Here is a 72,089-nt window from a genome sequence, read left to right as displayed (position 1 = left end):
TCACACTGGTCAGAATGGCCATTATCAAAATATCTAGAAACAATAAATGCTGGAAAGGGTGTGCTGCACTTTTGGTGGGAATGTAAATTGATACCACCACTATGGAGAACAGTATGGAGGTTCCTTAAAAAACTAAAAATAGAACTACCATATGACCCAGCAATCCCACTACTAGGCATATACCCTGAGAAAACCATAATCAAAAAAGAGACATTTACCACAATGTTCATTGCAGCACTATTTCCAATAGCCGGGACATGGAAGCAACCTAAATGTCCATTGACAGATGAATGGATAAAGAAGATGTGGCACATGTATACAATGGAACATTACTCAGCCATAAAACGGAATGAAACTGAGTTATTTGTAGTGAGGTGTTGGACATAGAGTCTGTCATACAGAGTGAAGTCAGAAAGAGAAAAACAAATACCGTATGCTAACACATATATATGGAATCTAAAAAAAAATGGTACTGATGAAGCCAGTGGCAGGGCAGGAATAAAGCATAGACATAGAGAATGGATTTGAGGACACAGCAGGGGAGGGGGAAGCTGAGGCAAAGTGAGAGTAGCATCGACATATATACACTACCGAATGTAAAATAGTTAGCTAGTGGGAAGCAGCAGAACAGAACAGGGAGATCAGCTTGGTGCTTTGCGATGACCCAGAGACGTGGGATAGGGACAGTGGGAGTGAGGCTCAAGAGGGAGGAGATATGGGGACATGTGTATGCATATGACTGATTCACTTTACTGTACAACAGAAACTAACACAGTATTATGAAGCAATTATTCTCCAATAAAGATCTATTTAAAAAAATAAAAGAAAAAAAAAGATACTTGCACCCCAATATTCGTAAAGTACTGTTTACAATAGCCAAGACATGGAAGCAACCTAAGTGTCCATTGACAGAAGAATGGATAAAAAAGATGTGGCATATATACACAATGGGATATTACTCGGCCATAAAAAAGAATGAAATAATGCCATTTGCAGGAACATGGATGGACCTACAGATGATCAAACTAAGTGAAATAAGTCAGACAGAGGAAAACATACATCATATGATATTGCTTATATGTGGAATCTAAAAAATGGTACAAATGAACTTATTCACAAAACAGAAATAGACTCACAAACATAGAAAATAAACTTATGGTTACCAAAGGGGAGAGGGAGGGGAGGGATAAATTAAGAGTTTGGGATGAACAGATACACACTACTATATATAAAATAGATAAACAACACGGACCTACTGTATAGCACAGGGAACTATATTCAATATATTTAGTAACCTATAATGGAAAAGAATCTAAAATATGTATATATATTCTATATATATATATATATATATATATATATATATATATATATAAACCTCACTTTACTGTATACCTGAAAGTAACACAACATTGTCAATCAACTATATTTCAATAAAAATTTATAAATATATAAATACAAATACTGTATTTTATATCCCTATAGAGTTTAAAATATTTTATATCTCTTGGCAAATTCATTTATCATTCCTAATTTGCTATGTGTATATATATACATATATATATATATATATATATATATATGTATATATATATATGTTTGCTATTCAGGTATTCCTTTGTAACAATTCCTGATTGTAACATCTTATCATCTTATTGGTTCCTTCACTAATTAATGTGTTAAAAGCTTTGGGTGATTATTTTATAAAAGTCATAATTTTATCTTTTTAAAAAATGGTCATCTAGGAGCCAACACACAATTACCAATGAACTGACTACAGATTTTGTGTGTTCTTCCTCTTGAAACCAGAGTTACTTGCCAGTGTGGGCTGTTTGTGTTAGGGCTGCTGCCTACAAGACAGAGAGCTTCAGTTGGGAAGGGTTTGATAAGGCAGGAAAAAGAACATAGTTTGATGACTGTGAAACACAGTCTGCTGAAATCTCCTTCTGTGTGTGTGAATAATTCCTAATTAGCAATGTGGAAACTTAGCCTGGTCATACTTCATCAGAATCTCTGAAGAGTCAAGTACTTTTATTTTTCTAACCTCACAGAGGTATTTCTAGCACTGACAATCATCTGACTAGCGAATGGAGTTGATGGAAAAGCACAGCGTGTCCCACCCCCCGGCAAGCAACTTTTAAGAAAGGAGCCCTTGTGACTTTAGACAACAACTGAAAGTCCATTAGGCCCTAAGACTTACTTATAAGTTTGGAAAGAGGGGTTAACTACTTCAGATTAAGTCCTAGTAATGTGCTATAACTCTGCCTTGATGACATAAGACTTCCATGGTGATTTAAAAATCTCATCCATTTATCACTTGCAGTCTTGATATCTGACACATTTGAGATCATGAGCAGACTCTCCAGATTCTTTGGCTCCAGACCCCATCAGTGATGCTTGCTGCCTGTAAATCCAGTTACAGGCAGGGCTTCATCATTGCCGTGGATGGAACCCTCCATCATAATAAAGATTTACCAGCAATGGTCAGTCTTCTGAAGTACCAAAAGTGCAGATTCCTTATGATGATTGAAGGAGTCTTTTTCACTGTGATATTTATTGGACTTAAACTGAGCTCATTTCCCAGACCAAGGGGATATAATAAGCTTCTCTTCTATGCCGTTTCATTTTGTCACTTGAGTATCTAAGTGATACTCCCCGGGCCACTTAAATCTGTGATTTACAAAGAACTTCCACAGAAGCGAATAAAATGTTTTCATAGGGGATTCAGAGGAGGGAAGGTTAGGGAATGGTTGTTACTACAAAGTCCAAGCAGTCATATGCCCACCATTCCATTCTTGTTCTCCCAGCTCTCCCTTCCTCACCCCTACCCTTCAATTCACAGCCTCATCTCCTTCCACATCCCTTTTCCTAATGCAAATCAGCCCACACAGCAGATGGGCACAAATGGTCTGATGTTCAGGGAGCCCCCCTCTTCTTCATAAGGTCACCTCCCAAGAGGAGCTTTGCTTTATCAGTTGTCTATGGTATGTAACAAATTACCACATACTTGTGGTTTAAAACAACACACAGATCGGTGGTTCAAATAAATATACATCTATTCTCTTACAGTTCTGGAAGCCAGAGGTGAGAAATGGTTTCAATGGGCCAAAACCAAAGTGTTGGCACAGCCAGACTTCCTCAGAAGCTTTAGAGTAGAATCTGTTTCTTTGTCTTTTCCAGTTGCTAGAGCTGCATTCCTTGCATTCCCTGGCCTACAGCTCTTCTTTCCAGGTTCACAGCCAGAAGCAGCATTATCACTCACCTTCTCCTCTTCCGTGTAGTCAGATCTGCCTCTGTCTGCCTTTCATAAGGACACTGTGAGTGCATTAGGGCCCGCCTGGATAATCTAGGATAATCTCCCCACCTTAAAATCTTTAACTTAATGGTATCTGCAAACTCCTTTTGTCATATACGGTAACATTCACAAATTCCAGAGATTAATACGTGCATCACTTTGGGGACCACTATTCAGCCCCCCACACCTGCTTATCTTTTCCTCTTTTGGTTGCTGCCAAAGCATCAAATAACAAACTACCAAACACTTGCCAGTGCTTTCAGGGAAAACATCCAGAGGGAATAAAATGTAAACTTAAAAATTCAAAGCAAAACTAGTATAATGGAAGTACCACACACTTTCAGAGATATATTAATTAAAACTTTTGCTGAAGAAAGATGATGTGTGGCATTTCTTGATAAGCGGAAAACAATACTTAAAAAATGAAAAATTATTTTCATTGCTAAAAAATGAAACATTAAATAATATTTTGAAAGAACACACAGAAAGGTAAAAGATATTTTCATGCCAGGAGGGACAGTGAGTCATAATTAGTAGATAATGAACAAAAAGTTTGACTCACTATATACAAAGCCAAATTGACCACGTTTCCAGAAATAACTACTGAGGAAAACAGAGGTTCATAAGCAGAGCTATATTATGTAAGAGCTGAGAAAGGAACTCGGTAAAAACAACAGATGAAGATATGTTAGCACAATGCTTGTTTTTTTAAAAAAGTCTTTATCTGGAGACTTGCTCAAAAATAGAATGTTATAAGCAGATTACATAAACTTAAATAGACTCCAAACTTTCACATAACACTGAACTGAATCTTCCAGTTTTTCTCCTAAATAGGAAAATATTTTCTCTAGAATTCTTGACATCCCTTTTATAAGCCACGTTAACAGCATTTGCTAATATGTATGGAAGTTTGACGAAAGTTGAGGTTAGCTCTGCAACTATAATTTAAAAGCTTTTAAATTATAGATCAAAATATTTTATTTCATAGCAATTTGTACATACACATAAACATGTTTAAAGTATACCTTGTTCTCATTTCCTGGAGCTGACGTAACAAAGTACCACAAATTGGGTGATTTAAGCATCAGAAGTGTTATCATCTCACAGTTCGGAAAGCTAGAAATCCAAAATCAGGGTTGACTTCTTCTGAGGGAACTTTTCCATGAGTCTCTCCTAGCTTTAGATTGCCTCAGGCATTCATTGGCTTGTGGATAGCATTCTGTGTCTCCACTTCACATTCCCTCTATGGGTGTCTGTCTCTGTGCCCTAATTTCCCCTTAATACATATTATAAGGAGGTTCCTCTAATGACCTTATCTGAACTTGAGCATCTGCAAAGACCATATTTCCAATAAAGTCACACTCATAGGTATAAAGGTTAGGACTTCAACATCTTTTGGGGGGGGAAATAATTACAATTTGTTTATTCATTTATGTTGGACTTTGGTCATCTCTCACTCTCAGATAAATTAGGAGAGCCAAAATTTTGATAAAAATTGTAAAGGAAAATATTGAAATGGAGAAACACGGTATTTCCCAACCCTCCCCGTATCCACACACAAGAATTGGAATAGTACCAAGATTAGTTTAAGCAATGAGACACCACAGTCTAGCTTATTCAAAAATACAGATTACAAAGCAATTTTCTCATGGGGGATCAGAGTTTCCTAAACCAGACTGAATTAAGATGAATGTCAAGTGTTCATAATAAACAAAGCCAAAAGCTAAATTCTACATGGGTTTGTCTATGTGTATAGACTCATGTGCACATTGCTTAATTAAGACTCACATTTTCCCTTTCATTATTTCATAAGTTCCATTTGAGAAAAGAGGAAGAATGGCAAACGGCTTCTAAGACTTTTTTTCATGAAAATCTTTCTCTAACATGTTTTCTTTTTCATGGATGCTATATATTTTCCTTTCGATATATCTAAAAAATTTCTTGTGATGACTCAGCCTTTTTTTTTTTTTTTGTACTCTATAATTCTTCCTGCTGCACAGATCTGTCCAAAGTCACTTCATACTTGGCTTCCCCAATCAGTTACTTTGCCTAACTAAGCACAGTTGAGAATCCTTAATGTCTGGTCTAGGGTAGTTCTCTGTCCATTTTGATGGGCTCAATAGCTTATACTTTTTTAGATTCTTAGACAACCTTAATTACTTCTTTTCTGGAGCTGTAAGTTTATATTAGGTAAGTCATTAACTTTTTGGATACCAAAATTTGCAATTATTTCCTGAAGTCCCTTAAATATAGGAAGTCTTACTTGTGTATTTTTCAGAACCAAGTTTGGTCATGAATTGATTATTTTAATACTTAACTTAATAAATTTTAATATTTATTAACTGCATATCATTAACTATGCACTGTGCCAGGTGGTGATATTCCTTGCTTCCAAACAGATAATTAAAACACAATTGACAGGTACTCAAATTCCAGAACTCCAAACCTGCTCATAGTTAACAGCTCCGGTGCAGTCTGCTTACATGTAGGTGACCACCCTCACTTACAAGTGAGCTCTCATAATCCATTGCTTTACTGTAAATCAGAACAGGAAGGCATATTCTGCATTAAAGTAGATCAATGGATTTTAAGAGGTCACTTGTAAGTGGTGGCAATTTTAGACATGAAGATATCAATTCAAGGACCATAAATTATTGAATAGACCACCCTTCTAAACAAAGCAGCATCAATACAAATTGATATCACTGATACATGTTCTCTGATAGCTCAGAGAAAATCTCACGATCACACCATAGTTGAGCAAGTCATAGCACAGAATTAGGTATAATTAACCATTTCATGTTTCTTGGCCTTTTCTGAGCAAAAGATCCTAATTCTACCCTCCCTTGCAAAATGATTCTTACAGGGCTTAATGAAAATAAACTTCTAGGAACCCTACACCAAGAAAGCATGGTCAACAGAAGGTAATTGATATTATACACGTTTACAGATTATGAATCCTTGGTGTACAGAGTTTTTGGTTACTTAATGTGAAGCCATTTCAGAGCTAAATTAGGGAGACAGTATTCATACTAATTTAATTCTGGCCAAGTAGTCTTCACAATAGTGGGCAACATGTCAGCATATCTGAAATTAAATATCAAATCCTTAAGGTTTTCTTTTTATTTTAACCTGTGAATTATCTGCAATTTAATTTATTTTGTCTATTCTATAGGTGCTCTTACCATGAAAACTGTCTACTGTTTTGTTAGCACTTGCTAGTATTGCATATAAAATGGGTTGTTATAACATGATAATTAACATTGGCCACTGTACTACTCAGGGTTCTCCATAGAAACTGAACCAATAGGATGTGTATGTATATACATGTAGAGAGAGACTTAGTTTAAGCATTTGGCCCACATGATGGTGGGCTGGCAAGACTGAAGTTTGCAGAGCAGGTCTGTAGGCTGAAGACCTAAGAAAAAGTTGACCTGAGCTGAAGCTCAAACTCGAAGATAGTCTGGAGGCAGAATTTCCTTTTCTGGCCAAGGGGGACTGCAGTCTGTTTGATCCCCAGCTGTTTGGATAAAGTCCACTTTCCCAGCCTCAGAATCAGTGATTTGTATATCAGTTTTATATGCTTTTAATTTGCCAGGTATAGTAATATTGTTACAGATAAGACTCATAGATAAAATAGAATTGGTAAACTGTAGGAGCACATAAGGTAACAAAGAGCAGCTGTGATGGTTAATTTTATATGTCAACTTGGCTAGGCTACAGTGCCCAGATGTTTGGTCAAACACCAACCTAGATGTTGTTTGGAAGGCATTATTTAGATGTGATTAACATTTAAATCAGTAACTTTGACTAAAGCAGATTACCTTCCAAAATATGTATGGACTTCAACCATAGGTGAGAAATAAAATTTCGGTAAAGTTTGAATTTACAGTTACAGAGAAATAAAGTTTTATATATATATATTCAATTTATTTAAATTTTAAAAATAAACAGCTCACCCATTTCTCCCATCCCCCTACCCTCCACCTCTGGCAACCATCAATCTCTTCTCTGTACCTATGATCTTGTGTTTTTTAAAAATTTATATTTTTTATTTTATTATACTATTACAATATATTATTATTATATTAATTAATATTTATACAATAAATCAGTATTCATTAATACTTAATATTAATACAGTACTATTGATATGGTCAATATAATTTTCATATATTATTTGTACTTAGAATATTACATATTCTAAAGTCTGGTCATTTCATAAGCCAATGCATCTTAATACTCCAGAAACTTGCCTCATTTTCAGAACTCTCCATAAAGCCATCCCGATTTATTTTTCATCAACTTCCCAAACACATCATTCCCTTTGACAAAATAGATTTCTACATTACCCTAAGCCTACATAGATGAGGATATTTCATTATTTATTTTTGCTTTTGAGACTTTATTTCTTATTATTTTTATAACTTGCCTAATGCTTTCTCACTTTCAAGAGTCAGTAAAAGTCCCATCAACTCCTTGAAACCCCTTAGGTTCCTCTGTTTTGATACTTTAAAAAATATATATATAGGTCTTATCACTTAATTACAATCCCCTCTACTAGCATTTTCTAGGGTAGCCCTGCACATTTCATTAGAGAATAAGTTCCTTGGGTGTAAATATCAAAGTCTCCAAGCTGAATGAAATGGTCCTGTGTACTCATGGGAATTCAGTATTTATTCAATGACTGTTATTCTGATCCACAATTCAAAATAATTATAAAGGATGTGAAATGAGGAACTACCCTAATGAATTTTGAAAGTATTTTAATGGCTCTACTTTGAGATTTTTCACAATTTAATTGTCTGTAGAGAATTTGTTTTTAAAATGTGTTGATGAAAATTTCAATACATTAGTGGCCTGAATCTTTAAGCAATATATTTTTAGCAAAACAAATTACCCAGAGGAATTCTAAATCCTCCAAAGCACACTGGCAGTATAACCAGGGCTTAGATATATTAATGCATTATTAATAAATTCCCAGAATTGATAAGTTTTTATGAATGTTTCTATATGTCTTTTATACCCTCAGGAAGTACACAGGTAGTACAAGAAAATAAATGAAAATTATGGCCCTATTGACATCAAAATAATAGTTTTCTAGATGAAATATGGTTACATATGTAAACTTTGTCTAGATATAGCAAATACTAGAAAATCAATTTAAAATTCTTATAAAATCCTTGTATTGAAGAAATCTGTTAAAGTATGAGCCTCTAATGTGCTATTTAGAATATCAATACCTATTTGATTTACAAAGGCTTCATAAATCTATAAATTTGTGATTCATCCAACTATTCACTCATCTACCCATTGATCCATCTATTTACCCATTAATTTATTCCTATAAATATGAGTGCATAAGTTAGTCAACCTCAGTCTCTTAGGGTACCAGTTAGATGTAAGGTTAAAGCAATAATTTGTACATACCCTTCTTTAAAAATAAAACATAAATATTCAATTATTGTCACACTAATATTTTTTCTTGTATTATCTATGTGCATTTGTCCTTCATGCATGTATATTTTAATTTAGCAAAAGTGCAAAAAAAAAAGAGAGCGGACTCTCCCTATGAATAATTATAGTCAGCATCCAATGAAAGTATGTTGAGGAAAAAGATGTGTGTGGGTAGAGTAATATTCTACTCTGATAAAATTATAATAATATTTATAATAGTAAGCCAAACAAAACATCTTTAGTCAGGAAATAGTGTGAGAAAATCAGGAAAGCTAGGTCTAGAGTTCCCATTATTTGAGTTGAATATCTAGTCAATAAATTAGACTAATTTGATGATCTGGGACATTCTATGCTCTAAGACTCTACTCAAAACTCATAAGGATTCACAAGGATTTCTGAAGACAGAGAAACACAAGGAGAACATCGTGTAAAGATGAAGGCAGAGGTTGGAGTTACGTTGCTACAAGCCAAGGAACACTTTGGAGTACCAGTAACTGGATGAGGCAAGAAAGGATCCTCCCCTAAAGACTTGAGAGAGACTGCCACTCAGCAGACACCTTGATTTTGGACTTCTAGCCTCCAGAACTGCTAAAGCAAAATTTCTGTTGTCTTAAGTCATCCAGTCTGTGGCACTTTGTTACAGCATCTTTAGGAAACTAATACACCATCTAAGGAACACCCTTTTCACATCAAATGTCCAAAATCTTGGCAATTGGTGATCAGTGAGATTTAGAGGCTTCAGGTATTAGTTATATACCTGGGTTTGCTGTCAGTCAGTTCTGTGGTATGATTTAAATGCATTTCTTCAAAACAACATACAAAGAAGGCACTTGATAAAAGCAATTCCCTTTCCATGCACAATAGTATGCTTCCTCAGGCACCTACTAACAGGAGCATTAAAAAAAAAAAAAAATGTAACTGTGATTAAACCTCAGATCTCTATATAAGTGCTTTTTTTAATGTTGGTAAGAAAACTGATCTAGTCCTCATATCTAAAATAAGAATGTGGAATTCCAGTTGAACATCGCCATGGAATGAATATTTTATTCCCTTTGTCTTCCGAAATGCCACTAAGTTGAATAAATAATAATAAGAGGATAAGAAAAGTTACACGTTGCTCTGTAGTTGGCTCCCCAAGGACTGATTCACGTGGATTCCCTCCCACAGCTTACAGGGAAGTCACGTGACAAGAGCAATCTCCCTGCACAATCGTGTATACCCTGTCACCTAGTAACTACGCAGGCAAAAATAAACAGATAAATAACTAAATGCATTTGATAAAAGAAGAAAAATTTGAAAACACATCTCATTAGGGGGATCTAGATTTTTGCATATAGAACCTCCCACCAAATAACCATCAAGGATAATTACTAAGTTTTCATGATTGATTTATCTTCCAAATTATTAAAAATAATTATAGATAGATAGACAAATAAATAAAACATTTTCTAAATTGTTCTTCATTCCAGCCAGTTGTGTTGAGGTCCATAATGTTAGGCTATTAGTATAGTGCTTTTAACCCAAATTCTGCACACTTCAGTTCTTTTGACATTTATTTTGCAGTATGGGAAAATATGCACTAGATACTTTGGCTTGTTCCCGGTGGTAGATACAAAATTTTCTAATCTCGAATATGTTTTATTTCTTTGAAATGGCTGTACAGTTGACTCTTGAGCTGTTGCAACATGGGTTTGAACTCTGTGGGCCCACTTATGTGCAGATTTTTTTTCAATAAATATGTACTACCACACTACATGATCCTCCTATAGTTGAATCCATGGATGTGGAACCACAGATACAAAGGGCCTACTGTACAGTTATACTAGGATTTTCAACTACACAGGGGTCTGTGCCCCTAATCCTTACATTTTTCAAGGGTCAACTATGTATATTATTTCCAACAATTTTTTTTTTTGTCTTATTTCTACATCTCACTACTGGTGTGTTCAATTTTGTACAAAATTATATTGTAGTCACAAAACATCATAATAGCTACATTCATGAGCACCTATGAATTATATTTAAATTTTGTATACAAAACACATAGAATACTTTATATCAAACAGATACAAATGGTATATAATTGGTGTATAGGTGTGGGTAGAAAAGAGAAAACTTATGAAAAGTTACTTTTCATAAGTTACTTCCTTTTACAGGAATTACAGAATTCCTGTAATTCTATTGTTACAGGAATTTACTACAGGCAATTTGTTTACCTATAAATTTCTACATTTTCTAATCCTTTAGAACAGAATAGTAGATTGCCATTATTACTATAAGAAGTGTCCAGATTTCTTGTTTAAGGTATGAAAAGAGTTTCTGAGAGTAAAAAAGAACAGGCATTTTTCTTGCTAGTATTTTTTTTAACCTGGAATAAGTTTCTGGATATATTTGTACAGCATAAAAACGATTGTTCTGTCTCAACACAGCTGTGTACAATTACCAAAATTGAAAACATTCATGTAGGAAAGATATAATTAAAAATAACTAAATATCTTACATTGGTAATTAAATGGAGTAAACTTTGGAACTAAGAAAATGTCTGACTTCTCCCCCCAAAAAGGTGACATTGTGCACTCAACCATGACAGTTACAGGAATGAGACTATTGCTAAGCAACACGTCTTCTATAATCTTGTAAGGCTTTTGTATCTAGGAAAATTGAAGCAAGGAAAAGTTTGGAAAGCTAATGAGGAAGAAATGGCTTCAGTGCAAATCGATCAATAGTGCACCTGACCAGAAAATCAACTATTAACGGGATGAAAGGAAGAAAAGCTACTTAAAGCTACTTGAGAACAAATTTATTATCACCAGGTATGTTTAATTGTCTGCCCCTAATTCTCTGTTATCATTTTGTCTTTCTGCACATGCAGCAATACTTTCTTATGTGGAAGTTAAATAATATGCAGCAGACTTTCTACTCAGTGGGTTTAACAATAACCCCAAACAATGTTTTGATCACTTCATTTTCTGTGTCATTTAAGAATCCAATAAGCTGTCATTGGCCTCCTTTCATGTTGTGGTTATATGAATGGCAATAAAGTATGATTTGAACTGAGCTGGGCTGCCTGCAAAGATGGAGTCATTTCATTGACATTACAGTAAATCAAACTCGGAGACTTATTCTATAAATAAGAAGTTCAGAGTCTGGGGGTCAAGATAGGATAGGAGTCAAGAGAAGAATTACAGGCAAATTCTTAGTTCTGTCTGTGAAAAAGGAGCCATGGTCAAATCTGAGTTGCCAAATCTTTGATCAGTTGCCAAGGGGACCCTCCAGATCAATTCAAACATTAGTACCTGCTGAAGTTCTTCTGTGTCCTTAATTGGTGAGCTGACCTGGACCACACATCACTTAGCAAGCTTTTAAACTAGGGTAGAAGCAAACATCATGGTCTTAAGCAAACAGGAGGTCTTTAGGGAATATTCAAGTACTCTCCAAAGATTTTCAGAAATCGCTGGGGGGAAAGAACTTGATCAATCAGTATTCCCTAAGGCACCTAAGAAGGAAGCTTCGATTAGGTCATTTGACTATTAAATTAGGACCTCTGCAGGCTTCAGATTTGGAAATATCTGAACGAAATAAAACTACCCTAGAATCTGGATGGTAACACAATTTGGGGGATCAGACACAGGAGACAATTGAATGAGAAGCTAAGAAAACACAAAACCAAAATGAGGCCCCAAAGGAAAAACTGATGAGGCTTTTTCTCTTTGGTCTAATTTCATTAATGTTTGACTCGAAGTATGAGAAGTGGAGCATGCTGTCTCACAATGTGCGCCGGAGCAGACCAGCTCGCGGAATTTAGGTCACACTCTGATTTCTCAAATAACTACACAACTGCAGTGCTGGGGTTACACGTAACACTAAGAGCTGTGTTTATTTCTTTTGTTTAAATATAATGTTTAATGCTAACAATGTAAGAATAGAGGCATGCTCACTGACACACAGAGACCTATTTCACTAAATAGCATTTCACTGATACTCACATTTGTCATTCCCTTCTATCTGACATATAACTTAATTGTTTTAACACAGAGCTATTTATTCATTTATTTCTGTTTATAACTTTCTATAAGGCTTATTTGAGCACTCATTTCAAGAGAAACCAATGGATTTCAAAATACTGTTAACTTTCATGTTCCATTGTCTCTAGCCTGTGGCTGAAACAGCAGGCTGGCAGGGAAGAAACCCAAAATGAGTTTATGCAGCTGCCTTCATGGAGGCACAGTTAAACCCATTAAAGAAAAATGGGTTGGAGGGTGGGAGGGAGGGAGACGCAAGAGGGAAGAGATATGGGTATATATATATATATATATATATATATATATATATATATATATATATATATATATATATATGTATGTATAACTGATTCACTTTGTTATAGAGCAGAAAGTAACACACCATTGTAAAGCAATTATACTCCAATAAAGATGTTTAAAAAAAAAAAAAAAAAGAAAAATGAGTTAAAGAAAAATGCCCCACCCAATCCCCAATCCAACACCATATGACCACAAACACACCCATCTCAAAGATGTTTGATTACAACTGTAAATAATGTCAGAAATTTTACATACTACAAAATGAATACAGTTTTTTTCCACAACTTGGAAGGAAAACAAACAAACAAACAAATAGGCCTGGTTTCCATTTCTAGCTTTGCCAATGGCTACTTTGACTTTCTGCAAGTCACTGTGGAAGACTTGGTTTCCTCCTCTGTAAAGGGGAGACGGTGGATTAAATAACTGCAAAGGTCCCTTCAAAACCAAATATTCTATAACCTTTTGTAATCTAAAACAATAAAACACAGCCTTCCCTTATGTCTAAATTATGTCCTTCCTAATGCAATCAAAACACAATTTATCCTCTAGAGAGGAAAGAAGAAAATACATAGCACTGTATTTCAGTATCAGGAGAGAGAAAAAAATGACCTCATAATTTTATAAGTGTAATTTAATTTGCATAAAGTCTTTAAATTTAAGGATTATATTTTGTAATAAATATTCAATCCTAATACATATTTTCAAATCTGTGTAATTAAAAGTATAGACATCAGAAGACTTTTTATAGGAGATTTGTCTACAGTATTCAAAGGCTGGCATTTTAAAAAACATAATAGTAAGCAGTTTAACTTACCTAATCAAAAATTTTTGTAAGCATGTTCCTTCTTCCACTATTAATGTTTTATTTTTTAATTATCTGACAATTATAATTTTGGGAACTGCTCAGAGTAAATTAATTTTGAGATTAAGAAATTGCCTACATATATGTAAGCTCATTTTTAGAAAGAAATTTTATCTTGAAATCAACCATAATATGACAATTGTTCAAAATCTTTCATAGACTGAGATCAAATATATTTTCAAAATATTTAGATAGGCTACTGTCATTATAATAACTATCAACAGTGATTCTGCAGCTCTACCTAGTAAATAAAAGTTCCCAGACTAAACACAGAGTTACATTTTTCTAAATTGAATTATCTTTTGTTTTCACAGAAACTATATCCTAGAGAGAATAGATCATTGTTTATCTTTGCTAATAAAATCATGCAAATATTCCAGTCCGGTTTGTAGCTTCCTTTTTATTAAGTTATAGAAGCAATATATAGTTTTGTAAGTATAGAGGTACACGGTGACTAGAAAATAAATTATCCCAAATTATTATAAATAATTCCGAGAAACATTCCTTGTATTCTTGAGTCCTGGTTCACACTCGCAGCTATTACTTGTAATAATTTATCATTACTTGCTATTACATAGCAACTTTATTCTTATAAGCAATAAGAATTATTTTATTTCATCCACATAATCCTACAAATATTTTTTAACTTGTATTACCCTAACTTTATATTTTTATATTAACTTATTCTCCCAATAGCTCTATATTATAGGTATTGTTAATATCATCACACGGATAAGGACACTGAAGCATGGGAAGGTTAAATAACTTGTTCAAGTTCATGCCACAATTTATAGGAAGTTCACATCAGCCAAACTGGCAACTGACTATGTGCTACTAACTAGTAAGGTACCCAGCCTCCCTCGTTTATACGAAAGTAGACTTTTTTACTCATTCAAATGTAATTTGCTTTAAATTCTGTGGTTTCTGGGGCTCCTTATGCTCCTCCTTCTGTTCAGCTGTGTGTGTGTATACATACACACACAAATACATACATACATGTATATATGAATTATATGAATATGTATACATATATACTCTGTGGGTTCACACTGGTCATTTTACATGCTCACATCAACATACGGGAAGGTAGACACCGCAAAGCCTTGACTTCCTTGTGCTTGTGCTTGTTTGTTTGTTAAAAGGCACCCAAGACCCGTAATTCTTAGTATTTATTCCCACCTCTCCCTCCCATCTTCAGGAATCTTCTGGAAGAAATCCATTTCTTGTGGGCTGTGTGTGAATCCCTTCAGAAACGATTGCATCTTTCTCTTTTTAGGGAAACGCTTTACTTTCCTTCACCCCAATCCTGTCACCTCTCCATCTTCAACTCTAAGCCCTAGGCTCCATTCCAGCTGGGAGAATACATCATTGTAGGCATTTCTTTTTCATCCCCACTAATGAAGTCAGGTTTTATATTCAAAAAGAAAAAGCAAACTTTAATTATTAATTCAATAAATTATCCTACCATAGTTCTTAGAAAAGACAGAAAATCTCTCTCGTCTAAGAAGCTTTCCCTGAATTAATATAGCCAACAACTTCATAGAGCTCTTTGTTTCAGAAAAGCAAACAAAGGGACAAACTAAGCCATTGCTACCAACACCAACACTGATTAAGTTTGTAGGAGAGGCAGAATTGTCTATCAGCAAGAATCGTTAACACTAGTTTGCAATTCATTTTTCCTTTCTAGGTGCCCTTGACAAAAGTTGGTCCTTAGTTTTCTAATTTGAAAATGCAGAAGAAACCAGACAATAATGGTATATACTGAGCACTTTCAATGCCCAGAATACTGCAGTAAACCTTTAAAAATCATATCATCGCCTTAATTCCACACAATGTCTATTATATATATATGTATTCTTTCTATTCTCCATTTTTCAGATGAAAACAATTGAGTGTTGGAGATATTAAGAGATTTACACACTTAACTGTCACAAAACCATGTATATGGTAAATTAAAGAGCTGAGATTCAAAACCCAGATTTGTTGAAATCCAAAGTCCAAGATCTTAACCCATGTGCCACTCACCTTCCAGAGTCAATATAAAGGCAGAGTGAAATCTTGAACACTATGGCCCTGTGGACTTCATAGCACTTTACATAGTAAAGCTTTTTATTGTTATTAGTATTTGACTCCCCAAGTATACTATAAATATATTAATTGCAAGATCTATGACTTTTACTTTTGTTAGTTTTCCTTTGTCAATTGTCCTAACTTAACAGATACACACTAATACATTCACACCTACTCACTAACTTCATTATATGATTAAATATTGTGCTTCATGGACTTGGCATTTAAAAGAAGGCAAAAATATACAATAATAAAGGCTTCATCTGCCACACACTTCTATTAATATTACATTTTTTATTTGCTAGATCAAATGAAGGCAACAGATATCATTGAATTGGCTACCATACATATAATTTTCATACCTATTTTTTGTCATTATTGAAAAAATTTTTATCTGTAGAAGCACAACTTAGATCTATTAGCAAGAGCATCAATATTATGACACTGTGTTTTGGTCCAAATGTTCTACTTTGCCCACTCTCACATTAGAAAAAAAATGTTTTGCTGGTTAAATTGCATGTTGTATATATCCCTGGAAAGAGGCAAAACATCATGAAATGAATCATGGAGGATAATCTGTAAATGAAATGATTTAAATGTGGAGAAAAGAGAGCTGACACTTAAAGAGGGTGCAGTTGTTTAATTTTAAAATAAATTATATTTCTAGAAACTTAAAAAATGTAATAGACAACTCAGAATTCAGATTTGTTGGGTGAGAGGTAGTTGTTAGTCAAGAGTGTTCTAAGACTGCTCTTTACTCTTTGTACACCAAGACTACGCCCCACCCACCTCACCTCTGTGCACTGACTAGTTCTCAGTCCAAATCCTTAGGGATAATTTTCATTTATGCATATACATTTTACATTTGGAATTGCCCTTGATAATCAACCCTAAACTTCAGTCCAAACTGATCTTAGGAGCCACTATTGTTGGATCTAAACTTCCTGCTAGTACAGGTTTCTGATTCCCCCTAATTTTCCTTTATTTCTCCTGCTGCCCTCCATATAAAGCCCATCCCACCAGTAAACCTCAGTTTCTCTACAATATCCAGAATTAAATCATTCTTTCTAGTTCTCTTAACCACATAATCATCTATATCAAAGTTTACCTGGTTACTGAAGAAAATGAGGTACTTTCAGGAGCTAATACCTCATTGTATGATAGTAGTTTCTACTTTTCTTAAATTAAGACAATTAATACAACCATGTTGACCTCATTTTATTCATCATAGTCCCTGAATTATGTAATAAAGTATTATCTCTATCCTTAGCCTCATTCAGACTTTTCTATCAGGCCAGGAATGTTACTGTAGATACAGTGGATATAAAATTTTGTTCTGCCAATACAAAGCAAAACTTCATTACATATATACTATACTTTTTTTTTCAGTATATTATACTTTTTTAAAGCAAGGTTATGAGATGTAAATGTTAAGCACTAAAGCAAAATGATGACTTCTTGGTAGTCGTTTGCATTTTTTATAGTAACTCCAAGTGTCATGCCCTTTCTCAAAGACTTTTTTTTCCCAAACAAACAGATTGAAAGCCATCCTGGACTTAAAGATTTACCCTTTTAACAGAATTTTTAACTTGACTTAGGTTGGTGAGAAAGAAAATAAACACAACTGCTTTGATGATATATTGCTGTAATGCATCATCAGAGTTCTGCTCAGGTGATAAACTAAATATTAGTATAATTCATCATCAAGAGTGCTGTCACTCTAAAAACATATTAGTCTAATTCATCAGCAGCCATCACCACGCACTGCCACTTCCAACAGTGTTTAAGGAATTCTATTGTGCTACTATCTGCCAGGAAGGAAAGAACACCCTTCCTAAATGTAAGCATAATGGATTAATTTTATTTTAAAATTGTCTTTAGAAGCCCACTTTTCCATATCTCTGTCTTCTCAACTTTTATTAACTCTTCTGCCCTTTTAATTCCTTCCTTTATTCACATATTAATCCATGCGATACAGCATTTAAGAAATTGCCTTAGTTTCTCACATTCATTGTCCAAGTTTTCAGACAGTGGGTGCCCGTCTACTCTGCAAAAAGTAAGCCCATGAGGGACAACTGATGGGCACCAGCTTGGCTTGTCTCTATTAAGGCTTTGTGTTACTGGACTTATTCTTGCCAGGCCATTTTACCATAGCTTCTGGTGTTCCATAGTAGATTCTCAGAAAATAAAACCAGAAACTTCTAAGGCCATGGGCACACATTTTATATAAATGTTTCCCTTTCCATAAATGTCACTAAAGTTTCTCCTATCACACTATTCCACTCTCCAATGAACCAGTGCCTCTTTCACTGCTACTATTCACTCTCCCCTGAAGAGTTCAATATCGACTTTCAATATTTTTAGTAGTTTCCTGACAATGATGAGTACCATTTATCTTCTCATCATAGTTAATACACTGAACAATGTGCACTTGTGATATATTTCCTTTCCAAGCTGTTTTTAAGGGTTTTGCCTCACATTTGGTTGTAATAATATGTGCATATGGGTGCTGTGAAAGGCAGGGCTGAAGGCAGACACTTATGCAAGTTTTTCTTTTAATCCCTCACTGTCCAGCATGTACTTCTCTACCTTTTCATTCCAGCTAAGTAACAACATCTTAGAAATACTAAAATACTGGGTACTGGATATTAGGAATATTAATTTTAGGTGTTCGTGGTATAAAATATGGTAGAGAATATAGTTTTTTTAAATGTGTTATGAATTGTTAAAGGTTAAGTGTTAGGACCTCTGGAATTTACTTTAAAATAGTTTAGCAATATAGTTAGACAGATGATTTGATAGATAAATAGATTTATTAAATGTAGCGAAATACTAGTAATTGAACCTAGATTCCAGACAAATAGTTCCTCATTGTATTATTTGTTTCTACTTTTCTTTATATATAAAACAATTTCTCCAAAACTGCATGAAAAATAGACTCAAGAAGCATAAGAAAATATAATATGAAGGCCTTGTTTGAATCCTAGTCCTGAAAAAAAAAACCAAATGTACAACTATTTTGTAAACAATTAGTAAAATTTAATGAAATTTTAACTGAATTTAAGGAATGAAATATTAACTGAAATATTAACTGAATTTAAGGAATTGCTAATTTGTTAGCTATGATAGCTGCATTGTATTGGGGATGCCCTTAATTTTAGAAATGCATTTGGGGATGAAATGATGTGAATTCATAATTTATTTTAGATACACATAGAACAGAAGACTGTTACATAGTAATAACAGCTACTTATTATTACAATAAGATTACACTAATCTTAACTGATTATTTTTATCAGTAATAAATATTAATACTTGTTAAATGTATATATGGGGGTTTTTTGTATTATTTTATACTGATTTCTAAATGCTAAAAACTTATGCATTAACACTAAAGGAAAACCCAGACTGACTTTCTTCCAGCTGAATTTCAAAGATTAAGAACAGAGATTTCCATCATTTATTGCTTACACACGCACTTCCAGGTGTTTAGCTAGTTTCTTCATATTCATTTAACTATGCATAAAAATTATATGACAAGGTATCAACACTCATGACTCCAAATAAGAAAACTGAAGCTCAGAGAGGAGGTTAAGTCATGGGTTAAAGTTCACGCAGCCAGTAGGAAGGAGGGATCTCAAGTGGTCAACTACATCTCTGCTTCATGCCATCTTTCCAGAATTCATAGTGCTGTAGCAGCCCTTATCTGGGACATTATTAGTCTTGGTATAGAGGAAAAATAAACATGACAAGCTGTGAGGTAACTCAAACAGCTTTTGCTCAGAAAAGACATGATGCCCATCTCTCGGGCTCACAATTTTACTGGCCAAAATAAGTCATGTAGGCAAGAGTGTCATCAAAGAGAAGGGGATAATAGAATCCTCTTACTGAAAATGACACAACAGGTAGGATGAGGAATATTTGGTAGAAAAATACTGCTACATCACAACCATATTAGCTAAGTTATTGAGCACAACCATTACAAACATAATTGTCAATGTATCCAAATCCACATGGCATCATCAGGATAACATGAAATACTGTGCAAGTGATGTACTGAGTTAGTCACACTAGAGAAGTGGAAACTATTATTTTATAATTTTTTATGTCAACTTTTGTATTTGAGTCACATTCCAAAATTTGAAATTTAGGAGAAAAATGATAATAGGTTTTGCAAAGTTTTGTGTTTTTTTAAACTTTTCCTTAAGTATAATCCCTTAAATCCACCCTACTCTGTGTGAAATATGACTTAAAGTTGCATGATGCTGAGATATGCACTTTTGCTGAGATATATAATGCAATCCATTCCAAATAAACACTATGATGAAATCTAATCATTATTTTGAATAAATCATTTAGAATGTGGAGTGAAAGAATTCTAGAAAGCCAGTGGGAGGTTCAGATTTTTTAAACTGTGTTTTATATATTTCTCTAGTTGTTGGGAAAATGAATATTTTTATGTAGCTCATAACGAATTTAAAGATTTAAATAACTTGCATTTGGAAATTGAAAACAAATTTAGTACATGATTATAGATGAAATAAATTTAATTTATTTGAGATGCTTTGGAAGAATTGCCATTGTCTTCAAATAATTCACTCTTATTCCACAAATGTGTTAGAAACACAACAAATGTATGAAAGCATCTATATATTGAGCCCATACTATGTGTCAAGCAGTGTTTAGATTCTGGGAATAAATGAGACACAGGCCTGTCCTCAATTAGATAGCGGAAGTAAGAATACAAGATTATAGTCAGGCTAATAGCATATGGTAAGTGCTATGATACAGGGCACTCTGGAAAGGTATATAAGCAGAAAGTAATACAATATTGTGTCATCTGCTAAGGCTCCCAGACAAGGTGATGTTAAGAAGAATACGAAAAGTTAACAGGAATTATGTCTGTGAAAATTAAGAGCAGAATTGAACCAAGCTGTTTAAGTCAAATGGAACAGTTTTGCAAAGGTGCCAAATTAAACAGAGTAGGGTAATTTCTGAGAACCTCAGTAACCCCCTATGGCTACACAGTTGATTGAAACACTAGGCTGGAGGAAAAAAGGGGGAAATTGAGTAAAATGACTTTGAAAAGCACATTTGGACAAAATAGGAGCCATCAAAAAGTTTTAAACAAGGGTAGGAAATCAGCATATTTGAAAAAATATTGGAATGCTTTCTCTCTTTATTCAGTTAACCTAGAAAAATCTCAGATGTGATAAGTTAGTCAGGACTAAGTGGAAAAAGGCATTTCTGACCACACTGAGGATCGCAAAAAAGCTTCTAGAGTTAATCATTAAAGTACTTTTTTAACCCCTTCTTGACTGTTATGAAACCATGTCCCTTAGGGTTAACAGAAACTGGTGACTGACAGAAATTCTTGAGCTAGTCTTGCAGCTTGCTAAAATCCCCTCCACTTGCAGCCCACCTTCACTGAGCAAGCTCGCCTTTATTATTTGGTGCAAATTGCATACACTCCAAGCTTCACCTAGCCTAAACAGATGTTTGCCTGAAGTGTTTTCTAGAAACTTGGAGTCAGCTGTGTCTAGTTCGAGCTCAAGCTGGCTAAGACTGGTTGGGGCCACCGACCCTAAAACTGGACCTGTGCAGGTGTCCGATGAATGACCTTTTGACGTTAGAGGGCCAAAAACTCCACCCTCAGATCATGCTAAGCGCCTCCATTTTAAAACATACATCCCACGAAGAAGCATGTAACTCAGATAAGCCTGCATAGAACACAGATTATCTCACCTTTTCCCTACCCCCAAACTCCTTTCCCCACACCTAAGAAGTACCCTGCTTGTTTATTCCATAAATATCCTAAGCCCCTGTCCTTCAGGGAGGCAGATTTGAGACTTGTTCTTGCATCTCCTTGCTTGGCTGCCTTGTGAATAAATCTTTTCTCTGCTGCAAATCTCAGCATCTCAGTGTTTGGCTAGCTGCATGTCTGGCAATGAAAAAACCTGGTTTAGTAACACTTGGTGATTAAATATAAAAATCAGTTATTTTTAAAAATTTGTATCACTTTTGATGAGAATGTTTTAAGATACAACATACCACAATATTGATATTTTGTTCAGGGTTCCCATTTACAATGCTACTTTGAGAAACCTTTCAAATGATTTGGATACATTATAATAATCTCCTTTTTTATGTATTTCTGTATTTTCACATTATTTCTATCCTCATTTGCTAGATTTTGCTTTCTTCAGTTTTAAAGTTAGATAAGACAATATCACATTGTGGTGAGAAAACAAAGAATAAAAATAAAATGGAATTATAATAATGTTTTACTAAATGTATTTAGCACCAGTGGGAAATAATATGACTTTTATTAAACTACTTTGTCAATAACCTAAAAACAATCAAGGTGCTCTACACATAGAAAAGTAGTATTTTTTTCCCAAACATGTGTCATAAACTTTACTACCTCCCTAAATAAACTGCTTGAAATCCCATTAGGTATTTTCAATTTCTGCTATTAAGTAAAGGCTCCTGAGTAATTCAGATTGCACCTTTAAAATAAATTAAGTTGAGAAAAGATACATATCAAAACACCATAAATGGAATATTATTCAGCTATAAAAAAGAATGAAATAATGCCATTTGCAGCAACATGGATGAACCTAGAGATTATCATACTAAGTGAAGTAAGCCAGACAAAGACAAATATCATATAATATCACTTATATGTGGAATCTAAAAAAAACTATACAAATGAACTTATTTACAAAACAGAAATAGACTCACAAACACTGAAAACAAACTTACAGTTACCAAAGGGGAAGGGGGGGTAAGTTAGGAGTTTGGGATGAAAAGATACACACTACTATATATAAAATAGATAAATAACCAGAACCTGCTATATAGCACAGGGAACTATAATCAATATTTTGTAATAACTTATAAGGGAAAAGAATCTGAAAAATACACACATACACACACATCTATATAACTGAATCACTCTGCTGTACTCCTGAAACTAACACAATGTTGTGAATCAACTATACTCCAATTTTTTTAAAAATCAAAATCAAATCAAATCAAATCAAAATACCATGGTAGGAATGCAAATATTTTTCAGTTAAAAGTGTTTGAAAACTTTGTCTTTATCAGCAACTGGAAATAAATTTATATTTCAACACAACATTAGAAGTTTAGTAGTATAGAGATTTTCTTAGAATAAAGATCAGTAACAGTCTCTGTCTCTCTCTTTCACTCTCTGTCTCCTGCTTTCACAGGAGGGCATAAGCTTGATGTACTGGTCATTTTAAAGGTCTTTTCATCTTTAACTGCTGCGATTTCTGAATTTCAGAAGCATAAACTTCCATAAAACATGAATGATTTGCTAATTCCCAGCTCAAAAGGATGGCCTTTGAGGAAAAATGACTCAGGTAGAAAAAAAATTTCTACTAGATGTTCATAAATTTTAAGCCTAATGGTAGAGTCTCAACTCAGTTTCTTAAGTATATCAAGCATTGGACTTTATAAAATGATGAAAATGCTAACTCTATAAAATGAAACAGTCACTGCATTTGTAAAACAGGTGTGTTTTAAGATAGTTGTTAGATACATGACAAATTTTGTAAGGGAACATTTAGAAAGACTCTTCCATAAGAAAAGGTTCACCCTGGCACAGAGCAGCCTATGTCAAGGTATCTTCCCCAGGAAGAGTGTTATTATAATGAAAGTGGGTGCCATTCAAATGACAGTTCCCTGAAGAGAGAAGTGTCCTAGGATTTTACTTTATAGAGATAATTTTAATTACCCATCATCTATTTTGACTTCAGATAACAATGATATTGCAATTGGGAATAGCCCTCCCTGAATCAAATAGCACATCTGGTTTGGGTATATTTAACAACTTCTACACATTCGGTTTTAGAAAGAGTATCTTGCTAATCGGAACACTGTATCTCCTTGGCCACAGTGGTTGCTCGAAGCTGTACATATGACTTAATTTAAGCTTATAAACCTCAGTAATGGGAGTTTTATGAAATTGTTGTAATGATACTATTCTCCTAAGGTTATTATTCATGATAAAGGTGGTGGAATCTTGCCAGTGCTAGGGCTACCATGTGTGGCTTAAGACAATACCACTGTCAGAAGTAAAACAGGATCTTATGGATAGCCATCTTTGGGTCTTTTGATCCATATGGGAAATTCCACCTGTTCTATCGCCACAGATGCCCAAGACCAAATTTACTAATGTGCAGCAGTATCATAATGCCTTGGAATAAATTTCCGCCAGGCCTGAGAGTGATGGTAGACCCAGGAAATTGATATATCGGATTCATGCAGGGAACACTCGCAATATGCTGGGCTGACTTCCTGTTACTTGTCCCTGGACATTTTGAGTGCCCTCTTTTAGGAAGAATTCAACATTGACTTCCAAGTTCTACTATCACTTCAGCCAGCCCACTTTTAGACCTTGATGAAAACCATTCCTAAATGTATTATGACAACCAGTACACATAATGAATGGTAAACAGGATCTCCAGAACAGATGACAGAGACCAGTGGGATCAAACAATGCCAATAAATTAGTAAGGAGAGCTTTTCATAGAGGATCTTCAAGCCATCAAGTGGCATTATAAGCAGTAGGTTTCTTTTAGGGGACTTCAAAGAGCAGGGTTTCCTGACCTTTATCATAGAGCTGTTAATTGGTGTGCAGTAACTACATACTTTCCGGCAACTTTTATCTACATTCAGGTAACTCGTTTCAATTTGCCTGGGTTATGTTGGCCACATTCCATCAATCACATCACCTTGGAAAGAATTGTGAAACAAGTTAACCAGATTTTTTTTTTCCTACAGAAAACTTCAGTAAAAGTTGAAACCTAATCAAGAATCATTTTATGTTAGCTAATAAAGTTCCACTAATTTTGAAATGCATTTTTTCATTTCCTGTATTGTCTTCATAGTAGTTACTTAATTGGGTTCTGAAAAATTTGTAGTAAAAGAGAGAAATGTTTAAGTACATTTAAAGGTTAGACAATTAAATATATTTTGCCAGGAAACTTTTTTCTATTATCTTCAGAAAGGATTTTTCTTTACCCACAGATCAGGAATTAACTCACTCAAGTATCCACTCAATACCATTATAAGTGTCATTTCATATGTTCTTTTCATGACTGACTCTGCCCAAATGAAATATAGCAGATTGTTTACTCGGTTTTACCAGTTATACAGTATGTCTTCCTCTAGTTCTCACTTTTAGGATTATAGACATAAAGTGTAGATCGCCCTAAATTTACACGGGGTCATATACATGTCAGATAACATTTTTACTCCCATATTTGTTCCTTCAAAACAAAACAAAATAAAACAAACTGATTTCATGCACCTCAGGGGACACACACACAAATTTTACAAGTCAATGGGAAGAAAAATATTAGAACTTCTATTCCTATTTATTTTTATCTTATTTTCATCTTTATTTTTTTAATTCTCTATTGTTCTTAATAAATCAGCATAGCAGTACCTGCATACAAAGATTCATATACCTATGATGGGGATGTCTGTGCACCTATCTTTACTAATAGGGTTGATGGTGTGAAGTTTGGAGAGGTTTTCCATAGGAAATCAAAATTATTTCCATTTAAACAGAATGTTTCCTTTTTAATTTGATTATTCAGTCATTCAATAAAGTTTATTTAATACCTAATATGTGCCAATTATATAAAGTGAGGTATAAATTGAGGTATTGCAGATTTATCAGTCAAGATAAAACAATCAACACAAAATTAAAACATCAAAAATCTCTAGCCCCATGGAGCTTAAAGTCTGGGGTTTCACTTAACAAACTTAAAATAAGATGGCATAAGAAATATTTGCCAACTTGCTTTCCTCTTTACTGAAATATGAGCTTCTATAGGACAGGGACTAAAAATGTCTTATGACTATTTCATGCTCGGTACAGTATTTGCCATTTGATAAATATTTAATACATGCTTTTTGAATTACATTGAACTAAACCTTCTGCTTCTCTACCATTGAAACTCTGGGAACTTTTTTATCCTGTTAATCTTCTTGAGTGTTTAGATGATTTGGAGAAGGTGTTTCACTGTCAATTATCATGTTTGATGCAACTCCTTTATGAAAGTTCCTTTGGTCCTTAACAATTTCTCTAATTTCATTAACTCTACTAGAGGCTTTCTTTCTGCCTACAGAATATCTCCATTTCCTCACTTATGGAAATGCACATTTTTACACCAACAATCATCACTATCTGGACCAGAACTTTCACTCTCATCTTTTTACCTATTTAGAGACTTTAAAACAGACGATTTCTTACCTTTCACTGTATAAACCACAGACTCCATTTTGGTTATCATCAGTGCAAAATTACTTTGACTGATGGAAATTCTATCATATAGTTCTCCCCCAATTACTTATGGTGGATTTCCTTTCTATAATTACATAATTATTTAAACAGGCAAAAGTTAGTGAATTGCTCCAGAGTTCCTAAGAATAACTTGTTCCCAATTACTGCTAAGGAATCTTGAGTGAAAGAGAGGAAACTGCCTTTTATTTAGCACTCTATCATGCTTCAGATATTTCATATTTTTTTTTCTCATTTTAACCTCACCAACCTAAAAATAAGGTTTGTGATTTCCGTGTCTTACATGAAGCAACTTGTCTCAATTCTCTCAGTTCTATAATGACTCTGAAGACCTCGTCACCCCATCTGCAACTCTATCCCAAAACATCATACCAATCAAATTTGCAGTTAAAAGATTGAATTTGACACAAGTGACCATGGCTGAAGCCACTTTATTTCACTTTAAAATATAGTCTCTTTATTCATTTTGAATTGCTCCACACAACTGATTTCCTCCCATCTCCGTACTTGAAAGATTGGGTCTGAAAGATTGCTTATTTTCTGTGTCCTGTGGGAAACAAATGCTCACTGGTGACTGCAGGACTGTAGTGTCATTAAATTTATGTCTTATGAATTTAACAACATTTGGCCATGTCTGTAACCTCGTCAGTAATATTGGGAACTGATCAGCATGGCTGCCTAATTCTAGGAGCCTGAATCAAAATTTGGCCGTTCTGAATTTCCATTCCCATCAATTCCGCCACCTTTCTTCATGAGTTATACATCATCAGTCACAGACAGACCTTACTCTGTGACAGTAGAAAGAGGTGTCAGGCAGTGCCGTGACTGAATACATCTAACCAGACTCAGAAGTAATACGGGGTCCACTGTAATGATTTCATTTCTACAAAGTATAGGTTTAGTTTTTCTTCCTGGATTTATCCATACAAAAGCACTACATGCAAATAATTTGTTCAAGTGTTTTAAGCAGCGGAAAGGAAAAACAGACCAATAACAAAATGCAAGTCATCTAGTAAGCAGTGTGAGAGCAGGAACAGTAGATATGAATTCAGAGAGTGCTATATTGTGAAATACATAAATATTTATGCTAAACATAAATATTTAAGCTAAACACAAAGGAGACATAGTAGACTACATGTTAATTTCTTAAAGTTGCTTTTTTCTACTGAACTAATGAAAGACATTTGATTATGCATGCATGATGTTTAAATCATACGTTAATTGCAAATGAGAAATGAATGTAAAAATGAGAAGATATCTGGACTGACCATGTGGCATGTAAGCTTTGGAAGATGAGGTAATTCAACAAATAGAAGTCTATATAAATGAAATGTTATTTAATATGAAGAAAACATAGTACACCAAAAGCCTACAAATAGCAATATTATTTCTCTTCACATTCTCTTATTAACTTCCCATTTGCTGCACATGAAGATAAAATTATTTCAAACTTTTATCACAATATTTGTTTGTCTTACATGTACCACCTCCACGGAGCCTCCTTTAATTTCCTTAAGGAAAACAATTAATGATCCTTTCTTCAGCCAAATGCAGCACAACCTGAAATACTGAGTGATGAGCGCTTGCTATTCATTGTTCAAATGTCTCCTTTCACAAACTGCACCAAGAAGTTTCTAAGGAAAGAAGGACTGAGTGCTATGCATCAAGAAAACCCTAGGACGTAGCACTGTACCTAGCACAAAATTGCTCTTAAAGTGAGATGAAGAAATATACAGCAATACACATTATAACTACAGCATATTCTTGGTAACATAAAATTAAAGGACTCTGGGAACTTTCTCTGGTAATGTATGACTGGCCATACTAAGGTCTCCAGCTAATAACTTCAAGGTCTCAAAATTTTCTCATAACTGTTCTGTCCCTTTTCCACTTCCCAGCCCCATTTGTCACAGTTCCATCAATCAGAAAACAAAGAACACGACTTTGTAACTTGATTCTTGACCCCAGACCCTTGAATTCAAGTTAAGCCAATACAGTATTGTGAGAGTCATCCTTGTCCTGAACCAACCTATTTGACCCATCTACATACTATACACATTCCTCTGTGATATACTGTTTTAGTCATTTTGCACTGTGTGAAAATCTCAGTACCTTTCTAGAGGCAAAAGTGAAAAAGGTTTTGCAAAAACAAAGCTTCTGCATAAAGTCATGGGTAAAAGATTTTGTTCCCTATGTTCCCAAAGGCTTACAGCTCAGACTCTTGTTCCAACAATAGATCATGGTGTGTATTACACCAGGGAGTACTTGGCTTTTCCTTCACATAAATGCTTTCAGCAATGTCGGCATACAAGCCAGGTTTTCCTGCTAACCTGCATGAAGCTATTTCACTGATTTTGTAATAAAGTATGTCAGATTCATTTTCACACACTGTACACACCGAGAGCTTAATGCCATTCAGGGCAACTGGTTCAGCAATGTTTTCTTTCTTTTTCTACCCCCTCTTTTTTCATTGGAAACATTTCCCCAAAAAAATGAATAAGTCTTACAGTCAAGATGTTAGTTGTGTAAAAAGCATTAAAAGATGTGCTTTGTTTGTGTATTTTAGTTGATGTATTTGTCACTTCAGATAATCCAGGTTTAATTCTAAGAGTCTGATATTACTTGGTTGCCCAATTTGCTTTATTTTTCTAACTTGCCTTCATACTTTTTAGACATTTATTACATAGAATAACTTACAAACATTTTACTTTATGGGAGATACTGTCTACTGCAAGATTTAAAGTAGTGGAGTAACATGATCTCTTTTCTCTTAAAGACATATCTCTAGCTGCTAGTAAGAAATGGATTTGGGGTGGGGGTGAGTACAGAAGGGAGGAAAACAGGATCATCAAGTAGGTCAGGCTGTGATCTGAACTAGGGTGGATAAGGCAGGAATAGAAAGAAGAGGATGGCTTAAAAGGTACATTTTGAAAGAAGAATTAAACAACGTAGATGGACAGTTCTTTTTTGGGGCTAGAATGCCCTTCCATTTTTTATCTGGCTAAATCATACTCTTCCTTCCAAGCTTCCATATCCAGGAAGCCTTCTCTACCCTTCTCTCACTGAATAATGGTCTTCTGAATGATGCCTTCGCACCATGCCTTCATCTTACAGAAGAAATTCTCTCCAAGCATTTCTTTACTTGCTTATCATCCTCAGGAGACTCTGAAGTGTTCAGAATCAAAATCAACACTTTCCATTTCTGTAATTCTGGTGCCAAGCAATATTTTTAATATGCATTGGGCTTATTGATTAAGAATGTTTGGCTGCATTAAACAGAATACTTAACTTTCAATGGCTTAAATATTTGATTTTTTTATATATAACAAGATGCATAGAGGCAAGTGTGCACTGAAGTTCATTCAGTTGCCCAAAACTAGGACTTGTATATCTGCGATGATATATCATTTCCTTCATTATTGCAAAATAGCCTTACTGGCAGTAAACACTGTATTTGCATTCAAAGCCAAATGAACTGGGAGATCTGGAGACAAACTTTATCTTTTCTTTTTATCAGATAAAGCCAAACACTTTTCAGAAACTTCCCCAAACTGTCATGTTGAATTGGACAGAACTGCTGCCAAGAAACTCATAGGTTCAAGAGAGGCTAGGAAAGTATATGGCTTTTCTGTCTTCTGTATGGAAGTGAGAAGGAAGAAGGGCATCTGAAATCCTTAATAACTGAGTGAGTCAACCGTGCATGCTTCACCAGATGCTCAAAACCATATTTTAATAAATTATATAAATATTTAATGTTTAATAAATTTCAGGTAATATATACTTATCTATGCTAAATTAATAAAAGACAATTGATTAATCTCTACTCTGATATAAAATTGTGCTCAAATTAAATTTTAAATATTCTTTTCTGTTCTAGGTATTAACTCAAATTTGACAATCATTATAAAACTTAAAAATTTGCAGGCTTGTAGAGACCATGGTCTCTACACTTATATGTTTCTGTTTAATAAGCTTGGATTGTCATAACAAAATACCATAGACTAGGTTGCTTAAACAACAGAAATGTAATTTTCTCACAGTTCTGAAGGCTGCAAATTGGAGATCAGAGTGTCAGCATGGTTGGGTTCTGGTGAGAGCTCTTTTTCCGGCTTGCCAATGGCCACCTTCTCACAATGTCTTCATATGTTGAAGAGAGAGAGAGAGAAAATAAGAAAGGGAAAGAAATATTTCTTTTCTTTTTATAAGATCACAGTCCTATTGGATTAAAGCCTCATCCTTATGGATTCATTTAACCTCAAATACCTCCTAAAGACTCCCATCTCCTGATAGAGTCACCTTGGGGGTTAGCGCTTCATCAAATGAATTTGGGGGCAACACAATTCAGACCATAGCATCTATATAGCCAGCTAGCTATTTTCTATGATTTGTAAAAATACAAAAACAATGACGACAACAACAGCAAGAACAAACCAATTTTTTCAGCCTGTCCGTGAATACGTACATTTGGATATCTGGCATTAACTCATATCACTTTTACATTTAAGTGCATTTCATTTAGAATGGTGAGGTGAAATATATTGTATATTTTTTCAACAGTTTTATTGGACAACGTAATGTTTAACACACACACACATTCCTGAGAAGGCATCATCACAATCAATATGCATCACTCTTAACTTCTTTCTCATGACTCTTTGTAAAATAATTTCTGTCTTTCCTCATCCCCTCATCCCAAGGTAAGTGCTGATCTTCTTTCTGTTTTCTGTCAATATATTTGAATTTTATAAAATTTTATACTATCATATAGGATGGATTTGGGGGGATCTGATTTCTTTCAATCAATAAAATTACCTTGGGTTTTATCCATCTTTAGTATATATTGATAGTTTATTCCTTTTTATTCTTCAGTAATACAGTACTTCAATTATGGCCATACCATAATTTATTTATCAATTCATCTACTGACAGACATTTATTGTATCCATTTTTTGGCAAATACAGATGCTATAAATTTTGTATACAAATATTTATGTAAATATATGCCTTCATTTCCTTTCAGTAAATATTTAGGTGTGAAATTTTTGGGTAGTATGGAAGGTGTATGTATAACCTTTAATGAAATATTCAAACTCTTTTCTAAGTACTTGTACCATGTACATTCCACCAGCATTGCATGAGAGTTCTGGTTACTTCACATCCTCCTGAACTCCATACAGTCAATCTTTTTCAATCTTAGACAATCTGTTAAGTGTGTTGTAATATCTTATCATAGTTTCAATTTGCATTTCCTTAAGGACTAATACTGTTGCACACATTATTAGGTGCTTATTTAATAGCCACATATCTTCTTCTATAATGTGTATGTTTAAATATTTCTTTTTTTAGTAATCTGTTTTTTTTAAGTTTTGAGAATTCTCTATACAGCCCAAATATAAGTCCTTTGGTCAGACATGTGACCTACAAGTAATTATTTCCAGTCTCTGGCTTGTCATTTCATTCTTCTAATAGTGTCTTTTGAACAGCATATATTATTAATTGTGATGAATCCAATTTATCAGTTTTTGAGAGATCATGCTTATGATATTGTATCAAAGGGATCTTTGCCTTAGTAATATTATGAAAATATCCCCCTATATAATCTTCTAGAAGTCTGACAGTTTTCTCTTTTCCATTAGGCCTATATTGACTAGTTTTTGCATATGCTACAGATATGGATCAAAGTGTATATATGTATGTATGTATGTGCATATCTATCTATCTATCTATCTATCTATCTATCTATCTATCTATCTATCTATCTCAAATTGATCCAGTGCCATTGTGGAAAAGTTTGCCTTTTGTTGATTATTAGAGTAATGCTGATTTTATAGAAGGAGTTGGGAAGTATTTCTTCCTCTTCAATTTTCTAGAAGAGTTTCTATAGAATTGATATTAATTCTTCTTTAAAATGTCATAGATGTCACCAATGAAGCTATCTGGACCTACTTTTTCAACTACAAATATAGAGAAATTTATTCAGCTAATCTATTGTTTACTGAGCTTTGGGTTTGTCATTTTTGAAGAAATGTCCATTTTATACAAGTTGTAAAATTTGTTGGCATAGAGTTACTGACAATATTCCATTAGTATATTTTTAATACTAGTAGAATTAGCAGCATCTTCACCTCTCTCATTCCTTATATTAGTAATATGTGTCTTTTCTCTTATTTTTCCTAGTTACTCTGGTTATAGGTTTATCAATTTAAATTCCTGTCTGGAAGGACACACTTTTGGTTTCATTGATTTACTTATTATTTTTCTGTTTTCTATTTTCATACTAACCTCTACTATTTATTTTCTCCTGCTTACTTAGGACTTAATTTGATACTTTTAAAACTTTTTTAGAAGGGAAGAAAATTAATTTGAGATCCTTTTCTTTTATAATAAAGGCATCCAATGCTATAAATTTTCCTCAATGCAGTGTTTTATCTGTATCTCACTAATTTTGGTACATTATATTTGCATTTTATTTTCTAATCATCATTTTTGATTGCTTTTCTGACCTATCATTTTAAAAGTCTATTATTAAGGTTTTCAAATATTTGATGATTTTTCAAATTTATTTCTGATATTTATTTCTAATCATTGCCGAATTGTCTTAAAACATGCTTTCTGTGATTTGATTCCATGGAACTTTATTTAAATTTGCTTTATGGTTTAGAAAATGGTCCATTTGGTAAATTTACTTTTGTATACTTGAAAACAATTTGTGTTCTGTTGTTTTTAGGTGGAATGTTCTATAAATGTCAGTGAAGTAAAAGCTCTGTGATAAGATACCAAAGCATTTATAATTATCATGTTCCCATGATGAATTAACTCATTCATCACTACTAAATAAGCCTCTTTACACCTGGTAATATTTTTGCGATGAAATATATTTTGGCTGATATTAATGTAATCATCCCAGTCTTCTTTGACTAGTGTTAGCATAGTATATCTTTTTCTCTTCTTTTACTTTTAACCTATCTGCATGTTTATATTTAAAATCACTTTCTTTATGGCAGCATATAGTTTTTTCTTGCTTTTTATCCATTGGACAACCTCTGCCTTTTAATGGAGATCTTTAAATTATGTACCTTTATTGTAAATATCAATACGAGTGTGTCCTTATATATATATAATATTACTATTTGTTTTATATTTGTCCTATTTGTTCCTCTCAAAACTTCTCTTTCTTCTTCCTATGAAGAAAGCAAAGGATATGGATGTACTCATTTTGATATATCTGTCCTGTTCTGCCCAACATGATAGCCACTTGAAACATACGGCCATTGAGTACTTGAAGTATGAGCAGGTCAAATTGAAATATACTCTAAATATCAAAGATTTAGAAAAAAAAAGTAAAATGTATTATTATTTTCTAAGTATATTACATGGTGAAATGATATTTTTTGATATAAAGGATTTAAGAATTACATTATTAAAATGAATTTTGCTTGTTCATTTTTACTTTTTTAATGTGGCTTCTAGAAAATTTAAACTATATATGTGGCTCACATTATACTCTTTCTAATAGATACTGTCTTAGATCATGACTCAGCAAACTATTTTTTATAAAGCACCAGATAGCAAACATTTGGCTTTGTAGGACTATAGTCTCTGTCACAACTATGCAATCCTGCCATTTGTATCGTGAAAGCAGCCTTAGACAACACATAATAAATGGGGGTGGCTGTGCTCCAACACAACTTTATATACAGAATTTGACAGAGTGGATTTGGCCTGTGGCCTTTGATTTGGTGCCCTTCTGATACAATAATTTTGATTAATGAAGCTATGAATAATTTATGATCAAAGAACAGAAAGAAAAAAGTCTTGTTCCCTGATGATATTAGGGGCTACCATAGCAGCCCTTGACCAACAATGTTTTAGGTATAACAAAAATAAACTGTCTCATTTATGCCTCAGTATTTTTAATATATGTAGCTAAATCTAATTAAGTCCATATGTCATGATTCCACTATATGATTTTGCAAGTTTAAAATTCATAAATTCTTCAGTCCATCCTCAGTCCAAAATTGGCCACTTCCATGTTCACTGTCACTTTCATATAGCTAATTAATATACAGCTTGTCTTATTATCTTCCTATATCATCAAATAATATCTAGTAGGTTTGCTATGTACTAAGCTAATATTTAATAAGTATTAATGGAATAAATAAATATCAGTATCTTGTACAAAAAATGTATGTATCACTTAAGTTTCTACATCTAAGAAATCAACCTCAGTGAGCAAAGAAAAAAAAATCTCAATTAGTAAAATAATACTACCAAACGTAAAAGAATTCATTATTCAAAACCTTATTAATTTTCTTCACAGCTACAAACTTTATGAAAAATAATTCTCATTAAATATGATAGCTTAAAGTAATTCATCAGCTAATTCACTGTTTCATATGCTGATTAGGATATGAAACATCACAGCTGATTCTATTTTTTAAATCTAGTTACCTATACAAATTGTATGGCTTTATGTTAAATTTGTATTATATGCCCCCTAACATCAGATGACTTGGCAGTTCTCGCCAGCTTACATTGAATTGACATTCAATAAAGCCAGGTTCAACATTTTCTAAATAATACAGAAGAAAATTAAGTAGGACTTAAATGATGTATAAGTTAAGACAAATTTGTGTGGAGTTAATACTAATAGTACTATTACAGAATGCTAGAAAAACTCTAGAATGAAAAGATTTACCGCTTTTCATAAACAAACAAATCTTCCTGGTGCCCTATTTCAATGTATAAAATTCCAACAACCTATAATGTGGAACTAATATGTAGCCAAGACAATACCCTTGGGAATAACGTTGACAAGAAGAGAGAGGCAAGTAGGTTAAATAGCAGCAAACACCACTCATTGCACCACAGTTTGCTCATTGTTCAGTATTCATGACCTTTGCATTCTAAAAATTTTTATCCCACTATATTCTTTGTATATAGACAAAAAAACAGGCATATCAGAAAGGTTGAAAAACATATCCAATGTTGCTGAACTAGTACATTGATTAAAATTCAAGTCTGGTTGATGTGAAAACTGATTCCTTGACAATACAGTCTAAGACAGTAGATGATTGATATGCTTGTCTGTGAATTATAATCTCATCTAGAAAAAGGAATTACTTTCAGACACCAATGAGGAAAGAATGAATTGTCCAGTTGTCACTGCTTATATGACAGTGGTGTCAGTGAACTTATATAAGAAAACACACCTAATAGATTGTCTAAGTTGCTAGAAGTCAGCAAGAGCAAAGATAAATGTGACATCTATAATACTCAACTTATTTTTTCTTGTCATGGCTTTTTTGATTATAGTTTCAGACATTTCCAGGGTACAAGTGGTTTGAATTGGCTTCATAACCTCAGGAATAAAACTAATATTACCTCTTCATTAAATCCTCAATTTTCAATGACTCCAGCCTTCTCTACTGGTTGATTATCCCACAATGTATATTTTTCTGAAATAACCATCTTCACATAATTTGAAAAAAATCATAATGGAGCTTTCAAGTGCTCAACAAATTCAAACAATGAATTGATAACTCAAAATAAATACCATTAAATACTGAGGAATATTTGTAGCTATCATCACCATCAGTTGAGATTCTAAAAAGGCCCCACTGTGTAACTGACTATTCTTTTAATTTACACACACACACGCACACACACACACTCATGGTAACCAGTTCAGCATGGGTTCTAGAACCAGCTGCAGTCTTTTTTATAGTAACAACAACAAAAAACTCGGGTGCTTAAGTCATAATGCTGCAATGAACACTGGGATGTATATATCTTTTCAAATTAGAGTTTTTGTTTTCTTTAGATAAACATCCAGAAGTGGAATTGCTAGATTGTATGGTAGTTCTATTTTTAATTTTTTGAGGAGCTTCCCATACTGTTTTCCATAGTGGTTGTACCAACTGACATTCCCACTGACAGCATATAAGGTTTCCCTTTTCTCCACACCCTCACCAATCCTTGTCGCTTCTTGTCTTTTTGATAACAACTATTCCGACTGGTGTTAGGTGATATCTCACTGTGGTTTTGATTTGTATTTCCCTGATGATGAGGGATGTTGAGCACTTTTTCAAGTACCTGTTACTCATTTGTGTATCTTCTTTGGAAAAATATCTATTCAGGATGCCTGCTCATTTTTCAGCAGGTTGTTTGGTTTATTTTGATACTGGACTGTATGAATTCTTCATATATTTTGGATATAAGCTACTTATCAGATACAGGCATACCTCAGAAATACTGAGGGTTGGGTTCTAGACCACTGCAATAAAGCAAATATAGCAGTAAAGTGAGTCACATGAATTTTTTAGTTTCCCAGTGCATATAAAAGTTGTATTTATACTATACAGTAGTCTATTAAGCATGCAGTAGCATTATGTCTAAAAATAAAAGGTACATACCTTAATTTAAAAAAGATTTTATTGCTAAAAGATGCTAACGATCGTTAGAACCTTCAGCAAGTCATAGTAGTAACATCAAAGGTGACTGATTACAGATCACCAAAACAAGTATAACAATAAAGAAAAAGTTGGAAATATTGTAAGAATTACCAAGATGTAACAGAGAGACACAAGGTAAGCAAATACTTTTGGAAAAATCATGCCAAGAGATTTATTTCACACAGGGTTGCCACAGAACTTCAATTTGTAAAAAAATGCAGTATCTGTGAAGAGCAGTAAAATGAGGTATGCTGGTATACTGTTTGCAAATATCTTCTCCCACTAGGTTGTCTTTTCTTTTTGTTGATGGTTTCCTTTGCTGTGCAAAAGCTTTTTAGCTTGATGTAGTCTCATTTGTTTATCTTTGCTATAGGCACCCCAGTATTCAGTGAAGCATTATTTCCAATAGCCAAGTATAGATATATATATTTACAATGGAATAATACTCAACCATAGAAATAAATGAAATCTTGTCATCTATGATAACATGGATAGACCTAGAAGGTATTTGCTAAGTGAAATAAGATAGACAGATAAAGGCAGATACCATATTATTTCACTTTAATGTGGAATAAAAAAAAACAAAAGAAATGAACAAACATAACAAAACAGAAACAGACCCACTGATACAGAGAACAAACTAGTGGTTGGCAGAGTGGAAGGGGGTGAGGAGATGGGAAAAGTAGGTAAAGGGGATTAAGAGGTACAAACTTCCAGTTATGAAATAAATAAGTCATGGGGATCTAATGTACAGCGTAGAAAATATTGTCAATAATTGTAATAACTTTGTATTGTGACATATGGTAACCAGACTTATCATGGTGATCATTTTGTAGTGCATAAAAATATTGAATCACTATGTTGTACAGCAGAAACTAATATAATGTTGTAAGTTAATTATATTTCATTAAAAAAAAAAAGTCCTATTTCTGAATCCACATCACTCCCAGGATTTCCCCTTCCTTGATAACATTCTGGGTTCACTCTTATCTTCAATGAGATATCCATCAACTCCACCCACAGTGCCCACCCACCCGCCTTTGTCCATAGCAAACATTTTTATTTCTTTTTACATGCTTTGACCTTAACTAGATAACTATTTAAGACCCTTTATTCACTGGGGGAGGTCCAAGCTTCACTATACAAATTAATTGAATTCAAATATATATACAGGGATAATGTGCTACCTTTTGGGACACATTGGCTTTAACAAAATTCCTGGTTTAAACTGATTTACTGGGAGAAAGATGGCACCTAACTTAACACACCAAGAAAATAAAAGCCTCATCCCTCTTCTCAGTCAAAATATCCCATTTGGTACATACACACTTGAAAGCATGTGCACCCCTCTCCCACCCCCCCACAGACACATAGCACAGTATCTCATTTTTACTTAAACTAGGTTTTTTTTTTTTCCTCTTTTGAATGTGGGTAATGCTTTCTGGAAAGAAAAAACAAAGCAGGAAGTCACTACTGTTTAAGTACTGTGTCTCCTTCAAGTTATTATGAGACATATTGAAACCATAATGGATTCGGGGGTCAAATTCTAAGGAATCGAATGCTTGGAAAGGAGGTCTGAATATCCGTTGGAATGAAAGACCTATTAGTATGTGGGGATTTTACCAAAGTTCAGGGAAACCCTGCTGGGGTGCAGTATATCTAAGAAGGGTAATACAGAATTTAAGAGACTGAGGAAGGTGGGGAATCCCCTGGAAGAGAACTGCATCAAAGGCAATAAATATACTTCTGGATTTACGAGCTTTTAAAGATTCACCAAGCGGGAATCCCTCTCAGAAGAGTTTGGCAGTTTTGTTCTTTTTTACTGTGGGTTTTATGGTTTGCCTGAGAATGAAAACCATACTTTGCAGTTTTCTGCTAGATTAGGGAAAGCAGAACAACCTCTAAAATCTACCAGCAAGCACAAAACTTTGTGGAGAGGCATCTTGTGCCAATAATGACAAAGGCATATGAAAGCTGGAAGTTTCGTATGCTGTAAATACTGATTATTCGTACAACCTGTTCATCATGTTGGTGATTATCTAGTACTCCCAGTGCCAGTACAAGCTGAGGTTTTAAAAAAAGCCACTTGCTTGATTTGAAGCACAGGTACCCAAATAGAAGAATAAAACAATGAGGAGGAAAGCTCCAAAGTAAAAGAGATGAATCAGATGAAAACAATAAATATTTTGGTTCCCTGGGGAACTGAATAGGAACACATGGAGGGACTTGAGATTGCCTGGCCCTCAATAAGCCCTGCATGATCTTGCTATCCATCATTTCAATATTTGATGCCTGGTCTTGTAAAAACCAAATATTTAACCAGAGGAGGTAAAGTATTGGGACACTGCAGGAGCCCCAATCGGAACACTTTCAGATTCATATTTCTTACAACAAAGACTGTTTTTACCGATCAAAACTTGTGCAGATTAGGCTGGGCTCTGAGATTCATATAACTAATCTACAATATCTGGATTACACATACATAAAAAATTAATTTCTAAATAGCATTAACCCATTTCTGTAGGCTAGGAGCATTATATTAAGTTACAAAAATTGTGTGGCCAATTATGAAAATTAGGATGGGGGATTTTTCTTCTATATTATCCCTAAGTCATAGGTATAGTTTAGGAATCTGGACTGGCTACTGAAGAGCACTTAGTCAAGTAATTTAAACCATCTGTGCTTTTGTTCCTCTCTGTCAAAAGAATATTCATTTCAGGGGATTATCATGGGATTACATGAGGTAATAATAGCAAGCACATAGCGTTCACAATGTACGAGGCACTGCTCATGTGTTACCTCATTAACTCCTCATAGAAACTCTATGAGGTAGGTCTTATTATTATCCTCATGAACAGATGATAAAATTGAGGTACAGAAAAGTAACTTCCCCAAGGTCCCATAGTAGTGATAAAGCCTGGATTCAGCAACCCAAGCAGCCTAGTTCCAAACTACGTATCTTCAACCACTATGCATTTTGTTTCTATCAAATAGGGCATATAAGTGCTTAGCACAATGCCTCATGCAAACTAAGTTCTCAAGTGATAGTCTTTATTATTATTACAAATTAAGACACTATAATTTAAAAGTTGGCATAACTTTTTCAGAAGCAAAATTTCAATATAAGTTCTGGTTTCAGCTCCAACATTTATGTAAAGGGCTTAGAAGTCATTACTCCTATCTTTAGTAAGAAAAGGAGGGGAAAAAAATCACTGAAAACCCATGACTTTTTCTGGACTCATCAGATGATTGAGGTCACAGGGCAAACCGCTGCCCTGAAATCTGGAGACAAGCAAATCCAGAGTCACAGCTGAGATCTGTTTATTGCAGAAGGCCCTGGACTCATAAACTGGCAGGAATATTTAACTGGAAATTCTCTTAATGAATTGCTGGAGGCTAATGTGCATTGACTTGAGAGTGAGAAACCCCTGGGGCTTGTGAGGGGCTCCCACATTTTCCAGGCTTTTATATCCAGGGATTTCACCAGGTTTTCAAGATGAACAGCCAAGAGACAGTCCCTAATGACACTGGCAGGGGCAGGGCAAAGGTAACCATTAAAATATGCCCATAGTGTTGTCCATTACAAAGGCCTACTCTACCGGAGAAAAGCCTTTACCAGAGCCTTTTCTCACCTGTAGGAAAGGTGTTACTCAAAATCCAGGCTCCTCCAGCCTTCCCATCTCACTTAAGGGAAGCGGAACTAAGAAATCCCTATGAAGGATACAGCCTAAGTGCACAGGCCTACCCCCTAAAAGACTGAGATGCAATCATAGGATTATAGAATTGTTGCCATCCTTCAAACCTTACCACCACACCAAAAGGACTCCTGTGTAATAACAGTGGCTTACAGCCAACAAAAATAACTGCAAGACACAGACTCTAACTGAGGAGCAACTGATGGGGAAGTCCAAAGACTACAGGCAAGACAAGAACAAGGACACTTAAATTGGAAGCCTCTGGCACCTACAGCTATAATAATCATTAAGCACAGTCCAATGCCCAGCCAGATTAATTTGAAACCTCACACTAAAAGCCTATTTAGCTCAGTTGCTATTACCCAGTTTTCAATAATAAATTACAAGGCATGCTAAAAGGTACGAAAAACACAATCTAAAAAGACAAAGCAAGAATCAGAACCAGACTCAGAAAAGACACAGCTTTTGAAATTATCAGATAAGGAATTTAAAATAACTATGATTAATATGTGAAGAATTCTAATGGAAAAAGTAAACACCATGAAAGAAGAGATGGGTATTATAAGCAGAGAGATGGAAAGAATAAAAATAAATGCTAGAAAAAAAAAACTTCAACAGAAATGAAAAATGCCTTTGATGGGTCCAGTAGTAGATTGAACGCAGCTGAAAAAGGATTAGTGAGCTTGAAAATATGTCAATAGAAACTTTGTATTCTAAAATGAAAAGAGAGAAAGAATGAAAATAATAAAGAATAGAACATGCAAGAACTGTAAGACAATTTCAAAAGTAAAACATACATATTATAGAAATACTAAGAGAACAAAGAGGGAAGGTGTAGATGAACTGTTTGAAATAATGACAGAGAGCTTTCCAAAATTAGTAACAGACACCAAACTACAGGTCAAGAAAGCTCAGAGAACATCAAGCAGGATAAATACCAAAAAACATACACTTAGGTGTATCATAATCAAATTGTAAAAAAACTAAATGAAGAGAAAAATCTCGAAAGAAGAGAAAAAGAATTATGGTTATAAAAGAACAAAGATAAGAATTACATTGGACTTCTCTTTAGAACACACGCAGACAAGAAGAGAAAAGAGTGAATATGTAACATGTTGAAAGAAAAATTACAGTACAGTGGATATTTATTATCTAAATATTCATTATGCAGAGTTTAGAGCAAAATAACATTAATATGGACATATTTTTAATAAACTGAGAATTCATTATATTAGTCCTGGCTATGGATTGAATTGTGTTCCCTCAAAATTCATATGTTGAAGCCCTAAACCCCCAATGTGACTGTATTTGGAGATAGAATTTTTAAAGAAGATTAAGGTTAAATGAAGTCATAAAGCTGGAGACCTAACATTTTAGGACTGGTGTCCTTATAAGAAGAGGAAGAGACACCAAAGATCTCTCTCTCTTTCTCTCTATGCATTCACAGAGAAAAGGCCATGTAAGGACACAATGAGGTGTCCATCTACAAGTCAGGAAGAGAGGTCTCACCAGAAACCAATCTCCTTGCACCTTGACCTTAGACTTCTGGCTTTCGAAACTGTACCAAAATATTTTCTGTTGTTTAAGCTACCCAGTCTGGTATTTTGTCATGGTGATCCAAGCAGACTGATACACTCTTCCCCAAATCAGCTGTCCCTATTTTACAATAATGTATATCCCTGTCTGTTTGAGCAGTCTAATTTTTCTATATATTAGATATTACAAAATATAATGGAAATGGAATTCAAATTGATTATCAAGTGAAATGGCAAATTCTAACATACAGAATTTCAGGAAGCTGATAAAAATGTTAGAGAATTTCTGGAATTCATGCATAATCATCACCCAGGAGACTGTCTACAAAGAAAGTCGCCCGCCATATCAGTAAACAAAGGATGTTGCAGCCATCAAGCCATCAGCCATCAGCCACTGCAGCAGCCCCAGACTGTGTACCCTGAGGGGATTCAGGATGGAAAAGAACAGGATACTGGCCCTAGATAGCTGAGGTGCATATCAAAGGAACGATTTTAAAGAGCCCAGACTCTTGCATGTTCCCATACATAGAAAAGCACTAAATTCATTAACTTGAGATGTCTGTTTTTCTTTAATTAACAGTAATCTTTTGGTGTCTTGTTCAGACTGCCTGGTTTTGTTGCAAAAACTGCTCTATATCCTGTCTCCTTCCTTATCTCCTCAGAGCATCCCTCAGAGCTGAGAAGCTATCTTCCTGGCTTAAGTCCTCAGTTCCGTCTGCCAAGTAAAACAATTCTCAACTTTTAGGTTGTGTATCTTTTTCAGTTGACAAGAGCTAGACCTCTAAAAATGAAAATAATAATAGATTCTTTTCAAGAGAATGTTTTCATTATTAAGGAGTTATTACAGGATAATAAAAACTTCAATAACGCCCTAATAGGTTTATTAAATTATTTTCTTTAGACGATGTAAAATGATCACAGGTTTTTTTTTTTCATGATAAAATTGTCAAAAGAAATTTCAGAAAAGATTGGAAAATACTTAATTTTACCAAGATGTTTGTATATTTTAATCAATTGTTAATCTGAGGTTTATAATTAAAATTTATATGGTTGTATTTTAATAAAATGTTACTCTCTGACTTAAAAAATTAAGCTGGAAATATTTGATCAATTCTTTGTTGATGATGAGGACCAAGAAGAATCTTATTAATATTGTATCTAGAACCTTGCTTCTAATTAGCATAAGAATTTCTGAATTTGAAATAGAAAAATAGGTGGTATTCTTTTATTGCATTATATGTCAGTAGCTTTTGTGGGGATAATATCAAAATATATATAGTTGAATACGTTCTTTAATTTACACATGCAGTAAACATTAAACCAGAAGATTTACTACATACCTAATGAATCTTAAACTTCAGAGCCATTTGCTCACAAAGACTCTTTCAAAGGTGACACCCTGGCAGTTGTTTCATATGGCTGTATAATTATGCTAAATTTATACAATTAAAATATTTTAACAGTTAGTTAAGACTGATAATCTCTTCAAGCAACAATTTCCCCTCTGTCACACCTCTCCTTTTGTGTCAGGGAACACTGAAGCAGCCATGGGCATCTTTGCTACCTGATAGCAGAAGTTGAGTTGCGGATACATAAACTTTGTATTTAGTAGATGAAACCCCTTTCATGTACTGTCAAGGCATTTTGAATCCACTGTATAGGAATGGTGGGTACCCCTAAGGGCCCTGTGCCGAGCCATCCATCATCATGTCACAAACTTTTACAGCCACAGATCACGATGGGATATAAATGTGTCCCAAGATACGCAACAAAAGAAATATGTAAATAATAGAGGTATGAAAAGGACAGAGCTCAAAAGATTTGGGACTTCCCTGGTGGTGCAGTGGCTAAGACTCCGTGCTCACAATGCAGGGGGCCCAGGTTCGATCCCTGGCCAGGGAACTAGATGACACATGCATACTGCAACTAACAGTTCACATGCCACAACTAAGGGGCCCACATGCAGCAACTAAGATCAGGAACAACCAAATAAATAAATAAATGTTAAAAAAAAAAAAAAAAGATTTTGTTGTTATTGGAATATTCTTTTAGTCATAAGAAGTATAAAATTGTAAGAAGAGTATTTAGTTCTCATCAGCGCCTAAATCAGAGGAGAATTTCTCTCTGTCAGGCATATACTCAGTAATATATATGACTACAAAAACATCATGCATTTAAAAATGAGAATTATGTAAAATAAAATTTAATAAAATTCCTATGTTTCTAGGACACAAACCTATAGCAATACTACAGAAAGTATATCTGAAATATCTCCTATACAAAAGAAACTCAATGGAAGTTTCCCAAATTTCAAAGTAATTTTTAAAATCCACATGACATAATCAATACTTATTTGTGAAACTGAAAGAACCTTTTCTAAATTGTCATTATTAATTAAAAAATAATCAACCATGCTAGTGGAAATATTGAATACCCTTCTCTCTAAAGAAAATAATAATTTAAAAGTGTTATAAAGAAATAATCAGAGAATATACAGCCAAAGCCAAAGAAAAAGTACAATAAACGATATGTCTGGCAGTTAATTATAGAGAGTTGAATTATTTTTAATGTATGATGAATTTGTCAGCTTCTTCAAAGTTCTATTCTATTGTGATTTCTTTGTTAATTCTAAATAAATATTCACAATCATTCCTATTTTGTATCCTTTTTCTTAAAGAGCACTCCCAAAAGTATTGCTTTAGGTCCCATAAAATCTGGATCTACTCCTGTCTATAAGGCAGATACAACAGTATCACTGCTGAAACTGCCTCTCAGAAAAGTTAAGCACCCTGACCTAATTTACCGGGAAATGAATGTTCAGACTGGAATTTGATTCCGAGATTGTCATTTCAAAGTCCATGCTAATGCAATGCGACCAACCTTCTAATCCCTCCTCAGATAAGGTGAGAGAGGCAATAGCTCTCTAATAGAAAGACAGAGACACAGGCAGGGTCTATCTCCCTGAACCCTCAGCCAGCTACCTACCACCACCAAAGGTTCTTAAGACAGGTACATTAAAGGACACTCCAAGCAAAGAAATGCTTTCTATTGGGGACTTCATTGTTTTGAATAATAAGTCACAGCATGTGGAAGTCCTTCTATATGATGTGCACCAAGTCAAGTCCTGAAAAGCAGGTAACCTCTAAGGTTTTTCTTTTTTTCTAAATGCATCTACAATGTTAAGAATGAATGAAACTTTAGCACTCAAATATGCTTTATGTTTTATTATGTGGGAAGTATTTTGAACTCAATGACTATTTATTGTATCATAGCCTGTGACATAGTCTGCTCACACCTCTTAAGGTAAGTTGTGCCATGATTCACTACAATCCTAATTGCTTTAATTAAGCAGTCAATGATATCCTGGCATTGCATCTTAATTATATATACAAAAAGGTAGACTTACTTTGCATACGTAAACTAAGAGTTGTCAAAGCAAATGGAGATTGTACTCTGCACATAAAGTCAGTTTAATTTTCTCTCTAAAATTTCTAGGAACATTATTTAAATAAAATTAATATTCAAACTGAAGCTTTTAGTTAAAAAAATGAATGTAGACTAAAGTTTCTTTGCATCTTAAACATAATCAAGAGTACAATTATGGTATTTCATTGATGTTATCTAAAACAGTAGAAGTCCTACTGCCTCTAACATGCAAACTTAAAAAAATGGCTGAGGCAGAGGGCAGAATACTGGATTTGAAACTGGAAATTCTGGGCTTGTTTATAAATCCTTCATAGATTTATCTTATGATTGCAAGCCCTTAACCTTTCTAAACTTTACATCCACCAATTATAAAATGGGCATAGTGAGTCCACATCAATGCTGACACCTTAGCTATTGTAAGAATCTTGTAATATGATGTAAGTGACAGCATAATGTGAACTAATTTCTAGGCCATCTTTGACCTGTTTATACAGAAACATACACTATCCTTTCTGTTTGTAGGGTTAACATCAAAGCAAGCACCAGAAAGAGAATTATATCCTTGATGCATTCTATCAGAATCATATAGGGAGGAAATAAATGTGCAAACAAAAGACAAATGATAAACACTTCTTCAGCAAACACAAAGTCCTCCCCTTTTCTCACTTGCCAAGGAATCATTATATTCCAACCATTTTTATGCACACAATTGGGTTTTAGTTTAGTTAGAAATTAACTTTTCAATGTTTCACTGTTTGAAATGAACATCATTCTACGTCTTTCCTCAAGCTGTTATTGTGCTAAAAATTTAACAGAAAACTGAGGAACATAAATTCTTCTGCTTTTCATTATTATGCAAATGATATGTGTCCTGCCATCGGGGAAAATAAGCACTTTGAACTTTAAGGGAGGAGCCAGCTAGTCTTTCCTCAACCAAAAAGTCTTCCAAAACCACTCCAAGATCACATAGAACTCCTCACACGTATTTCATGGAATATTGCTCTTGAATACTCTACCAATCCAACATATCACTTCAGTTCTCTGTGGCTGAGCTTCATCTGGGAGGATACAGTCTCTATTTCGATGAATCAACCGTAATGAAGAGAATAGCAACCGACTGAAACCAATCCAGAACTGACACAGATGTTAGATTAGTAGATAAGAACTTTAAAACAAGTATTGTAACTGTATTACATATATTTTAAAAACTTAGTTAGAGCTACTAAAAAACAAAAAGCACTCGAATCAAATTTCTTGAGACAGAAACTGCAATATCTGGGATGAAGAATACATTGGAGAGCATTAATGCATTAATGGAAGATTAGACACTGTAGAAAAAAGATGACTCAAGTTGAACAGAAAGAAAAAAAAATATGTAATGAACTGTGGGACAATGTCAAGTGACCTAACATATGGGTAATTGAGGTCTTTAAAGGAAAGAAAAGAGAGGGGCTTGAGCTATGACAGTGGCAAACGTCATGAAAGAAAGTGAGGAAGCCGTTATGGAAGACAAAACTAAACTTGGAAACTGTCGAGTTTTAACTAAGGAAGGAAGATGTGGAAGAATACTGTGATGTTTGTTGAGTTCGAATCTAACCAGATCATAATCCCAAGTATAACCCAGAGTTAAATTGAATGGAATGATGGGAAAAGAATAAAACACCCAATAATGTAAACTATGAAAAGGATTGGAGGATAGATAGAAGTTCGTATAGATCTTGTTTGGCTCTTTGTATACTCAGAGTTTGATTCTTTTAGCCTCTCAACACCTCATGAGGATTTCTTTACAAATTAGACTTCTCAGCTCTGTGATAAAATAACCGAGATAAAATATGACACAATTTGAAAAAATTATCCCCAGGAATATTCATACTGTGATACCATATTATTAGCTAAACTTCTGACTGACACTAATTTTTCCCTCTGGTTATGTGAAACCTGGTATTACTGATCACTGTCAGAAAAATTTATCATTTAAATGTTTTTTTCAAATATTTTACCTAAATCATCTGTTACAGTTAGAGAGCCTTTTTATCTTTAAATATTTATAAGCTCCTTGGAGAAATAAAGAGATCTTCATAGCCTAAATCTGTAAAAATATCTTTTTTCAGGTTTTTATATCTAGTAGACTTCTGACTAAATTATAATGCCTATAATTTGCTGAGCAATTTAGGCCAGCTCCATGAAAGTGTTTAACATGCAATTATGATAATCTAACCAAAAACAGTGGCAGAATTTTTTTTATAATACATATAAGTAAATTAAAAAACTGCTAAGTATATTTTCCTGTGTATACATAACCTCCAATGTTATATCATTGACTATACAAAATAGTGTTGCTTTAATATGTTTATTTATGTAAAAATTCCATTTTTATAATATGAATATATTTGTTTTATATATAAATCAATAAATATTATTTATGTTAGGATTTTGATGAATTATTATAAAGATCTTAGAAAGAATGCTCAATTGCCAACCATAATTCCTTGACGCAGCAGTAACCAATTTTAGTGATTTAAAACATATTCCTTCAGGGTTCTCTTTCTCTGTCAAACATAAACACACACACATTTAAAAATACATCATGGACATCTTTTCTAGGTCAGAAATTATAAATGGTATCATCATTTTTAACGATTATGCACTATTTTTTATATCACCATAGTATTGATGGAGATTTGAATTATATTTTTATTTCACCATTAGAAATAGCTCTGAAATGAACATTATAACGTGGATATTTTTTCATGTATTCTGCTATCATTTATGCACATAATTGTCGTCTATATTTTGGTCCATGTACTTTTTCATTGATTGCCTAATTTCAGTAGTGTGGCTTGATTTCCTCTCCTGCCAACAGAGAGCGCCAAGGAAAACCCTCAACAACAGGTTGGTGTAAAGTGGGGAAGTCTAAGAAACTGTTGGTCAGAATAGTTCTGTGAACAGGTGATGATAACATATACTAAAGCAGTGGTCACAAAATGGACAGGAGGGAAAACTGAAGAGGCATTTCTGACATGGAAAAAGATTCTCTAGATTAAGATTTCCTTGAGGACAGAGACTTTGGCTCTCTCTTCTTTATTCCCAGAGCTTATTGTAGTGACTGGCACATACTAAGGAATCCAAAAAACAGTATGGAAAGAATGATGAATGAAAAGAGTATTTACGGCAATGGATGCCTAGATTGTGTCCACACTGAGTGAGAGTAAGGAAATGAAGAAGCCTGTTTTGTTGTGAAAAATGGGAGGATCAATACTCACATTGCTATTTGCACTTTCAATGCCATTGTTTTTCATCATTATGTGCATGGAAGCCCCTTCTAAGAATCTTTCTCTGTTCTTCAAATCATTACCTCAGAAAACATAAATTTCTTCCCTTCCAAATAATCTTAAACATTTGCTGTTAATTTCTACTCTATGCTATAGTGCTCGATTTTATTTCCTCTACTTGATGGTGATGCCATTGACAAGTACCTTGTTTTTTCACACTTAAATCTCCCATGCTGCCTAGTATAATAGCTTGTATATTATAAATATTTTAAAATTTGTAAATAAAAGGAAACTGTGTAACTGAATCCTATATATTATCAGAGTTATTACTGATACTGGTTATCTCCTAATAAAGGAGGCTAGTTTATTTATTTACATTTTTATTATTATATTTTGTGAGTCAGGGAACTGTGTTTCCCACTCACCTGCTGTTTGATTTATGGCATACCGAGTCACACTAAGACTTCCCACAATCTGTGTTCAGGCACCCCTGTAATCAACTCACCAATCAATCTTATTTAGAAGCTAGAGGAGTAATAATAAAGTGTGTGAGAGCAAAGAAGGGAATAAAATATATACAAAAGAAAGACTTTCTGTGCACTTTCAATATGTTTCTTGTTACTAAACATGCATTTCTCAATGCAGTTTCTAATTGTCTTCCTGAAGACTTTGCATATTTTACTATGGAGAAATGCATATAAATTACTTTCTCTTAAATCAAAGAATTGGAAGGTTATATACTGACTTTGCAGAGTAGGACAGATCTTACACAAATAATTGATATCACATTAAAATAATATAAATTTTTTCTTGCTAATTAAACATTTGGTAATTATTTTGGATTCCATGAAATAAAATATTTAAAAAATTCCATCTTATCAATGAAATACTCTCACAAAGAGCCAAAAAATCCTGATTTATGGATACAAGTGTGGACTTTGTAATCAGAATAAATTTTTTAGACTCTTGGCTCTGTTATTTTATTAGGTATAGGACCATGGGTGCCAGTTTTCACAAATCTGTTAAGAGAGACAGTAATATTAATGAAGAGTGTGGTTGTAGAGATTTAAAAAATAAAATCGGTGAGGTTCTTACACTGCCTGGCACATAGAAAGTGATGAATAAATATATATATTTTTCCATTTATCTGTTGTACTGAGTTAAAGATTCTTGCCACAGTCTCTAATACATTTCCCGTTGTATAGATATGCATATTCTGTGCACTCTCACTATTCACATATTGGAGTATTTATTAATTCTGGAGCTACTGCACTTCAAATGTGACCTTTATTAAATGGATTACATCATTTAACTATAGCTCTTGTTTAAGAATGCCCTAATAGCAAGATAGGAAATAAATAAATAAATAAATAAATAAATAAGAGACCATTGCAGATTTCTTCTCTTGAAGAGAAATACCTTTGTTCAGAAAAATGTCCAACGCATATGGATGCATATAGAAATAATATTCTCTAGGCCTGGCTTGAATGGGCAGGGATGAAAAACAAGTCTGAAGGGAAGGAGAGATAACAAGAGAGAAAAGCAAGTCCACTGAAATCCTCTGTGGAAATACACAGCCAGGGACTTTTTAAGAACAGGGAATATTTTATATTGTATTTTTATTGCTATGGTTTATATTTTCTATCAAATCTAAAATTATACTAGAAAGAATGTGCCCAGTATTTTTAATAAATCTTGGAAGTGGGTATGTGTTTCACATTTGGCTAAACATAAGGCCTAGATAAGGCTACAGGCATTACTGGAAGTGCAATTATTATTAAAAGGGGAACAAGAAAGTGATAAGAACAGACCTTGGAAATGAGAATTTAAGCCACTAGTAGACATCCTATACTGGGTATCAGATTTTTCACAGGACAGAGATGGGAGGTCAAGCCAATTTTATTTAAAATGAATAATTTGATATCAAGGTGACATCAGATCATATATCTTCTTAGTAGTATATTAATTACAGGATATTATACTCTTCAGAAGCATGTTTTTAATTTAATCACACATGTTATTGATTTAATATTTATTATCAATCTTTCTGTAGATAGATAATATTGTTGCAATAAATATCGTGCATATCCTTCTGAGTAGGCTTACAGAATCTTGCATTGCTGCTCATTTGTTTCCCCCTTCTGAATAGGTAGTTCACATCTTCTCAGTAATAATTATATTCAGACAATTTGAAAGATTTTTCCCCCCAGAGGCAACATAACTTGTATAACACTAGAACTGGGTGATATCATGTACACTTTTTTTTAGGAGTTAATCTTTCTGCAGTTCAATTATATGCTTGTACTATAAACAGTCATATTTAGACAACCAGCATGTCCCCTCAATACATTTATTTGATAGGAGTAGATACTGTCAAGAGCAGAGCTGAGCCACCAGGTGTTGGAGTACTAGTCAATTAAAACAATAAGCCAAAATGAAAGTAACACGCAAGCCTTTCATTACTTCCTGCTATAGGGTAAGTAAGAGGCTAAAGCTAGAGAAAGGAATGGCTCCTCCACTGTTGCATGTTTTGCCATGGGACTGCACTGGGTGGGGGGCAGCAGGGGGTGCAGCGGATCAGCACAGACATGAGGATCCTCTCACTAAAGAGGGAGCTTCAAATATAAGGTTGCTGTCATTTTATGGACCCAGGAACCAGGGAGGGAGTTGAGGAGAAGGGCTAGGTATGAAAAACTACTTAGTACTGAGTCTGAGCAGAGTAAGGTGTCTTCAAGCTTCCCCCCCATAAGGAGATCTCCCAATGGAGGCACCTAGGCTAGGAGTGGAGATGCGCATAAGAGTGTAAATGGCCAAGGAGGCCTGAGTCCTTGACTGTAACTCCTTACAGAGACTGCAATAACCTAGATAGGTACCATGTGCGTTGTGGGGCAGCTTTTTCCCATAAGGCTCTGCCAGGTAAAACCTTTGTCATTGTCTATGATCAGGTCTGAAAGATCACACATAGACCACAGTCCAGACTACTCAGATACTTGACCAGGATACTGGGCTTCTTACCTACCCATATCTAGAACCTGACTCTTTGTCCATAGTTGATGGATCCATAGTTGGGATCTCTGATCTCATGAGAAGATAAATTCCATTTAGCCTCAAGTGGCTACACAAAATCATAAAATATGGAGCTACTAAAATCAAACAAACAAAAAGTTCTATTTCCCCCACCCATGGACTAAATAAGCAGAAGTGGATGATTACCAAAGAGAAAGAAAATGAAGTAAATGCAGTATTGAGGAACTGAAAAAAAGAAAATTCCAGTGTCATCTGAGAGCTTGGTTCTATTTGGACCTCTAGTTGAGGTCCAAGTGAATCCTTGTATTTCATCTTTATGGATATTTCTTTTTAATATAGTATGCATTGTCCTACTTTGTTTGAAATGGCTAAAGTACTTTTGTTATTTGAAACCAAGAGCCCCAGCAAACACAAATGGGTACATAAAGAGAAAACCAAAACAGTAATATCCTCTTTGAAATTCTTGAAACATACGTAACCACTTCTTGAAAAATTTTCTGAGAACTCACTATCTGACAAAGCCATTTATTATGTAAATACATTGAATCTATAGATTTTATTTTTTAGACTCAAATCAGTCTCCTGAAACTTTTGTCCTTTTTGTCTCAGTCCTCTGCATTGAGGTAAAATCAATTCCTATATATATTTCTTTCCATTTGGTGGCTATTTGATAGTCTCAAAAGAGCTGGGTTTAATAGGCTTTTGTCAATTCACCTGGGATCCTGACTATACCAACGTACCATGTTAGCGAAGAAATTTTTAAACTGATGGTTGTGTCTTTCTTCTCCCCCCAGATGTATTTTATAAATTCACACTATAATAAAATGAGTGTAATCATTCTAGAAGGGTAAAGAAGCAAAGAATATCAATTGGGAGAGAGTGTTTAGAAAAAAAAGTAGCCTCCTCATAAAGCTGGCTGTAGATTGCATGTAGCCACTGCGAAGTATCCTTAGATGAATGAATGGGTAAATAGCCTCGTTGGTGGATAAAGAGTGGATAATGAGACATTATTGTGTAGATTTATATAAAGAATATTAAAAAATAGGAGGTCCCTAGTTTGGTTGATGAAATGGTAATTGTTTGAAAGACAGAATGCTAACACTTTTATGATTTCATCATTGTGGAATGCTAGACACCTTGAGAATTGCCAGTGTATGAGAAATGAAGCAGCTCAGCATGGTTTGTGAGCCTAAAGAGGGTTTTTAGCTGAATCATCAGAATCTTAATTTAAAAAAAAGAAAATCTTGAGAACCTGCATTCTACCATCACAGATTGAGGAAAAATTGTCTCTTGAGTCTATATAAGATCAATCTTTAAAAATCACACCCTATACTGGTAAGAAGCAATGGCAGCAATATACTAACTAGACCTAAGTCCCCTCTCCATTGTGTGTGGCATCAAAGTAGATGCTCTCCCTGAAGTGTATAAGCCTTAGGGGTTCCTGGAGAAGTCAGAGGATGGTAGAAATCGGCAAAGTGAGATACCAAATTTCCTTTCCTTTTTTCTTAACATTTTATTTTGAAGTAGTTGTAGATGCATAAAAAGTAGGGAAGATTGTACACAGAGTCCACAGTACCTTTCACCCAGATTTCTTGTGGTGATATCTTATATAGCTGTAGTACAGAATCAATGCCCATACCAGGAAACTGGCCTCAGTACAATGTTAAGTCGACTACAGTCCTTATTCACTTTTTAAAATTATTTTTACATGCATTCCTCTGTGTGTGTGTAAACATGGGCACATAGTTCCAAACAACTTCATCATACATATGAACTCTTCCAACACTACTAGGGAACTCCCTCATACTAGCCCTTTATATTTACAAGCCTAGTCTCTGTCTCCTGACAACTACTAAAGTGCTCTCTACCATTAAAATTCCCAGAACGTTATATAATGTTATACAAATGAAAACATATGGTTTTTAAACTTCAGAATTGTTTTCCACCAATAATAATATCCTAGAAATCCACCTAAATTATTACATGTATTGTGTTTATTTTTGGTGTTGAATAGAATTCCATGGTATGAATATGGCACAGTTATTTAAACATTTACCCACTGAAGGATATTCAAATGTTTCCAGTTTGGAACTGTTACAAAAATCCAATAGGAAGATTCATGTACAGGTTTTAATATGAATGTATGTTTTCATTTCTCTGGGATAAGTGCCCAAGAATACGACTGCTGAGTTGTCTGGTTAGTACCTGTACAATTTTATAACAAACTACCAAATTATTTTTTAGAGTTGCCTGTACAATTTTGTATTTTCACTAGAAATGTATGAACGATCCAATTTATCCATTTTCTCACCAGTATTTGGTTTTGTCACATATTTAAAAATTTAAATGTTTGAATAAGTGTGCAGTGATGTTTCATAGTGATTTTAATTTGCATATCACTAATGGTAAATGATATTGAACATATTTTCATGTGTTTATTTGCTATCCATATCTCTTTCTCAGATTTTCTAACTAGATTTTTTAAGCTTAGGTTTTGAAAGTTCTTTACAGATTCTAGATAAAAGAGCTTTACCAGACATGTGATTTACAAATGTTTCATCCCAGTTTATAGTCTTATTTTTCTCATCTTCTCTATAGGATATTTCACAGTGGTACCCCTTTAACAGAGCAGAGTTTTAGCCAATTAATTATAAAGAAAAAAATAAATAAATAAGTCTAACTATATTCCCACCCTGAGTTTGTGGAGCTATTCATATAAGTAACAAAGCCACCATTTATTATATTACAGCAAGGGAAAATACATTCCAATGTTCAAATAATTGATTTACACATCACTATTTAGAAGACAACCTACTCATAAGTAGGAGGCTTCTATTTAAATGAACTAATTTGGAACAAAAACTGCAGTTAATTTCTTTTCCTAAACACAAATATTTTGACTTTCACTCTGAGTCAATTCAAATGAAAATAAATTAATGCCCCAAATACCTTCTCATATATTTTCTCACTGAGTCAATATTTTGACATTTGTATGTGATGTTCAAAGAGATGTATCTAAAAATTTCTATTGAAATTAAGATTCAACAATATTGTGCAAGTCTTTGTAAACAATATTTTAAAATTATTTTTTCAATTTTTAACTTAGTTTTAATAAGATTGAGTTACTTAGATGGTAATAACGAAAACATGATATACTAACTTAAGATGTTACCCCTAACATTATTATCCACTGTCCTTTCCTTGTGCTATTATTAAATTTACTTATTTCTAGCATATATTTTATTATAAGTTCACTTTAATTTTAAGATAACAAATCTTCTCATATTGCTTTTCCCTTTTACAATATTATGTCATCTTAGATAAAATGATAAAGATTTATTTACATGATAAATAACAATTTTTGGTGTTCTGCCTACTTTGATAAATTTTTGTTACATAAAATAAAAATAATGAAGCTGAATTGATAGAAACCCTTTTTGGTCAAATCCAATTAATGACTACTGTCATTTCTCAACCAGTCATAAAACTATTTCCTCCATATTTACCACACATATTTTTTACTTAATACTTTGAAAGATGAAGAATGAGTTAGAATGAGGAATGAACATATAGTGTGCCGACTATTTTCTTTGTGATGAGACTGAAACTATGAAGAATGTATACATCTGTTTTAAGACTTAAATTTATTGACCATTTCTTTGCTGTCTAGTATTATGCTAAGTATTTTGAGGGCTTTAGATTAGGGTCTGAATTCTGACATCAGGGATATTACGTTTTTAGGGAGATAATGTGAATACGAACCAAGTTATCATTAAATCAGTTTGTAATAAAACGTTAAATACCAATTACCAGCTAAAAGTGCTACAGTGATCTATGAGAATACAGAGGGAAAAAAAGTGTACTAATGAAAAAGTAAAGCTTAAACTGGGTCCTATAAAATTAGGAGAATTTGGCTCAGCAGATTACAGCAGAAGTATTTTAAAAATACCTAAGAAGATGCAAATGAGGTAGTTGGAGAGGAAAGAAAACCAAGGATGTGTCCTTTTCCTACAAAAATAAATTTTATAGTGATATTAAATAACATGGGGCTTTCCCCCCATGTTATTCCCCCATGGAGAAACTCCCCACATACCTGGGTAGGGCAAAAGAAAAAAGAAAAAACAGACACAAAAGAATAGGGACGGGACCTGCACCTCTGGGAGGGAGCTGTGAAGGAGGAAAAGTTTCCACACACTAGGAAGCCCCTTCACTGGCAGAGACGGGGGTGGGGGGGCGGTGGGCGGGGGGGAATCTTCAGAGCCACGGAGGAGAGAGCAGCAACAGGGGCGAGAGGGCAAAGCGGAGAGACTCCCACACAGAGGATCAGTGCCAACCAGCACTCACCAGCCTGAGACGCTTGTCTGCTCACCCGTCAAGGTGGGTGGGGGCTGGGAGCTGAGGCTTGGGCTTCAGAGGTCAGATCCCAGGTAGAGGAGTGGGGTTGGCTGCGTGAACACAGCCTAAAGGGGGCTAGTGCACCACAGCTGCTGGGAGGGAGTCCAGGAAAAAGTCTGGACCTGCCTAAGAGGCAAGAGACCATTGTTTCAGGGTGCACGAGGACAGGGGATTCCTTCCCTGTCTGCCCACAGAAAGCAGAGCACCACCTAAGCGAGCTCCAGAGACAGGCACGAGCTGTGGCTATCAGCTCGGACACCAGAGACAGGCATGAAATGCTAACACTGCTGCTACAGCCACCAAGAAGCCTGTGTGCAAGCACAGGTCACTACCCACACCACCCCACCCCGGGAGCCTGTGCAGCCCGCCACTGCCAGGGTCCCATGATCCAGGGACAACTTCCCCGGGAGAACACATGGCATGCCTCAGGCTGTTGCAATGTCACGCCAGTCTCGGCCCGCCACAGGCTCACCCCGCATTCAAATTATAACTATCGTACCCCTCTCTCCCTCAGGCATGAGTGAGCCAGAGCCCCCTAATCAGCCACTGCTTTAACCCATCCTGTCTGGGTGGGAACAGAAGCCTGAGACAACCTACGCACAGAGGAGGGATAAAAACCAAAGCTGAACCCAGGAGCTGTACGAAAAAAGAAGGGAAAGGGAAATTTCTCCACGCACCCTGAGGAGCAGTGGATTAAATCCACACAATCAACCTGAGGTACCCTGCATCTGTGGAATACCTGAATAGACAACGAATCAACCCAAAATTGAGGCAGTAGACTTTGGGAGCAAATGTAGACATGGGGTTTGCTCTCTGTGACTGACTTGTTTCTGATCTTTATGTTTATCTTAGTATAGTTTTTAGCACTTGTTATCATTGGTGGATTTGTTTATTGGTTTCGTTGCTCTCAAGCAAACCAAGATCCTGGTACTTTTTAATTTTAATAATTTTTAAAAATTTTTAAATTTAAATTATTTTATTCTATTTTATTTTTATATATTTATTCATTTATTTATTTTTCTTTCTTTTTCTTCTCCTTTTTCTTCTGAGCTGTGTGGCTGACAGGATCTTGGTGCTCTGGCATGGTGTCAGGCCTGAGCCTCTGAGGTGGGAGAGCCAACTTCAGGACATTGGACCACCAGAGACCTCCTAGCCCCATGTAATCTCAGTCGGCAAGAGTTCTCCCAGAGATCTTTGTCTCAATGCTAAGACCCAGCTCCACTCAAGGACCAGCAAGCTACAGTGCTGGACACCCTATGCCAAACAACTAGTGAGACAGAAACACAAAGCCACCCATTAGCAGAGAGGCTACATAAAATCATAATGATCTCACAGACACCCTAAAACACACCACCGGATGTGGTCCTGCCCACCAGAGAGACATGATCCAGCCCCACCCACCAGAACACAGGCACCAGTCCCCTCCACCAGGAAGCCTACACAAGCCACTGAACCAACCTTACCCCTTGGAGGCAGACACCAAAAACAACAGGAACTATGAACCCACAGACTGTGAAATGGAGACCACAAACACAGTAAGTTAAGCAAAATGAGAAGACAGAGAAATATGTAGCACATGAAGGAGCAAGGTAAAAACCCACCAGACCAAACAAATGAAGAGGAAATAGTCAGTCTACCTGAAAAAGAATTCAGAGTAATGACAGTAAAGATGATCCAAAATCTTGGAAATAGAATGGAGAAATTACAATAAGCATTTAATAAGCACCTAGAAGAACTAAATATAAATGAAATTCAAAATTTGCTAGAAGGAATCAATAGCAGAATAAGTGAGGCAGAAGAACAGATAAGTGATCTGGAAGATAAAATACTGGAAATAACTCCCACAGAGCAGAATAAAGAAAAAAGCAAGAAAAGAATTGAGGTGTCTCAGAGACCTCTTGGACAACATTAAATGTACCAATATTGTAATTATAGGGATCCTAGAAGAAGAGAAAAAGAAAGGGTCTGAGAAAATATTTGAAGACATTATAGTTGAAAACTTCCCTAACATGGGAAAGGAAATAGTCAATCAAGTCCAGGAAGTGCAGAGAGTCCCATACAGGATAAATTCAAGGAGAAACACGCCAAGACACATATTAATCAAACTATCAAAAATTAAATAAAAGACAAAATATTAAAAGCAGCAAGGGAAAAGCAACAAATAATATACAAGGGAATCCCCAAAAGGGTAACAACTAATCTTTCAGCAGAAACTCTGCAAGCCAAAAGGCAGTGGCAGGACATACTTAAAGTGATGACAGGGGAAAACCAACAACCAAAATTACTCTACTCAGCAAGAATCTCATTCAGATTTGATGGAGAAAATAAAAGCTTTACAGACAAGCAAAAGCTAAGAGAATTCAGCACCACCAAACCAGCTTTACAACAAATGCTAAAGGAACTTCTCTAGGCAGGAAACACAAGAGAAAGAAAAGACCTAAAAAAACCCCAAAAAAACCAAAACAATTAAGAAAATGGTAATAGGAACATACATAGAGATAATTACCTTAAATGTAAATGGATAAAATGCCCCAACCAAAAGACATAGACTGGCTGAATGGATACAAAAACAAGACTCATATATATGCTGTCTACAGGAGACCCACTTCAGACCTAGGGACACATACAGAATGACAGTGAGGGGATGGAAAAGAGATATTCATGCAAATGGAAATCAAAGGAAAGCTGGAGTAGCAATACTCATATGAGACAAAATAGATTTTAAAATAAAGACTATTACAAGAGGCAAAGAAGGACACAACATAATGATCAAGGGATCAATCCAAGAAGAAGATTTAACAATTGTAAATATTTATGTACCCAACATAGGAGCACCTCAATACATAAGGCAAATGCTAACAGCCATAAGGGAAATTGACAGTAACACAATAATAGTAGGGAACTTTAACACCCCACTTTCACTAATGGACAGATAATCCAAAATGAAAATAAATAAGGAAACACAAGCTTTAAAAGACACATTAGACCAGATAGACTTAATTGATATTTATAGGACATTCCATCCAAAAACAACAGAATACACTTTCTTCTCAAGTGCTCATGAAACATACTCCAGGTTAGATCGTATCTTGGGTCACAAATCAAGCCTTGGTAAATTTAAGAAAAGTGAAATCATATCAAGTATCTTTTCCGACCACAATGCTATGAGACTAGATATCAATTACAGGAAAACAACTGTAAAAAATACAAAAACGTGGAGGCTAAACAATAGGCTACTAAATAATGAAGATATCACTGAAAAAATTAAAGAGGAAATCAAAGAATACCTAGAAACAAATGACAAAGAAAACATGATGACCCAAAACCTATGGGATGCAGCAAAAGCAGTTCTAAGGAGGAAGTTTACAGCAATACAATTCTACCTCAAGAAACAAGAAACATCTCAAATAAACAAACTATTCTTACACCTAAAGCAATTAGAGAAAGAACAAAAAACCCCATACTTAGCAGAAGGAAAGAAATCATAAAGATCAGATCAGAAATAAATGAAAAAGAAAAGAAGGAAATGATAGCAGAGATCAATAAAACTAAAAGCTAGTACTTTGAGAAGATAAACAAAATTGATAAACCACTAGCCAGACTCATCAAGAAAAAAAGGGAGAAGACTCAAACCAATAGAATTAGAAGTGAAAATGGAGAAGTAACAACTGACACTGCAGAAATACAAAAGATCATGAGAAATTACTACAAGCAACTATATGGCAATAAAATGGACAACCTGGAAGAAATGGACAAATTCTTAGAAAAGCACAACCTTCTGAGTCTGAACCAGGAAGAAACAGAAAATATGAACAGACCAATCACAAGCACTGAAATTGAAACTGTGATTAAACATCTTCCAACAAACAAAAGCCTAGGACCAGATGGCTTCACAGGCGAATTCTATCAAACGTTTAGAGAAGAGCTAACACCTATCCTTCTCAAACTCTTCCAAAATATAGCAGAGGGAGGAACACTCTCAAACTCATTCTACAAGGCCACCATCACCCTGATACCAAAACCAAAGATGTCACAAAGAAGAAAACTACAGGCCAATATCTCTCATGAACATAGATGCAAAAATCCTCAACAAAATACTAGCATACAGAATCCAAGAGCACATTAAAAGGATCATACACCATGATCAAGTGGGGTTTATTCCTGGAATGCAAGGCTTCTTCAATATATGCAAAACAATCGGTGTGATACAGCATATTAACAAACTGAAGGAGAAAAAACATATGATAATCTCAATAGATGCAGAAAAAGCTTTCGACAAAATTCAACACCCATTTATGAGAAAAACTCTCCAGAAAGTAGGCATAGAGGGAACTTACCTCAACATAATAAAGGCAATATACGACAAACCCACAGTCAACATCCTTCGCATTGGTGAAAAACTGAAACCATTTCCACTAACATGAAAAACAAGACAAGGATGCCTACTCTCAGCACTACTATTCACCAAAGTTTTGGAAGTTTTAGCCACAGAAGAAAAAGAAATAAAAGGAATCCAAGGCGGAAAGGAAGAAGTAAAGCTGTCACTGTTTGCAGATGACATGATACTATACATAGGGAATCCTAAAGATGCTACCAGAAAACTGCTAGAGCTAATCAATGAATCTGGTAAAGTAGCAGGATACAAAATTAATGCACAGAAATCTCTTGCATTCCTATACACTAATGATGAAAAATCTGAAAGAGAAATTCAGGAAATACTCCTATTTACCACTGCAACAAAAAGAATAAAATACCTAGGAATAAACCTACCTACAGAGACAAACGGCCTATATGCAGAAAACTATAAGACACTGATGAAAGAAATTAAAGATGATACAAACAGATGGAGAGATATACCATGTTCTTGGATTGGAAGAATCAACATTGTGAAAACGACTATACTACCCAAAGCAATCTACAGATTCAATGCAATCCCTATCAAACTGCCAATGGCATTTTCACAGAACTAGAACAAAAATTTCACAATTTGTATGGAAACACAAAAGACCCTGAATAGCCAAAGCAATCTTGAGAAAGAAAAACGGAGCTGGAGGAATCAGGCTCCCAGACTTCAGATGATACTACAAAGCTACAGTAATCAAGAAAGTATGGTACTGGCATAAAAACAGAAATATGGATCAATGGAACAGAATAGAAAGCCCAGAGATAAACCCATGTATATATGGTCAACTTATCTTTGATAAAGGAGGCAAGAATATACATTGGAGAAAAGACAGCCTCTTCAATAAACAGTGCTGGGAAAACCGGACAGCTACATGTAAAAGAATGAAATTAGAACACTCCCTAACACCATACACAAAAATAAACTCAATATGGATTAAAGACCTAAATGTAAGGCCAGACACTATAAAACTCTTAGGGGAAAACATAGGCGGAACGCTCTATGACATGAATCACAGCAAGATCTTTTTGACCCACCTCCTAGAGAAATGGAAATAAAAAACAAAAATAAACAAATGGGACCTAATGAAACGTAAAAGCTTTGGCACAGGAAAGGAAACCATAAACAAGATGAAAAGACAACCCTGAGAATGGGAGAAAATATTTGCAAATGAAGCAACTGACAAAGGATTAATCTCCAAAATTTACAAGCAGCTCATGCAGCTCAGTATCAAAAAAACAAACAACCCAATCCAAAAATGGGCAGAAGACCTAAAGAGACATTTCTCTAAAGAAGATATACAGATTGCCAGTAAACACATGAAAGGATGCTCAACATCTCTAATCATTAGAGAAATGAAAATCAAATCCACAATGAGGTATCACCTCACACCGGTCAGAATGGCCTTCATCAAAAAGTCTACAAAAAATAAATGCTGGATAGGGTGTGGAGAAAAGGGAACCCTCCTGCACTGTTGGTGGGAATGTAAGTTGATACAGCCACTATGGAGATCAGTATGGAGGTTCCTTAAAAAACTAAAAATAGAACTACCATATGACCCAGCAATCCCACTACTGGGCATATACCCTGAGAAAAACATAATTCAAAAAAGTCATGTACCACAAGTTTCATTGCAGCTCTATTTACAATAGCCAGGACATGGAAGCAACCAAAGTGTCCATCGACAGATGAATGGATAAAGAAGATGTGGCACACATATACAATGGAATATTACTCAGCCATAAGAAGAAAGGAAATTGAGTGATTTGTAGTGAGGTGGATGGAGTTAGAGTCTGTCATATAGAGTGAAGTAAGTCAGAAAGAGAAAAACAAATACCGTATGCTAACACATATATATGGAATCTAAAAAAAAAAAAAAAATTCTGATGAACCTAGGGGCAGGACAGGAATAAAGACACAGACATAGAGAATGGACTTGAGGACACGGGGAGGGGGAAGGGTAAGCTTGGACGAAGTGAGAGAGTGGCATGGATGTATATACACTATGAAACATAAAACAGATAGCTAGTGGGAAGCAGCTGCATTGCACTGGGACATTAGCTCCATGCTTTGTGATCACCTAGAGGGGAGGGATGGGGGGGTGGGAGGGAGATGCAAGAGGGAGGGGATATGGGGATATGTGTATATGTATAGCTGATTCACTTTGTCATACAGCAAAAACTAACACACCATTGTAAAGCAATTATACTCCAATAAAGATGTTAAAAAAATTTTTTAATTAAGAAAAATAAATAAAACATATAGCTAAAATCTAGTATTGGATATATTATGAAGAAAAAATATTTTATGATTTGTTCTTTGGAGTAGTAATTACAATATTTATTAAATAATTCAATACATTTAATATTTAAATATAAAATATATTTTGGTTTAGCAATGAGTTTGAAGAATCAATATAAAGAAAATAATTACACAAGTGAACCGATGTACTTACACAAAGACGTCATTTCATTATTGTTTATAGTAAACCAAATTAGAAATATAAAAAATGTCCATCAGTGAGAGCCAGATTAATCAGTTCACATATAAAATGCAATTCTACATATAGCTGATTCACTTTGTTATACAGCAGAAACTAACACACCACTGTAAAGCAATTTTACTCCAATACAGATGTTTAAAAAAAAATGCAATTCTGTGCTAAGGAGACACTTAAATTGAGTAAGGAAATTCTCTCTCCTCTCTCTCTTTCTCTTTCTCTCCCCATGATATATTTTTGTGTATAGAACCTTCAAGAACAGCAGAATGTTAGGTTTCCATATATGTGAATTTATATTTACTTTATACTTTATATCTATCCAGAGGTATTCAGATGTAAATAATTGGAAGGAATATTATCAAAAATCTCACTTGAATGTTTATAAACAGTGCTAATTTGAATAATTTGTAATAGACTGACTGTTTGTTTTACTATAAATATCCTGTTCACTCTCAGAAGAAAATGGTATGTACGTTTTTTTTTTTTTAATATAGAGTTCCCCTTGAACACAGCAACAGCTACAGTAACTACTTTCTCCAATAAGCTGACCTAGACCTACTCCCAGAAACCTTGTCTGAGGTACCTGCAGTTGCCAGTGATAATGGCACCATCTATTCCTGTGTAGATACCTGCCAGCATGGGAAGTAGAGATAATTGCCAATGATTAGGTAGATCACCTGAAACTATTACCTTAATTAATATTTTCAATTAAGTGGTGATATGTTTCGAAGAATCAGACTGTGTTAGTTTGAATGTAGATGTGAAAATGCTGTTGTCCTGACATGTCTGGACATGTCTGACATGAATCATTGGCCGTTCTTGGTGGTAAATGATGCAAGAAGGCCTATGGTCCAGATGGAATACAAGGGAGAATCCAAAGGCTTCTAACCAGAGGAGGTATCATCTATGATTCTAGCAAAGATGAAGAAACCACAGAAGCCCACCTTGGGAAGACTGTTTACAAATGCTATTGCCACAGCATTAGTTTATTAATGACTGCCACCATCAGATTTCCAAAGATGGGAAACCTACTGCTTCTCTTAATATTCTCAGAAGTATCAAAGAGCTATTGGCTGCTGCTATGGCTTGAATAAGATACTGGTGGTGAAATAAATATGGTGACCTTTTTTCTTAAAAGGTATGCTTTAAAATGTACAAATCCTCACTATTGACTATGGAATCTTTGGGTCAAACCTATAGCAGAAGATTAAAGCTTATATGGAGAAGACTTTGACAAACAAAAGGTTTCATTGCAGACTTCAAGTCCAAGCATAAGAAGGATATTCATGAGAACAAGATATATGACTGTAGCCTCTTACTACTTGTAAACATGCACAATATAATTAAACAAAATCAGGTCAAAATTGATATTGATTCTCTCCAAGAGAGGGTTGAGCTCCACACGTTAATTATCTGTGCTAGTTTGAAAAACTGAATGCTGACCAGTGGCATTCTGGACTCTGTGGAGAAAGCCATTCACTATGTCAAATTAGACAAGACAGAGATGTATGTCCTCATTGTGATGAGTGATTATACACATATCTCTAGTATTCAGACACTTCTGCAAGACTTCTTCAAGGGAAAACAATTGACAGGTACATCAACCCCTACGGAGCTATTGTTCATGTTACATCTGCCCAGGCAGTGATCTTATCTAGGGACAAATCTGAGGATGTTCAAGGTTTACTGCTCTTGGATATCACTACTTTTTCCATTAATATTGAAACCCCTGGTGGCGTCATAATCACCATGATCAACACAATATCAGCGTGCCCACAAAGCACACACAGACTTTCACAACTTACTCAACCAGCTCAGTGCACTTATTCTAGTTTATAAAGGGTGATGTGCCATGACAACCTGCTTGGCACGTTTTAATTCATAGGCATACTCCCATTTTCTGTGGTATATCTCAGATCACAGTATGCAGATAACAATACAGGAAAAAAGAACAGATTGCCACCACAAATGACAAGTGTCCTTTGAGCAAGGAAGACCTTGAGGGTACAATTCAGAAGGCTAAGAAACACAAAGTTGAAACGAGAAGCAGAGAGACAAGGTTTCTTCTAATTATTCTCTTAAATCCTACATCTTCAATGTGAAAGCCATCGTCGAATGTAAAAAAAATATCAAAGGCAATGTCAATGATGAGGACAAATAGAAGATTTTCTACAAGTGTAATGAAATCATTGACTGGTTCAATAAGAATAACATTGTAGAGAAGGAGACACTTGCATCTCAGCAGAAAAATTTGGAGAACATCTGCAATCCCATCATTAACAAACACTAACAGAGTACAGAAGCATAACAGGAAACATACCTAGCTGTTTCCCTGGGGCAGATATCTGCCACCTGGTGTTGCTTCTTCTGGATCCATCATAGAAGAGAGTGATCAAGCCAGCAAGAGCATAGAAACTGTAGCATGATTCCACAATCAAAAAATGAAGACCCCACATTTGTAGCAAATTCAGTGACAGTTAAAAATATTAAACTGATATATTAAATCTTTCAGCGCTCTCAATACATAAATGAGTGCACAAGGAAAGGAAATAACAGTGCAGTTTATCAGTACTGTATTGTAAGTTAGTAGAAAATTCAATGTCCTAAATGAAAACTGTATTTAAAACTTGCACAGAAAGTTATAGTAAGGAATACTAAAGAAAAACCCCAGTCAAATAAAAAATCAACACACACACAATTCATATTATATTTCAAATCACAGGTCATGATTGCTAAATTTTAAAAATCCCCCTTTCCAAAGAGATAGGGAATTAGTTAACATGGCTGTTTGCTGTTGCTTCTTTGTAGATTCCACAAGTTGAAAATAAAGAATATATACAGGAAGAAGACAAAACAAAAATAAAAACAAAAACAGGGAGGAATAGATCATTTTAATCATCACCATAATATCTATCTTTCCTATTAGCAATCTCTTCTTTAAAAAAAAGTCGCAAATTGATACCAAAAGATAAAATTAAGCATTTATTATCTTTTTAATGTGGCACTGACTTACTACATTTTCTCTTTTCCTGATACTAATACTTTTGATAAATGAATTAAACACAGGATACTATCAATTGAAAAAGCAGAGAAGATATTTCACGCATTTATCTCATTTATGGTTACATTACTTCTGGGCATATAAGGAAATCAAGAACTGGGAACATATGAAAATGGATTGCACTGGATATGCACAATCTATCAGAAAAGGGATTTTTTAAATTTATTTTTTTCATTCTGAGCTTTAAAATTACTCTTCTTTGCTGCCTTGACAGCAGGATCAATAAATAACAGTTTAATGACATAAAGGCTTTAAGAGTAAGAATCATGTGCACTCTGTAGTTGAACTGCAGCCAGACTATTTGTCATCTGCTGTAGGCACTCCTATTAGTTTCATCTGCTTCAAGTACAACAAATGGAAGGTTTGTATGCATTTATTCATACATAACTCAGACACATGCTAATAAGCATATTTTAAGCATGTTTTAATTGGACAGAAATTGTACTACTAAAAAAGTCAGTTTATTGCCACCATATATACAGACATCAACTTAGTGCAAAGCATCAAAAACAAAGTTATTTTTTACTCTTCTCGCAAAGTTTTTCTACATATTAACCTAGATGCTATTTTTCTTGTAAAATTTAGGTTCCATTTAGACTGATAACTATAGTCTAGGGAGAACATAGGGAGAAGACGACCAGTCAGGAAAGAAAATAGGGGGGGATATTTAGTGATAAATAAATTTAAGATATACAGAAATATAAGAAGTACTGACATCTATAATCTTAAGATATATAAGGTTAAACAAGTTTATTCTTGGCTCTTTAATATGATCCATTCCACGGAAACAAGAATTCATGATGGAAATATCAATAATAATCATTAAAATGTACGAGTACTTGAAATTATCAAGTACTGTGTTCTCCATTCCCTAGATTTTATGTCACTTCACAAATATACACACACACACACACACATACACACCCATGAGAGAGTATTACTGTGTTTCCTATGTATTAGACTTTATAAATCATTATTCACATACTTAAATGACTCTTCACTACTTCCTTGCCACGCCTGAACTTTGAGCTTTGAGAATTGTGTGTGAGACTGAGGATTTTATATCCTTGCTTCCCCGCACAGACCCAGGTTTGGTTGTCTGCCTTGGGCACTGTCAAGAATCAGGGAAACAAGTCTCCCCTGCTCCATCCCCCGCTACCCCCCACCCCAGGCCAAAGACTATTCCCTCCCATTCTTGTGGGGAACAGCCACATTTCTCTCTCCCCTACAACTTTTCCCTGTAATGTTACTCCATCAACATTTTGTCAGTTGTTTTCTTCATAGTAGGTGCTCAAAACCTAGGAGCAAAATCAAAAGACGTCAGCAACCGACAATTCGGAGAACAAAGAGAGCTTTGATGTCCATTTAAAAACAAAGAGAAAAAGAACACCAAAAAATAAAACAAATACAAACAAGCAAAAGGACAAAAACAAACCCCTTAACCGATGCAAATGTTCACATATTGTCACTTCTTAACTATCACACACAGCAATCCAGGTTAGTCTGACACCAGAGAAAGAGTTGCTAACCAGAGCAAAGTGGAGATGATAAAACATTGGCTTAATCAACACAGACTCACTTGGAAGTCAGTTTAGCTTCAGTTCCCAGCTCCAGCATGTGCAAGCTCTGTGACCCTGCAAAAGTGGCTATGTCTCAGTTTTCCTGTAAAAGGTTGATAATTCACTATAAAACTGGTCTTCTTGGTTTCTTGTGATCATTAAATGAAATGATTCCTATGAAGAGCTTACAGCAGTACATGGAGCATATTCGGTCCTCTAAAAAACTACTGATCTCCAGTTCTGGGGACAAATTGGCACCTGCCCTGACTCTGAGCCTTCCTTCTTCACTCATGCAGGCTTTGACCACTGATACGTCCTGCCTCGTACCTTTGTGTTTGTCGGCCTTTGACTTGGGTAAGCGATATGGGGAATTGAGGAACACAGGTTTTGGAGAAATGTCGACTATTATTTCAAATCTGTGTGATTTGGGATGAGATACTTAAACTTTCAGCGTCATATTCTTCATTACTAAAACTGGAAATTATAATACTTACTGAGGCTTCTGTGAGAATAAGTGAGGTAATATAATAAAAAAAACTTTTATCAGGTCATACTACCACCACCACCACTACTACTACTACTATTATTGCTACTACTACATCAGCAAAGGCAACCAAAATTTGCTGAGAGCTATATGTGTTCCAGGTATTTTTGAATCATTTTCTAAAAATCATTTTATTTAACCCTCATAACTATGGGCTTAGGGAGTTATTTACATTGATACTTTAAAAGCAAATTTCTGAGCTGCAAAATGCCATATCAATGCTTAAATGACTTGTCCAAAGGACTACTTTCACCAGGACCTTGAAATAATGCAATTCTGAAGTTCGTATTCAGTATCACATAGTTATCTATTCATTTATATATGCATAGTTAATATCATTCAAGCTGGGGTCACTGTCATTTATATACTCTAGAAATTGGGAGAAGTATGAGTTCTTGTTGCTATCTCAGTGTATCATGGCTTCTAGTTGCAGGAGAACCACCACTAACTAGTTTAAGAAGACAATAGATTTATTAGAAGATACTTAAATGTTCTCCGACTCGTCAGTAGGATCACAAAGTTAGGTGTGAAGGCTGTTCCAGTTATGACCTCCTTGCCCTTATGTTGGGCACTACCCTGCAGTTTACGACGCTGATGCTGGACGCTGTACGGTAAAACCTCCAGTGCTACTGATGGCCCTGAAAACCAGACTCCTGTGTGGACTTCCTCATGCTGCCTGCATACTGTTCTCTTCTGAACTGATGTCTCATATGGATCTAGCAGATTGGCAGACAAGCCATATTCCTGCTACATCACCTCATAGGAGAATAGGAAGCAAGTTACACCTCTGCCTGGAGAGACATGTCTTGGAAGGGTTTGGAAAATGTCCAGAGGCCAAGACGCATGATCAATTTCCAGAACATTTATAAAACTTCAAATCTGGTCGTTATTCTATTCCAGGGCAATTTGTGGTGTTCGTCCTCACCTCTGTTTTAGGATAGTTACATTTCTTCTCTAAGATCTATATATGCCACTGCCTCTTACAAAACAGATTGCTGAAAGAATGAATTCTCAAATAAATCCCTTTACAAAACCACTCGTGCAAACATGTTTATAAGCTATTTCGTAAGCTGATTTTTTTTTTTAAAAGGTGAGGGATGCTATTTTGGAAATAATATAACTATGTCTATTTCTGTTTATATCATAACCTCCACCACTACTGTCCCTCCCTGAAGCCAGATACCTGTGTTACCCTCCTTACAGTGTCATAGAATTGCCTGAATAAGTGTCTTCTGAATTACTATTGTTATAGGTCATGCTCAAAAAAACTGAGGGAGTCCAAACGTCTTTTTTCTCTTTCATAAAAAGTGATCACCAGTATAAGTCTCCCTCTTTCACTGAAGTATATTCCTCCTTTCCTTTCTCCAGAACAACTACTACCAAGTATGGAGAAGCAACCACAAAACTGGCCATAGTGACTTTCCTTGCCAAAAGCTGAGACCGGTGAAGGAGTGTTTTTAAAGGGTAAGAATCTAGAAGGGAAAAGTCCCCTTTCTTATTGCACTGAGTAATCACTGTAAATGTCTGCTTTCAGTTTGACATCAAGATATAACTGTCAAAAGCGAGAGCCCCTACCTGGCAGAAATAAAACCTTGTGATTATCCCTGAAATGTTTTATTTACTTGTTAGCAAAGAATTATCCAAAGTTCTGCATTCAACATGTGATTCAATAATCATTTTAATAGGTCAGCACAACAGGGAGTAAAAGGACTTTGATGAAAAGCAGTCAGAGAAATTATGCTTTTTAAGCTTCCTGAAGAGTTACTTTCTTGGTAAAGCTATTAAAAAAAATAATTAACTTTCAAACTAGTTCATTGAAAACAACCAACACTACCATAATTCCTTTCAATTGAATTCTCTAATTTTTAGGGCCACAGACCATTATATTGAAGTTACCACTGCAGTTTACATGAACGTTAAAATCCCTATCACATTACACAATGTATCAGGATATGTAAACAAAAGCAGAACAATTCTGATATGTCTGCCTTTTACTCACCAGCCATAGGAAATCCCAGAGCTGGTAGATAGTTCAAGAACTTTTGTGTATTCTTACTTCCAGTTAGGACTAATGTAAATATTCAAGACATGAAATTAATTTACATATCTGAATTTATGAATGTGTACTTTATTCCAATCACAGTTCTGAGTCCTTTGCATACATACATTCATGTATATATCAATTCCATGAGATTGGTATGACCATCATCGTTTTTAAAATGAGAAAAACAAAACGAACAAACAAAAATAAATTCTAGGGTACAAAGAGCTTAAGATAATTCCCAGAGGGTACATGGTAATTCATTGTGAAGCTCTTCAAGGCTTCTACTATATGGCTTTTTAGTTATTTAGCAAAATTTTTGGAATGTGCACAAAATATTTGCAAAATATTGAGGGGAATATACAAATGTGTAAACCTTGGTGCTTAAATCTTGGCCTTTATTAAATTGATGATTAGTGATGGATGGAATACGTTGAGAAATGGACATCTCTCCAGTGAATACTATCATGTCAGTACTAAGCTCTTAAGGTGGGAGTGATCAAATCTGACTGTGGTCATGGAGGTCAACCAAACCTTCAGGGTAAATAAGTATTTGCCAGGCAGAAAAATGAGGGAAGATGAAGAGGTTCTGAAGAGAGGTTTCAGGAACTATAAAGTGCGAGACTGTGAAAATGCAAATAAGACCCTCAATATGATTATAGCAGTGTGGGTCCTAAGGACTATGTTAAGAAATTGGGGAGGAATTAGGACATGTTGCTGGGGAGGTTGACTGAGGCTAGCTGGGAAAGTAATTTGAATTCTCTATTTTAAGCAATTCTTTAACCAATGAGGAGAATGACCAGATATTAGACATACCATTCTGACCCTGACAGCATTTTAATAATATATATTTAATAAGAACAAGCCTAATGCTTAAGATATATATCAACACTGATCAATCTTTACTAAAATGTATTAAACCATTTCCATTTATTATATTTTCATTATCCTACTTAATGTTCTGTAAATATATTTTTAAATTTTAGATTTTTTTTCAGTTTCAAATTTTACTCTTTATAACTCCACCATTGTAAGTTTGTGTGGTGTGTGTGATGTCTAATGGTTGAGGGTAAAAATATTGCAGAACTCATTTTTTATAATGAGAAGTTTTGGTTATTGTTCATTTTACTTTATATTAAAGACAGATGCCAATGATCTGCGTTATGACTGAGGTGGTAACTAACCAATGAGAAAAATATGCCAAATTGCTTTCAGATGTCCTAGGAGTGTTTCTATTGATCAGATTGCACATGTTCTACCACTCACTCTGTTCTGCACCCATCTTTTTATTGCTTTGCAAGAGGTGTTGTAACTCTCCCCACCAGTAACAGAGCAAAGACAAAACAAAGGGTCAAACAGTGAAGTCAAAATACCCTTAAGTATAAAAATGAAAAGATCAAAATATTTTGCTATGAAGTGATGCTATCATAGTTGTTTAAAGAGGGAAAGATGATTTAAAATTTTAAGAAAGGTAGTTGGTGGCATCGTGGACAAGAGCTTGTAGCACAGAGAGACTAAAAACAGGAACTAATAAGTAAGATTGTGATGACAGCTAAAACCAATGATACTGAATTGTCCTTAAGGAGTAAGGTCAGACATGTGAGGGAGAGAGATGTGAAAGAAAACAAAAACCTACAGAAAACAAAGCCCAGCAATATATTATTAGAGGATGGTGATATGAAAAAGAAATCGTTTTTCAAGTGGCCCAAAATTATAAAAATGAAATTCCAACTAAATATTACTTGAAAATGGAAAATAAAACGAGGTTTATCTAGATGGCAATCATAACTGTATGTTTTACTTGTTCCCAAGATTCCTAAACATGTCCATGGA

At 34.7% G+C, this 72,089-nt stretch overlaps 1 long non-coding RNA gene across 1 annotated transcript; it reads left to right on the top strand.

Annotated features, from left to right (window-relative positions):
- The first annotated feature begins 32,064 nt into the window (after positions 1-32,064).
- Positions 32,065-57,699, top strand: LOC309632773. The gene is made up of 2 exons (XR_014247061.1): positions 32,065-45,164; positions 56,664-57,699. It is a non-coding gene; the product is annotated as an uncharacterized lncRNA (long non-coding RNA).
- Positions 57,700-72,089: the final 14,390 nt, after the last annotated feature.

The sequence above is a fragment of the Balaenoptera borealis genome (assembly GCF_965194805.1).
Source record: "Balaenoptera borealis genome assembly, chromosome: 8".
Lineage (NCBI taxonomy): Eukaryota > Metazoa > Chordata > Mammalia > Artiodactyla > Balaenopteridae > Balaenoptera > Balaenoptera borealis.
The sequence above is the reverse complement of the archived record's forward strand: the minus strand, read 5'-3'. Positions and strand labels throughout refer to the sequence as shown.